Source organism: Onychomys torridus, chromosome 1 (assembly GCF_903995425.1).
Source record: "Onychomys torridus chromosome 1, mOncTor1.1, whole genome shotgun sequence".
NCBI lineage: Eukaryota > Metazoa > Chordata > Mammalia > Rodentia > Cricetidae > Onychomys > Onychomys torridus.
The window spans coordinates 7,175,825-7,247,913 of NC_050443.1; the positions used below are offsets into that span (position 1 = coordinate 7,175,825).

The 72,089-nt window shown below is 41.6% G+C and overlaps 4 protein-coding genes across 6 annotated transcripts in view; 2 read left to right on the forward strand and 2 right to left on the reverse strand.

The window, feature by feature from the left end:
* The window catches only part of Zscan18 (zinc finger and SCAN domain containing 18), a 10,687-nt gene extending 8,308 nt beyond the window's left edge, over window positions 1-2,379 (reverse strand). Inside the window, exon 1 of the mRNA XM_036189743.1 lies at window positions 2,218-2,379. The gene's annotated coding sequence lies outside the window, so the exon portion shown is untranslated. The remainder of the gene's footprint in view (window positions 1-2,217) is intronic.
* A 6,788-nt stretch (window positions 2,380-9,167) lies between these two features.
* Window positions 9,168-26,754, forward strand: LOC118569994 (ras-related protein Rab-18-like). Its single transcript, XM_036168334.1, has 3 exons — window positions 9,168-9,199; window positions 12,364-12,808; window positions 26,069-26,754. The coding sequence occupies exons 1-3, from the start codon at window positions 9,168-9,170 to the stop codon at window positions 26,702-26,704; spliced, it is 1,113 nt and encodes a 370-aa protein (XP_036024227.1). The 3' UTR covers window positions 26,705-26,754.
* An 11,277-nt stretch (window positions 26,755-38,031) lies between these two features.
* Znf329 (zinc finger protein 329) lies at window positions 38,032-49,056 on the reverse strand. 2 transcript variants are annotated; one of them, XM_036166903.1, is made up of 3 exons: window positions 48,930-49,056; window positions 48,572-48,775; window positions 38,032-41,594 (listed from the first exon to the last, which is right to left on the reverse strand). In XM_036166903.1, exon 3 carries the CDS (start codon window positions 41,584-41,586, stop codon window positions 39,970-39,972), a length of 1,617 nt encoding a protein of 538 aa, XP_036022796.1. In that variant the 5' UTR covers window positions 41,587-41,594; window positions 48,572-48,775; window positions 48,930-49,056; the 3' UTR covers window positions 38,032-39,969. The 2 variants fall into 2 exon arrangements, with proteins under 2 accessions (XP_036022796.1, XP_036022862.1); XM_036166969.1 differs by lacking the exon at window positions 48,572-48,775 and having other exon boundaries at window positions 48,930-48,954.
* A 14,064-nt stretch (window positions 49,057-63,120) lies between these two features.
* The window catches only part of Znf274 (zinc finger protein 274), a 16,078-nt gene continuing 7,109 nt past the window's right edge, over window positions 63,121-72,089 (forward strand). The window contains exons 1-4 of one of the 2 annotated variants that reach the window (XM_036208159.1): window positions 63,121-63,632; window positions 63,787-63,866; window positions 64,588-64,714; window positions 65,574-65,669. In XM_036208159.1, the coding sequence (XP_036064052.1) occupies window positions 63,834-63,866; window positions 64,588-64,714; window positions 65,574-65,669 (256 nt within the window). In that variant the 5' untranslated portion in view covers window positions 63,121-63,632; window positions 63,787-63,833. The remainder of the gene's footprint in view (window positions 63,633-63,786; window positions 63,867-64,587; window positions 64,715-65,573; window positions 65,670-72,089) is intronic. The other variant, XM_036208062.1, reaches the window with a different exon arrangement.

Here is a 72,089-nt window from a genome sequence, read left to right on the forward strand (position 1 = left end):
CATGTGCCACATACATGAAGGCAAAACACTGCCACACATAAAATAAACTTAAAAAAAAAAAAAAAAAAAAAACCAAACCCAGTACTAGCAATGTCCTTAGCAAAACCACACAAAGAAAGCATTTTTTCTTTTACAAACAATGTTGAGGGATTCAAAATAAAATCTGTCCATGATCATAGCTAACACCATCAACAACATGACCCCTATCTCCCTACCTAATCCAGCTTACACTACAAGCACCATTCTCACTTCTTACAGGGCTGGATTCTGAAGTGGATCCTCAAAGTCCATATGCCCTGCATGTCCTCTCACACACACTTGATCACACTACTTCATACTACTTAATATCTGCATACTGTCTGTCTCCCACACGGAATCTGAGCTAGGAGAGCAGGCTTATTAATAGACTGGCCACTATGGGCCCAGCAGTTTTGCCTTGTGTATTTGTTCACTATGCCTTTTACAAAATGCATTTCCTTGTTGAAGGGCATGTTATATATGCCTAATGGCCAATAAGATTCTCATACCCATCTACCTGGGGTCAAGTTTAGGACCTATTTGAAGGATAAATGGAGAAAAAGAACACCCCAGCTACAGCGACCACCTCGACCCTACCACCTACAATGGGGCAGCACCCATTCCTTTATCTACACTGAGGATCCTAAGACCACAACACCTACCCAATACAGCTTGGCGTTTTCTTATGACTTCTTTATCTCTGAGAGTGGGTAAACTGCCTGCTTTCCTTACAGGTGTCAGGTAAGAGCTCTGTCTGGCTCCATCTTGTCATCATCCGTCCCTATCTGCATTTTCTTATCACTTCATCCGGCCATTTTTTTTTTTTTAAACCTGTGTTTCAACCACTTAATATTCTAATGAGTCTTCTTGTCAAGTTCAACTACTTTAAAAATAAATTTCTGGTTTCCAAAACCTGCTAAACTTTGGGTTTCCTCCCTACCTCAAATTTAAAAACATTCTCTCAGCCGGGTGGTGATGGCACACGCCTTTAATCCCAGCACTCGGGAGGCAGAGGCAGGCGGATCTCTGTGAGTTCAAGGCCAGCCTGGTCAACACAGGGAGTTCCAGGACAGCCAACCAGGATGGTTACAAAGAGAAACCCTGTCTCAAAAAAAAATAGCAAGAGGCAAGGAAAGGGACAAAACACTAACAAGTAGACTCTGGACACAGGGTAGGAAGGACTTCTATGACCTTAGAATTGGTCTATGTAAAAGCCAACCCTCAGCACCCCTTCCTGCCCCTTCATAGGTAACACTCGGAAAACTAATCTTTTCTATTCACCCTCAAACCCTCTAGGTCAGGACAGCACCTAAGAAACACTCCTCTGTCGTAAATTTAGCTCCTGGGCAGAGGTCCAGAAGTTTCCTCTGCCCCCTTAACAGAGAGGGTCCCTGCACTCTAAAGCCTCTAGTTACCCCTTAGTCTAGTGGATTCTCACCCAGAACCGCCCCCTCAACTTTCCCGTACTCCTTCCGCCCGATGTACCTACAGATACCTTCAATCCTGCCTCTCCAACATACTCATCTTTCCTCTTTCCCCTCTGTAGACTTCCCATCCCTGCCAGAACCTGCACGTAGTGGCCTCCACCCACACTCTCCTCTCTTCCTCTGCTGCAGTCTCCCACCTTGAAGGGTCCCGTGGACTCTACCCTAATCTACATCTAAGCAGCTGTGGCACTGCGCCCTCTGTCCACCGCACATGTAAAAACCAAGGCCCCTAACCCTAGCCCAGCCCACGTATCCCCCAACACAACACGAGCCAACTGCATTTCCGAGCCACAATCCCACACGTGGCACTCCCACGCACACATTAGGGCCACACCCCCGATTCTGCCACACTCGAGGCCCGCCCCACACCCTGCACCTCGCGTCACTACGTTCGCCTACAGCGTTCCAGAGCCACACCCCCAACCCAAAAGCCTTAAAGCTTACTTCACCTTTCCACACGTGGGAACCATCAGCCCTACCCTCTCCGTCCCAAATTCAAGCACCACTGCCCGAGGCCACATCCCCAGGCAAGTGCCTTGGTGCTTCAATGCCCTGAAGGGCACAGCACCCGGGGCCACACTCTCAAGGTGGTACCCAAGGTCTCTGCTCCTGGCCCAGCCCACACAAGGCAGGACCATCCCTCCGTCGGACCCTCTACACAGGCCGAACGCCTACCGCCCCACGTGGAAGAGCGCCGGGCAGCCTGACCCACCTGCTGCGCAGCGAGGCCCCGAGGGCTCCCGCAGTCTCGAACACGGAGAGGTGATGGCGGCCCACCGCAGTACGCACGCGCGGCCCGCAGCGCCGGAAACCGCGACCCCAGCACACCGCGGGGCGGTTCGCCAGACCTGGGCGGGGCGAAGCTGCTCTGACCGCGTCGCCAGTCTATCAGAGGGAAGGCTGGCTCCGCTTCGCCCCCATGTGCGCCTGCGTCACTTCCGATGCCATGACAACGGAGTAAACAAACGGAAACCTGAAGAAGAAAAAAAAAGTCTAGGACCACCAGAACCTGAGAGGCGGAGACTAAGACCGGAAAATATCAGCTTATACAAAAACACGCAGGCATCTTGAAACCCAAAGACAGTGGAGACGGAGTCTAGAAATCCGGAGGTGAGACACAGAGAAACTGAGATGAGGAGACCTACAGACACAAAAATGGGGACCCAGCACAAATTGGGGTCCTGAGCAGTCAAGAGACAAGTACGCACACTCTGTATGGGCAAACAGTTAAATACCCACTGTAGGAGAAACACTCTGAGGCAGGGATTCAGGGATGGAGCAAAGGCACTGAGATCAGAGACACTGGCTAGGTGAAAACAGTTCAAGTTCCAGAGAGCAAACTGATTTCAAACACCTTGCCAAATCCTTGCTATCGCTACACTGAGCAACAAAAGAAGTTGGGGCTAGACTCCCGCAGAGATGGGAAGGAAGCTGCTTTCCCCAGCAGAGCTTCTGAATGTCATTTTGGTTGTCTGGAATGGTTTTTGAAATGTGTAGCCAAACAACTTAGCACTGAATAGATGTCATTTCTTTTTCCATTCTGAGAATTTTGTTATATCACAATCAGAATGGTTCATTCCTCCATTTTAACAATCACACCCTCCACCATCCATGATCCCTGATGTGCGATTCCTCAGTGCAGATTTGTCCCTACAGATTTCATATAAATGTAAACCTATCGTGCATGGCCTTTTGACATACTCTTTCGCTGTACATAATTCCTTTGAGCTCCATTAATATGTGTAAATAGTTTGTTCCTCGTTGTTTAGAATTCAATAATATACAAGTTTAAACATTCACCAGTTGGGCTTTAGGCTTGCCTCCAACCTTTTGATAATTTTAAAAATGCTATGAAAATTCATGTTCAGGTTTTTGTGTGAACATTACTCACTTTTGAAAGTAGATGCCCATGATGCAGTTGCTCTGTCATAAAGTAAGCATATGCTTAATGTTTTTGTTTTGTTTTGTTTTCAGAGCTGAGGACCAAACCCAGGGCCTTGCATTTGCTAGGCAAGCGCTCTACCACTGAGCTAAATCCCCAACCCGATCAATGTTAAAAACTAAACAAGCCAATGAGAAACTGCCATACCCTCTTCTAGAGCTGTGCCATTTTACACCCCACCACCAGCGTATGTATGAACCCATTTTTCCGCAGTCTGGCCACTGTTGGTTGTCAGTCTTTTAGCTGTTCTGAGTATGACAATAGTGTGGTTTAGTTTCTTTCCATTTCCCTAATGGCCAATATGGTTGAGCATATTTTCAAGGTTATTTGCCATCCACATATCCTCTTAAGTATCTGTTCATGTGTCTCACCAATTTTCTAGTTTTTAAATGAATGTTGAGTTTCAAGAGATCTTTATATATGTTTACCTATAAACTGTCTTATAGGAGTTTGCAAACCCTTTCTCCCAGTATATTACTTTTTATGTCCTTACCACGCCCTTACCAAAGGACTTTAAATTAGATATGTAATTCGTGGATATATCCTTTTATGGACCATGTTCTCAGTGTCAAGTTTAACAACTTTATGCTGAGTCCTAAGCCTTGAATGTTTGCTCCTATATTTTTCCTGAATGTTTTATAGTGTTACCTGTTATATTTAAGTCATCATCAATTTTGAGTTATTTTTGTACATTGTGAAATTTATATTGAAGTTCATCCCCACCCCTCAACCATGGATGTTGGGATCTTTTCTTCTGACTATTCACCTTCCCAACCATCTCTCCAAAGCTAACTAGGTATCCATATTCCCATCCAGTTCTGACACTACTCAGAATTAATGCAATTGAACAAACTAAGGACTTGGTTCCACCTTAAACACCAACACTCACACTTTGCCAGGCTATGTCCCCATCCCTCAGTTTGCTAGAATAGTTCACAGAACACAGAAACACACTTTGCCTCTGATAACTGGTTAACTGTGAAGGATAAAAAGTCAGGCACAGCCCAGTGAAATCAATATGGTGGGCAAGGTATGAATGGGAGAAAGAAAGATGGCAGACCACCCCACCAGCACATACACACTTGCCAAACCAACAGGGGGTTTGTTTGTTCATTTCTGTTTTTAAGCTGAAAGGACTTCAAGTTTTCATCTGTTAATACTCCGATAGCCAGGTCCTTTATTGGTGAAATCTAGGGACTCTATCCTGAGTCTTCTGTCAACATAAAGTGTGGTTGAAAGGGATTCCTGATGAACAAATACCCTCTTACCAAGAAACTCCAAGATGTAGCTCTGTGCCAGCAACCAGGGGCAAAAATCAAATGCATTTTATATGACAGATGGAAACTGCTCTAGCACCGTTTGTTGAAAAGTTTAGCCTGTCTCCACTGAACAGCTTTTTGCATCTTAAAAAAAAAAATCTGTTTGAAGTTCCTTTGTGGGTCCTGCCTCAGTTCTGTTCCAGTGCCACACTTTTCTGATCATTATAGCTACAGAATAAGAACACTAGGGGACATTCATCCTCTTGTTTTTCATTTTTCAAAATAGTCTTAGTGAAGCCTTATGCTTTGCCATAAAAACTGTAGAGTAAGTTTATCTAAGTTCACCAAAACAAACAAACAAAACAATCCACCTTGATGGGCCAGACATTGTAACACATGCCTGTTAGCCCAGGAAGTGGACTGGTATGGCATTTGAGTTAACAGCCAGCCTGGGTTACAAAGTTAGACTGTTTCTAACACTAACCAGCCAAACAAACAAACAAAACAACCTTGCTAAAAATTTCAGGAGAATTTCACTTTTCTTTCTCCCTAGTTACAGTTACTTGGAGTTTCTAGTGTAATGTTCAGTAATGGCGATAACAGGAGACAGAAATGAATCTTCACCATCTATTATGCTCAGTTATTTGCATATGCCCTTTCTAAGTAAAGAATTACCCCTTACTCATAACATCATGGAGAACTTTTGTTAAGTGCTTTCTGCATTGCGTGTAACAATAAAGTCTGTGGGTGGGATAGATTATGATAGCTTTCAAATCCGGAGCCAGTCTTGTACTGTGAGGATGAACTCCTCTGTTAGTCTGCATTGTTCTCATCTACTGCAAGCTTAAAAAAAAAAGAAAAGAAAAGATGTATTTATTACATACATATACAGTGTTCTGCCTGCATGTGTCCCTGTAGGGCAGAAGAGGGCACCAGATGTCATTACAGATGGTTGTGAGCCACCATGTGGTTGCTGGGAATTGAACTCAGGACCTCTGGAAGAGCAGCTGCTGCTCTTAACCTCTGAACCATCTCTCCAGCCCCTACCACAAGCTTTTATTTAGTTTTGAGAATGTTGCAAGTATCTATTCCTGCCTTCATTCTGTTCCATTATGCATATGCTTTGCCACATAAGTTTTAGAAACAGTTTGTGGAAGTTCACAAATAAAAACAGCTTGATGGCCAGGCGGTGCTGGTACACGCCTTTGATCCCAGCACTCAGGAGGCAGAGCCAGGCAGATCTCTGTGAGTTCGAGACCAGCCTGGTCTACAAAGCGAGATCCTGGAAAGGCGCAAAGCTACACAGAGAAACCCTGACTCAACCCACCCACCCCCCAAAAAAAAACCAGCTTGATGTGTATATAATCATAAGGCATATTAATTTGAAGTTTTCTTGTAATCTCTTTGGTATTAGTGCCCAGGTAGTAGAGACTTCATAGTGAATTAGGAGGGGTCTGCTCTATGGATAGGGTTAGTACCTTTATAAAATTTCAGGAGCTTGCTGGCTTCTTCCACAGTGTGGACACAGCAAGAAGGCACTGTTTTTAAGGAACAGGCTGTCATGGTATTATGGCTGAACCTACTGATGCCTTCATCTTGGAATTCCCAGCCTCGAGAATTGTAATTTCTATTGTTTACAAATTACCCAGATTATAGCCATTTTGTTAAAGCAGCCTGAACAGACTGCAAACTATGCCTTATCCTCAATGTCTAGTGATCTGTAGTGATACCTCTTTTCATTCCTGATCTTGGTAACTTGTATTGTGGTCCAACTAACTATAAGTTTGTCGATGTTATTATACTTCAGTTACCTACTAACAACAATTAAGAACATACTATTACAAAGTAGAGTGCAAAACTTATCTTATTTGAAAATCAGTGCAAACCTCTTAGACCTTACATGTATGTATGCATTTGTAAAGAGGTAATGATAGCAGCAATTATATAATATTTATATTAGCATAATATATGTATTGTATATATAAATATATATCAGGGCCAAGCACTGCTATATGGATATTCCATAATATAACATTTAATTTTCACAGCCCCCTTATGAAGTGTATGACTGTAAAGAAGAAATCATAGGTCCTTAGGAAGTGATTATCAGTTTTGTCTTAGCAAGGGCATCAGAATGACGGAATACAATTTTCTCCATAGACTTTTGTACAGTTAAAAAACAAATCCTATGTGATGTATTATGGCAAGTCTTTGTAAATACTATGAAATTACTTTATTGTAACTATAGTATATCTAACAGTGAAACAGTTCAATGGAGACAGAGTCTAGGAAAAAAACTATTCATCAAAATATAGTTTAGAATAAATACAGAATTACAGTTCAGGAGAAAAGAATAATTGTTCAACAAACCTCCTTGGGAAAAGTATGCAAGGAAAAAGAGAAAAAAAATAGATTCCAGTGTCTCAAAACTTATGTTAAAATTAACTCCAGAAAGGCCTGAGATTTGAATGTACAAAATGAAACTCAGAGAAAACAGTGAAATTTTAAATCTTGGTATGGGCAAGTTAGTTTTCATTTGAGAGATACCATAATCCAAACACTGGCAAATGCCATTTTTAAGGGATGCTCTTAAAAACACATACCTAAGAATAGACTAAGCTGAGTTCACTAAGAATCGGGTCTAGGGCTCTCACTTTGTGTCCAGTGAACAAAGACAAGTCAGAGAAACAAAGAGAGGTTCAAGGTTCCAGCTCCAAACTTAGTGAACATATGGATCTTCATTTCTGTGTTGGGAGAACCTGTCAAAAGTACTGTAACTGTCATCCCTGATAAGATGGTGGCTGTGGTCTTGTGCAGACACAAATAAAAAATAATATTCAAGAATCTGGAGGTGCTGGAGAGATGGCTCAGAGGTTAAGAGCACTGGCTGCTCTTCCAGAGGACCTGAGTTCAATTCCTGGCAACCACATAGTGGCTGACAACCATCTACAGTGGGATCTGATGCCATCTTCTTGTATAAAGGTGTACATGCAGATAGAGCACTCAGATACATAAAATAAACAATAATATCCAAAAAAGTAAAATCACAACAAAAAATTAATAAATGGAAACATTAGAAGAAAACTTTCGCTTTTGCTGGACTGCTGGGCATGTGTATCCTAACTACTTGTGAAATAGAGGCAGGAAGGAGAATCCCAAGGTTGAGTCCAGTCTGGCAACACCACAAGGCTTTATCTTGAAATAAAAATCCATTTGAACTTTAAAAACTAATTTCCTTAGCACTGATAAGATAAATATAAACTGAAACAAAAATACATTTTTCATGCAAAAGAATAAAATACCATAACCAAAACTGTTAACAAAACATCTACAGGCCTGTGACTGGCACTTGCTGTGTGACCTTAATTCACAAAAAAACTCTTACAAATCAACCAAGAGGAAAAAAACAAACAAACTCCTAGTAACTCAAGATAGAATGGACTACAGTTAAAAATTTTAGGTGATATTTAGAAAAGGCAATGCAATGGCTTACAATTCTGTGAAAAGAAGTTCAACTTCTTCAACAATAGACCAAACAGAAGAAACACCACATTCCACGTCAGACTGAGAAACTTTTCTTTTATGGTTTTGTTTGTTTGGGTGGTGTATGTGTGTGTGTGTGTGTGTGTGTGTGTGTGTGTGTGTGTGTGTGTGTGTTCCCTGGCTATCCTGGAACTCACTCTGTAGCCCAGGCTGGCCTCGAACTCAGAGATCCACCTGCCTCTGCCCCCCAAAGGCTGGGATTAAAGGCATGTGCCACCACCGCCCACCCCTTAGATTGAGAACAGTATTCAACATGGACAAAAGTGGGGGACAATAATCACTACTTGGGATACATACTTATTCAACCTATTTAATAATTTGGCAAAATAGCTTCAGTGCACAGATTCACCTTTTTATGTGTTTATGCATGCACATTTACAGTTGCTCACTGGTTGTTTAGTGCCAATGGCCTGAGACCAGTGCTGGTTTGAAGAGTTTGTTTCCCAGATCCCTGGAAAAAGGTAGCATAGCAACAAAGTTTATTCCAGACACATTAGCTCAAGTACTTCCATGGCAAGGCTGGCACAGGGCCACAGAAGCCCCAAAGAAACCCACATGGAAAGCAAGCTAACAAGCTGTACTGGATGCAGGAGGTACAGAAGGTTCCAGAAGGTTCCAGTACCACCATGACTGTGGTTTTCCGAGGCCCACAGGTCCTCTCAGTCTGCCAACTCTGGCTCAGCCAAGCTGCCACCCTAAAGGGAAAGCGGGCACCAGTCTCTTGGATGACTTGGACCTGACTCACTGTGTCTATTTTCAGCAGTTTTGCTCCAGTGGCATTCCATGGGGGGGGGGGGGGGGGGATTGTTCTGCAATGTGATACTGGGCGGGCCAGGTTAGAAAAAGAAAAGTATTCCCTATGTTTTTTTTCCCTTAAATGTTTCCCAAAGCAACAAGCTTTGGCATCACCTTGTGAAGATGGCTGCCTGTTCCAGAAACACACTTTTAAGGTGAGTAACAGAGAGCATTTCTCAAGCGTTGAGCCACCATGCAGCTCTCTGATCAGCCAAGTTCACCCTTTCTGCTCTGGACCTGTTTCTGATACAAGTTTTCCCACTGTCCCTGACTTGCTCTCTGGTACAGCCCTCTCTGCTGCACCGCAGCACTGACACACTCTGTCTGACACCCTCTGTCCTGGTAAGCGTCATCTCTGGGTCTCTCCCAGCCTGTTTCCAATACGAAACTTCAGCATGCTCCCTCGCTCACCCTTTTCACTAAGAAGCTAGTTTTTGGATTTCAATTTCAAGATGTGGAGAAGTTAGATGTGCTGCTCACCTCTAATCCTCATCTTGGCCATCCTCTCTCCATAGATTCCCTCTGACTCAGAAATTTCACTCACACAAATTAATACAAGTGTATTCATTATTATAATTTGGAATATAAAATGTTGACAAAGGCTTATGTGATGAAGGTTTTGTCCCCAGATAGTGGTGCTTTGAGAGGAGGCTGGACATCACCAATGGGTCAATCCCTGGGTTATTAGGAGGTAGACTCTAGTAGGAAGAAGTGAGTCACTGGGGGGTATCTTTATGTACCAACTGCAACTGGGTCCTACAGCTTCCTCTGCTACAAGTTCCCAAGCTGTGATACTCCACTTCACCTTAGGCCCTAGGGAATGGAGCCAGGTGATCTTGGACTGTAACCTGTAAAACTGTGAGCCTTTCCTGATTTAAGATGATTCCCTTGTGTACTTTGTAGCAGCAACAGAAAGCTGTAACCTCCAAATACATACTCAGGTACACCTGCATGGGTATAAAATATCACAAGGATGTTCCACTGCAGCATTTACAGGACCAAATATATCAACTATGTAATAACATCCTATTTTCCTACTCAAGGACCCACATAACAGAATTACTATGAGAACAAAAATGATTTAGACACAAATGGCAGAGAGCCCATCGGGGCACAATACAAAAATTTATAACCTAGGACTCCAATACTAGAACTCCTCTCCAATAAACGGCTCTGGGAAGACAACAAAGAATCAAAACTTGCCTTTCTCACTTTGTCTTAATAAATCTAAGTTGGCTCTTCTCACTCCTTGTCCAGGTGTCCTTATTTTACTCGGACATGAGACAACTGTCTCGCAAGCTACTGGCTCAAAGTGGCTTTGATGACTGCTGGATCACCCATCACCCTGGATCCCCTTCTTAAACTCACCAAGAGCTGAGAAAGATTCTGTCCCTCCCCAAGGACTCATGTTATTTAGAGGTCTCACCAGGGACATGACCAGAGGAATACAGAACAGAGATAGTTGACTCCAGAGGAAGCAGATACTCATACAGGGTGAATAGAGGCTTTCCCTTGTAGAACAGAAAATGCACAAAAGGTGCTCAGAATCTGACTTCATGAGCTCACCCTATTATCTGTACCATCGTGAAGTGATTTAAAACAGCTCTGCCTTTGAGATTATCACTCAGAGGATCTCAAATGCCTCAGTTATTAAGTACCACCTCCAACATTCCCATTGACCTCCATTATCCTTGAAACTGACAAAACATGTTACTTCTCACTGGCCCACTTCCAAAGAGTTATTTCAAAGGCATTGTCATGTGAGTTCAGAGCACTTGTTTCACTTGGGGACCTGATACTGAATCAAACAGGTTCCGGGACCCACAAATACAGGCTCACAGGCTTCACCAAAGGCCTTAAACTTCTGCTGCGTCAATACTTACCTCAAGAAAGAATAAGTGTTGACATCCTCTACCTGGGGATTTTGACTGTGGCTGAATTATCCAGGTTCTAGCTGACTTATTTATATGATTATCATCTCCTGGATCCTTCTCATGGTAGATTTTTTTTAAATATATTTATTTATCGCATATATAGTATGCTTGTACACCAGAAGAGGGCACCAGATCTCATTACAGATGGTTGTGAGCCATCATGTGGTTGCTGGGAATTGAACTCAGGACCTCTGGAAGAGCAGCCAGTGCTCTTAACCCCTGAACTATCTCTCCAGCCCCCTCATGGTAGATTTCTATCTTATTTCATAATCTATAGAACATGGGATAGCAAGTTCCTAGTTAACTCTTCTTACATTACAGCAACAGGTATAAGACTAACGAGGAAAAGGCCTCTCACTCCGTATCTCAAATTGTCCCTCGGTTGAGTTGGCTCCTCCCTTCCCTGCTGGTGACTTGTTATTCTATCAATCCACTTTGCCCATTTGCATTATCAAACTAACAACTCGCTTCCTCTCTTCTAGATTTGGGCAAATTAGACATGATGGCTTTACAAATGAAAATAGCTCCCAATTTCTACCATGGGTGTCTCCATCCACCTTCCCAGCCACTAACCTTTTCTGTTGTGTCCAGGCAATAGAAAGCAGATTGACTGTTTCTATCAGGGACCCCTCTCTGGAAGAAGGAATTAAAACAGGAGTAGACTCCCCTCAGGAATTAAGGGTCTTTGAGATATCCTGGGAGAGTGGGGAGGGTAACTATGACATGGACTAGAGGTCCTTGTTGGCTAAGTTAATAATTAAGAGCCTGGGGGCTGGAGAGATGGCTCAGAGGTTAAGAGCACTGGCTACTCTTCCAGAGGTCCTGAGTTCAATTCTCAGCAACCACATGGTGGCTCACAACCATCTGTAATGAGATCTGGTGCCCTCTTCTGGCCTGCAGTCATGCTGTATAAATAAATACATAAATAAATCTTTAAAAAATAATAATAATTAAGAGCCTGCACAGACCCAGGTTTTGACTGCTGTAGGTACCATACATACCATGATGGATAAGAACTGGACATCGTGCTCCTTCCCTACACCAACCTGCACTACCATCCTGAAGGATATACACCCAGTAGTCAACCATGATCTCACTTCAGTAACCAGAGTTTAGATACTATGCCTGCTTGGTTTGTTCATCTACAAACATCCCAGTTATCATCACCCACCTGCTAGAGAAGCAAGTGGGGTTTCTAATACTTTTCACCTCCAATCTTCCAACTCTGCCCAACCTAGGGGGCCTCCAAGCTGTGAGCATCAGCTTTCCCCCAGTCCGATTATGTACACCAGAATGTGGGAAGCAAAGCTGTCTATGAACTACCAGAAATAGGTCTCAGAGTCAACAGAAGCATGGAAGGGCTGTTTGCTTGCCTTCTCTTTCAGTCAGAGAAGAGTAAGTGGCATCATCATCATCCTTAATAAAAGCTATCAACATCGGTTAACGGTTGTTTGGTCTCGAGGATGTCTAGACTCGGTTAGCAGAGCCACAAGGTTCGCGCCAAGGCCAAGACCCCCTCCTCCCTGGCCGGCCTGCAGTTCCCTGCGGGGAGCCCCAGCTCCTCCGCAAGGGCAACTCGGAGGGAGCGGGTGGGCACTGGAGTACCTGACAGCCGAGATCCTGGAGCTGGCTGAAAATGCGGCCCACGACAAGAAGGCGAGCATCATCCTGCGCCACCTGCAGCGGGCCATCCGCAAGGAGGAGCTCAATAAGTTGCTGGACCATCCGGCAGGACGGCGTCCTGCCCAACATCCAGGCGGTGCTGCTGCCCAAGAAGACGGAGAGCCACCACAAGGCCAAGGGAAAATAAGTCATTTCAAACAAAACTTAGTAAGGGTTCTTTTCACAGCCACCCGCACTGTCTTGAAAGAACTGAACATTTTGAGTGTGTAACTTTATATGTGATTTCCTCTAGCCAATTGTCTTAAAGTTGACCACTAGATTTTTTTAAGCCTTACTGTGGGAGGATTCGTTTTCGCGCTCTTGTTCGCCACCGAATAGAATCCGTTAACAGTTAAGCCACAGCTTTCCACACCAGAATCAGTGCTTTGGGTAAACAGGGTTAGAAGAAACTGCGGTGATGAGTGGAAGAATCAATGTCAATTTGAATGCCTTTTTGTTGTTTAATATTCCTCCTACACTTCATAATCCCTTCACATAAGTTTGAAAAATTTTAAATGCACTAGTTGTTGCTTTAAAAAAAAAAAACTACCAACATCAATACTAAAAGCATCACCATTAATAACAGTAGGTGTGACAATAAGCTCAGGAATTGCAACATAAGGCATGTGAGAACAACAGATCCGGGCTGAACACCATGGTCCAGAAACAACACATGCCTCACCATAGCTCTGTAAGGCAGGACTTACGTATACTTTGTGAGGAACTGAAGCCCAGAGGCTAATCCACTTCAGTTCACAACCACATGAGCAGTCCCATGAACAAAATCAAATTTAACTGAAGACAAGAATGTGCTTTCACTCATCTTGCCAAGACATACATAGACACAGTCCAGTGTTTCCACACAATTTTAACTTTCTCTTACCTGAGATTGCAGTTCTTGCCTAGGCCCTCTAAAAGGGGGATTTCCCATTTAAATGAGCACCTATTTACCAGACACGTTTTAATACATAGAAAGTTCTAAATGCCCACATGGGTTTAAGTGTGTGTGTACAATACTAATCACAAAATGTACTTCAGTAGAAGCCCCATAAGGACGCAGATGTTCTTTCTAAGCAGTTTGTTAAGCCCGGTGTGGTGATGTGCAATCCCAACACTCACAAGCTGAGACAGGAGGATCAGGAATTCAAGGCCTGTCTTCAAAAGGAAAAAAAAAATAATTAGCTGTTAAGAACCTATGCACTCCTCTGTGCGGCTTCCTTCTAATAAATGAACATTTTCATTTTTCCAATAAACTCTTAAGAATTACACCTGATATGCCAATCATACGAAGATAACTAATATCCAAGTGGGGTGGTTTCACCAAACAGTGGCACACAGACTTACCACCTTTGGTTTCAATAGCTCTGCCAGTGTTGTTACCGTTTCAGCAACAGCCCTCTTGAAGGTTCTCAAACCGAGGAATCTTACTAGTCATTCAATTCCTCCTTCTGATGCTACCATTTCATTAGGTGACTGGTGGTAAGATGTATGCTGTACATGCTACTGAAAGAACAGACTTAAGATTTAAACCATGACGCTACTGGAAGGTAAAAATATGAAAGGACACACTGAAGAGTAAGTGAAATGCAGTTCAGTCCTCAGAGGGCTAACTTCCAGATACCAAAGCCCCATAATTTACAATGGCATTATGCTCCCGTAGACCTAATGTTCTAGTTGAAAGTATAAATAATAAATACATTTAAGGTAGGTCTGGTGGTTCATTCTTCAAATCCCAGCACTGGAGACCCAATGAGACAAGATGACTGCTATGAATTTGAGACCAGAAGGGCTACATAATGAATTTCAGGTCAGTTAAGGCAACAGACTTGGTTTCAAAAATCCAAATAAAGCCTAGCGAGATGGCTCAGCCTAGGTAATGGAACCTGCTGCCAAGACAGACAACCAGAGTCTGGTCTCCAAAACCCACATGGTAGAAGGTAAGAACCAGTTCTCACAAGTTGTCATCTGACATCCAGATGGGCACAACAGCTTCTTCACAAACAAATAAATGTAATGAAATAAATGAGAGGTAAATAAATAAAGTAATACACATAAGGGGTTGAGGATGTAGAGTAGGAGAAAGCATGTGCCTAGCATGTGTGAATCCCATAAACACCTCCAAAAACAATGCATTTAAAACCATTACAGCCAGGTGGTGGTGGCGCACGCCTTTAATCCCACTCAGGAGGCAGAGGCAGGAGGATCTCTGTGAGTTCGAGGCCAGCCTGGGCTACCAAGTGAGTTCCAGGAAAGGCGCAAAGCTACACAGGGAAACCCTGTCTCGAAAAAAAAAATTATAAAGCCTGAAAAAACCATTATAGCTTAGCTCAGCCTATCTGAAACATGCCCAGAACATTTATGTTAGCCTCCAGTTGGGCAAAGGCATCCAACGCAAAGCTGGCTAATAATAAGTGTTCAATCGCTTACTATGTGTTAATACTGTACTGAAAACATATAGACCATCTGAAGTGCTTTCACACCATGGCACAAGCAAAGCATTGTCGTGTTAAAGGACTGTAAATCAGGGGAAGTCTACTTACTTTTTAAAAATAGAAATCTACGAAAAAGCTGTGGCTTTGTATGGGGACAGATGTCCTACAAGAGAGTCTGCAGAACTCATTCCCTAATGCACCGGAGTAGTATGTAATGCAGTAGCCACTTGGGTGTAATAACACGAAATCTGAAATACAGCAAGTGCCATAGTATAAATACTACTGCTTGAGGAGCACAGAGGCAAAAATGCCACTGATGATGTCACACATTTCCTTTTGTTTTGTTTGTTCGTTTGTTTGTTTGATTTTTGAGACAGGGTTTCTCTGTGTAACCGCCCTGGTTGTCCTGGAACTCACTCTGTAGACCAGGCTGGCCTCAAACTCACAGAGATCCACCTGCCTCTACCTCCCAAGTGCTGGGATTAAAGGTGTGAGCCACCATGCCTGGCTATCACACATTTCTTATTTAGTGCATGTATGTATACTGGCACCATGGTGCACATGTGGATGCCAGAAACAACTTGTCAGACTTGATCTTCTCTTTGCACCATATGAGTCCCAGGAACCAAACTGAAGTCATCAGGCCCGGGGGCAGGCACCTTACCCGCTGAGCCACATTGTCACCCTCCATTTCTTTCTTTTCTTTTCTTTCTCCTCTTTTCTTCCTTCCTTTCTTTTAATGTAAATATTAGAAAACTGGAGGTTGCATATGTGATTTGTACTTTACTTTCATCAAATAAATCAACTATGGAAGAACAGCTCTCTGGAAGCTTTCCCCACAGCATAGGGTGTCTTCTCTTTCTACCGTAAGGGTTTTTGATATTCATTTTTACTTTATTCACATGCATGAGTGAGTGTGTGTATGTGTGAGTGTGTGTGTGTGCGCGTGCGCGCACTTTCTACACATACCAGAAGACCGAGTTGGATCCCCTGGAGCTGGAATCAAATGTGGTTGTGAGCTGCCAAATGTGAATGCTGGGAACGTCCTTAACCAATGAGTCATCACTCCAGCCCCACTGAGTTTTCTTTTCTTTTTTTTTTTAATCTTTTTTATTAAAGATTTATTTATTTATTATGTATACAGAAGAGGGCGCCATATCTCACTACAGGTGGTTGTGAGCCGCCATGTGGTTGCTGGGAATTGAACTCAGGACCTCTGAAAGAGCAGTCAGTGCTCTTAACCTCTGAGCCATCTCTCCAGCCCCTCCCCCTTTTTAAGATTTATTTATTTATTATACATACAATGTTCTGCCTACATGTATGCCTGCAGGCCAGAAGAGGGCACCATATCTCATTACAGATGGTTGTGAGCCCCCATGTGGTTGCTGGGAATTGAACTCAGGTCCTCTGGAAGAGCAGCAAACATTCTTAACCAATGAGTCATCACTCCAGCCCCACTGAGTTTTCTTAAAACACAAAGAAATGTATCATCTTAAGATGTTTCTCCACATTATCCCTCTGTGGATTAATTCCAAATGCATCCTTTCAACAGAAGTATTCCAGCAGATTTTACTGACCCTTGAACTGATTTTGTTCACTGAGTCTACTGACAGGAAGAAAGAGCCAGCCTTTTAAATGAAACACTTCGCTGATCATTCCACTGCTATGTTTTTATTCAATGGTGCTGAGGATTGAATTCAGGGCTTCACAAATGCTAGGAAAGCCCTCCCTGCCACTTAACTACAACCGCACCCCTAAAAAGCCTATTAATAAACATTTACGTATCAGAAAATGTAGGGAGAAATAAAGTCTTTCTCTTCTCTCAATTCTGTCACCAGAATTCAAATTTTCCCTGGACATAGATATAGCAAAGATTCATCTCTGAAGGTTTTAATTTGTTACGTTTCTAAGGTTCCTTTCCAGTATATCAGACAGTGGCAGAATAATCCTAATTTGTTCGAGATACAATGTTTCATGGACTCTGCTCCACAGACTACAGGGTGAGTTGCTATATTTTCAAACAACTATTCCTGAGTATAAATTCTAACAGTAACTAAAGAGAATGTGACAGTCACAGAGTCCCCACAGAAATTACTTCAATGTGACATCGCTGTGTCTAACCTGAGAGGATGGTGCACTGGAAAATTGTCCCCTGTTGGACAACCTAGCAAGAGACCTCTTGAGTGTGTAACTCCTGCTACTTGGTCAGGGAGGGGCTGTTCCTGAAGGCTTTGCCATAGTGATTAAATCCACGAGGCTTCTCAGCAGTAGCAGTATGAATCCTCTGCTGCTTGGAGGAGGCACTCTGTATATGTAGGGTTTCTCTCTGTTAAGGATTTTGGATGCTTTTTTTTTTAAAGGTAATCACTGCTGTTGAAGGATTTCCAACTCCATACACTTCATAGTCTTCTCTGGTGTGAATTCCGTGTTTAATAAGGTATGAACCACTAATGAAGGCCTTTCTACACTCAATGCACACATACAGCTTTTGTCCTGTGCAAATTCTCAGATAGACAATAAGGCAGGGACTCCAAAGGAATATTTTTCATGTGTATTGCATTTGAATAGCTGTTTTCCAGTATGATTTCTATGGTGAAAGATAAGAATGGAGACTGAAGGACTTCCCAAACTGAACACATTCATAGGAAGTCTTTCCCATGTGGGTCCTTTCATGCTTCATGAAAGCAGAGATAGCATTGAAGGCATCCCCAAATTTAGTGTAATTTGAAGCTTTCCAAGTTACGTGGCTCCTCTCCTACATGTATTCTTTGATGCACAATCAGGTTGTAATTCTTGAAGGATTCCCCAGTAATAGGTCTCTTTCAACTGAGAATCCTCTGGTGCACCTTTCTCACTGAAGGAGGGAGCACATTCACTGCAAGCATTCATTTCCAACATCATTTCTGTTTTCCAGGGTATGTTCTTTAATCAAAAACTACCTCACATCCATTTCTGCATAGTTGCCTTTCTGTGACAACTGCATCTTGTAGACAGAGGTACACAGAATGATTGAAGGAGGTACCAATTTGTTTCTGTCCAGCTTTCTATCATTAGAGGCTTCTGCCAGTGACTGTCTACCTGAAACATTTAAGGCTTGCTGATGGCACTCTTTTCTTATTGGAACTCTTCAACATGAACTGAGGACTGAGCAGACTTATGCTATCCCCAGAGCTTTAAAAGCTACAGCTTTGCACCTGACCTCAGAGTCTTCGTTGAAGAATGACATCCTACTCAAATGTCATTCTGGGTGTAGATGGTCTATTTCTACCTGCTCCTCATATCCTCAGATTTCTCTTACTGAAGATAAAAAGGAATCAATCCTGATGAACCTTCCCATTTTGCAAAATTAAGTAGTTATTGAAAAATCATCCTGAGTTAATGCTTCCATTCAACTTTTGTTTCCCAAACTGGGAGTAAAGGGGAAAATATTTGAAACCTTACAGATGAGGGAAAAAAGAAAAAAGCTAGAGTTAAAAACGGTGCCATGTAAAAACTTAAGCCCGGCAAGTATCTACTAACCTGACTCTCTGCCCATCCTGTACACAATTCCCTTATAGGCTCACACCTAAGAGAAATGTATACCCAAATTCACAGTGATGCTACTTCCTGATGTACATATCCAGATGTTCACCAACTGGATAAGAGATGAATAAATTATAGTTGATTTACATATATTGGTGAAATTATTAAGGCCACTCCACATAGTTAAAAGGGAGGTTTATTTTGTTGGGTAACTTACAAATGAAGGGATAGGTAGGTTGTAGGGTCTGGCAAAGGTATGGCGCAGTCCGGCGGTGTTCTCTGGAGAACTCTGCTTGGTCTACCTCCAGTGTCCATGGTCCAGGCACCAAGAGCTCCCTCGCATCTAGATCCTGGGTCTTCAGCGTCCTCTCTCAGCCCCGCCTTTTGGCGTGACCGTTACTGAAGCCTCAACAGGGGTTGGAACTTCCAGGCCAAGGCTGGAATGGCTACCCACTACATACATACATCAACAAAAATAAGTAACTGGTTGGGTGTGATGACATATACCTCGAATCTGCAGCCCTGGGAAGGTTGAAGCAAGAGGATCAGGAGTTCAAGGCCAGCCTGGCCTACACAACAAGACCCTGTATTTTAAAAAGTTAAAATAAATAACTACAGGTATATGAAACAATTATTAGCAAACCCCTCAAGCACAATTTGTGAAAGAGGAAGACCCAAAATACACAGTATGTTTACTTTGTAAAAATCCTGAAACATGTTCTTGCCTATATTTTCATCATGTATATTACATAGGGAATGTTTAGGGGAAATACACACACACACACACACACACACACACACACACACAAATATACACATACACACACACAAATACACACACACACACACACACACACACACACACACACACACATATACACACACAGAGACAGAGAGAAACCAGCAAAATAAGCAATTATCTAGGCATTCATAGGTTTATTTTTTCAGATATTGACCTGCAGGACAGGAAGACGGGAAAGAGGAAAGACAGAGCCATTTGTAGGGAGTAAAATTAGCTTTAGGTATTTTTAATCTTAACAAATAATAAATGATATTGACCAAAGAAGCCTGGCCTAGAAGTGGAACAAATAAACTTTTAATGAGCCTCTTGCCCACAAGCACCAAGTTAACAGAATCCCTGGTCTCCCGCTGCACATGTGGAACATAGAGGCCGTTATTCTAGTCCTACCTGTAGCCCCATGAGCACCTCCCATACATCCTGCCACTGGCAAACAATAGCTACCTACCTCTCGCATTTTTTTCTGAGAAAGCTTTATCAGGTGAGAAAGGAGTTCCGCAATGGCACCACAATCATAACCGGACCTTGGCTCCAACACCTTGTAAAGTGTTCCAAAGGGAACCCTGCAGTGCACTAAAGACCTCCAATGACCACAGCTGTTACACTACTCTCATGCGGATTTGAGGACTCGTGGTTCCTGGGGAACATCTGTGGTCTGTTTCCATTCTCACAGTTCCACACATGCAACATAACAGTATCCTTGGCCCCAGACTCTTCATGGCTACCTCCTCAGGGAGCATATCCCTCCATACCTGCCCACAAGCCCATGATATCTTTCCCATCACACCAATGTCTCCTGGCTTGAATTCAAGCTCATTTTGACTTTGCACTTGTTGCTTAAGCATCTATCTTCCCCTTAGACCAAGGATGCCCAATGTATGTTCAGACTATGCAGCTGTTAAGGTTTAAAAATGAAATGTCCCCAGTTGGTCCTTGTGTTGAAGGTTTGCTCCCCAGCTGGTAGGGCTATTTTGGGAGTTGGTGGAAACTTTGGGAGCTAGGGTTGGAGGCTGGTTGAGAATGGAACACTGAGGATGTGCTTTTGAAGGATATCTTGTCTCTAGCCCCTTTACTTCTCCTCCACCCTCCTTTTCCTCTCATCCATGTCTTTTCCTTCCCTCTCTTCACTTCCCTCTTCCCCCTCTCTCTTCTTGGGTGACAAAAGATGAACACTTATACTATGATGTTCTGCCCCAATCAAGACTCAGAAACAATGGCACCAGCCAATCAGCAACTGTAACTTCTGCAACTGTGAGCCAACTAAATCTTTCCTCCCTTACAGTTATTTTCTCAGGTATTTCTCAAGTGACAGAAAATCTAACACAACAGACAGTACATCAGCCAGGACACTGGGTTTGTTTCCACATGTAACATTTATTAAGATATTATAGATTAGCCAGGCAGTGGTGCTGCACACCTTTAATCCCAGCACTGGGAGGCAGAGGCAGGCAGATCTCTATGAGTTTGAGGCCAGGCTGGTCTACAGAACAAGTTCAAGGACAGCCAAGGCTATACAAAAAAACCCTGTCTGGAAAAACCAAAAAAGAAAAGATATTATAGATTCTCACACATTTGTAACAAAAAATAAACACTGATGCAATGTACAGTATTGTACAACTCACGTGGCAATCTTTGCAAAATGTAGAACAGTTAACATCAAAAGGAATATTTCCAACACAAAAGCATCTATCCTGCATGTATCCCTTTTATAAGTACCTCCTGCCCTCCAACATGCACCTCCTCAGTCTCCGATTACTTCAAAGTGAAAATGACTTTTGATGAGAGTCACACATGTGGAAATTGTGCGATCTGGGCTCTCGTGTCTGGATTCCACCCCTGGCTCCTCTGAGGGCTTTCAGCTCTTAGTCACTGCTATGGGTTTATTTTTAGCCTGTCTATGTCAATCAGTTCAGAGGTTCAAAAGAAGTTCTATTCCTCGGCAAATGTCTCTCTTTGCCTTATGCTGACTTCAGTATTCTTAGTGTTGAAGAGCAAGTCTGCTCTTCGGAGAAAACCAGGGTTCGCAGAGCTGTTATCATGCTGTGTATGGTAGGTGGGCTCAGAAGCAGCACCTCAACACTAACTGTTCCCGCACTGCCATGCTCCTTTCATCACGTGAACAGCTGCCTCTCCTAACACCTTTATTTTACTTTTCCACAATTAGGCATTATTCAAGAAAACAAAAATCTTGAAATGTCTTTTTACCTTTAACCTATCCAATTCAACAATGATGAGATGTCAATAATATAAAACACACTAGAGTGACTATCTACCTCTCAAATTATTTTCCTAAGGCCTCCATCTCTCCAGGGGAAAGTAGTCCCCAGCATCCCAAAGCAATGCTGCAGCACACCCCTACAGTATTCTCTCTTTGGTGCTAATACTGCTGGATCCTAGAATAAAGTAAATGCAGCCATATTTTCTCATCATCACTGGTGGTCTCTGATTTCCTCCTAGAAGCTCTGTTACATCCCATACAACAGAAACTGTCTTCTAGAAAGGACAGTCCCAGAAGCTCCTTGGAACAAGTGAGAGAAGTATGTCTACTCACACATACTTCACCAATATAGGATTTCATGCATATAGTATCTAGACAACCATTAAACTGAACTAAGGATGGAGTCAGGTCTCCAGGATTACTTTTAGTCTTAACACAGACAATGATCCCATGCAAGTGAACATCTGCACAGTAACCAGTCAAACTAATTAGGCTGAACACACCAATGGAGATTATTTCTTTGAAATGTGTGGTATTCTTTATCCTAGTCTCTGTTCTACAGTTGTGTGAGTTATATACTACCCTTAACAGCAAAGCATCTTTTACTTGGTTCCTTGCTCTCCTTGACTCCTCAAAATCCAGCATTAAACATTTCCTTAGGCATGTTTACCTATAACACAAATATGATAATTTGCAGAGGTTCTAAACAAATTAGTCTTAATTTTATCAAGATGTAGCTCATAAAATTGATCATGCAATCAGGTCGCTAAGGCAGTATTGCATTTAACAAGTCCTCCCAAGCCTAAGGCTGGACTCCATCTGTGACATCAACATCCTCAAAGCCCTAAAGGGACAGCCTAAAACCTATTCTGTACTTTACAGATTGGTGGGAAAGAGGGGCTCTCTAGCAAGTGGGAAACTTGGCAGATTCAAGGAGTGTGAGAAGAAGGGAATTTGTCCAAAGGTCTACTGTAGATAGAGTCCTTGTGGATTTTCCACACTTGATGAAGAGAAGCAAATAAGAGCAACAGTGAATTCAACTTCTCAGAGGGACCAAGGAAATTGAGGAACTACCAAGTCAGGAGGGAATCCAAAGCACTGGAACTATGGTGGGGTTTACTTTAGGCAGACTCTCTGAAGGCAGCCAGAGTCAAATTTCTAATAACGCAAAACAGCAACTGTGCAAATAGGAACCAAAGCTGGTGGTTTCTACATATATCATATGCTACTTTGTTTTAAGAGAAGAGATCCAGTCTTGTTTCAAAGTCCCCCAATAAAGGAGAAGTTTATGTCCCATTGTCTCTAAGATGCTACTTTGATGACTCCTGAGGTCTCACTATCAGTCCAAGCACATCCTCACCTCTCCCTTCACACCTCATTCTCCCAAACCCTAGTGTACCAGCTCACATGACATGATGTAAAGCATGCCTACCTCCCACCAGCTAACCCACTATTCTGATCGCTATTATCAATGATTACTTTTCTAGGCTCTAAACTCCATATGAGCGAGACCATACACACTCCTGTGCTACGCTTATGTCAATCAGCAGCAGCTCTTCAGAGTCATGTGTACGGCTGGAATTAATAGCAGCCTTTCCTAAGCTATTTATAGTTCTACAAAACAAGTATTGGCTTGAAATCAATGTCAAAAAGTGAATGTGCTTCAAGGGGGAAAAAAAAGCACAAACTAATATCTCCAATGAATATTGATGCAAAAATACTGAAAAACATACTAGTAAACTGAATTCAATAGTACACTGAAAGGATTCTACACCACAGCCAAATAAGACTCATTCTTGCAATTCAAAGACTCATACATAAATAAGTCATCAGTGTAACAAACCACATTAACAGAACAAAAGAAGAAAAAGATAAAGCCATTCTGATGATATAGAAAAACTACTAGACTAAATCAATGATATAAACAAAGAAAAATTTTAATTTAGTAAATAAAACACCAATCATAAGTGAGGAAGAGAAAAAATTAGTTCAACATAAAGGCCATAAAAAAATAACCATACTCAATGGTAGAGGACAGAAAGCTTCTCCTCTAAGACCAGAAACAAGATAAGGATTTCTGCTTTTACCACTTCTTTAAGTTCTAGCCAGAACAACCATGCAAAGATGCAATAAAAGACATTCATATTGAAAAGGAAGAGATTGGGGCTAGAGAGATGGCTCAGAGGATAAAAGCATTGACTGCTCTTCCAGAGGTCCTGAATTCAGTTTCCAGCAACCACATGGTGGCTCACAACTGTCTACAATGACATCTGGTACCCTCTTCTAGTATGCAGGCATACATGCAGGCAGAACACTATATACATAATAAATAAATAAAATCTTAAAAAAGAAAGAAAGGAAGGAAGGAAGGAAGGAAGGAAGGAGGGAGGGAGGGAGGGAGGGAGGGAAGGAAGGAAGGAAGGAAGGAAGGAAGGAAGAAAGAAAGAAAGAAAGAAAGAAAGAAAGAAAGAAAGAAAGAAAGAAAAAGGGAAAAAAGTATAGACAGCCCTAGATTTTCAATGGGCCAATATACAAGTCTTCAACTTTTACAATGCTGCAAAAGCAGTAACACATTCAATAGAAGTCATTGTTAATTTTTCCCCAGGCAAGAGATAATATGGTATAACACCCTTCTGTGATGCTCAAGTATAACTATGTACCAAGGCCCCCAGTCAGCCACAAGATGAGTATAAAATACTGATTCTAGTGAATGGGGTGTACGTGTGTGTGTGTGTGTGTGTGTGTGTGTGTGTGTGTGTGTGAACTTATATTCAACTTATGATAGGTTTATCAGGATATTACCCAATCATAAATCAAGGAGTACCTATATCACTATTCATGAGTGACATGATTATACATTCCTGAAACAGTAAAGAATGCCCACAGAAAATCTGTTAGAACTGATGAATTCAGATGTTACAGAATACAAAATAAACAAAATCAGTCCCATTTTTACACACTAGCAATGAACAACCCAAACACAAATGAAGGACAAAACTGCATTTACAGTAGCACTCTCACCAAGGAGGGAAGACATATACATAAAAGTAAAAAATGTTACTGAAGGAAATCAAAAGAAGATAAAAATAAATGGAAAATGACCACATACTCGCGAACTAGAAGACTTATACCACCTTAATACCATTAAGATGTCAGTAATACCCAAAGCATTCTACATGTTCAATGTAATCCCTATCAACATCCCAAAAATATGATCTGAAGAAATAGAAACATCCATTTTAAAATTCATATGGAATCTCAAGAAATTCTGACTCACCAAAATAATCATAAAGAAGTAAATTGGAGGCTTTACATTTGTTGATTACAAAATTTGAAGAGAGATAGACATATGGACCAATAGTACAGAATATAGAGCATGGGTATAAACATCGCACATACGTTAAATGACTTTCAATAAGACCAGTCATTGGGAAAAAGCAGTCCTTTCAGACAACAGTGAGAAGAAGCTGGATATCCAAATACAAGGGAATGAAGTTGAACCCTTACCTTCTAAAGATCCACTCAAAATGGGTTATGGTCTTAAATGTAAAACACAGCACTATAAAAATTCTAGGAGAAGCTGGGCATGATACACTCTTAAGCATATATCCTTAGAAAATGAAGATTTAAGAGACAAAAACCCTATACAAAATGTTAGACTCTTTATCTGTACTAGTTAAAAATACAAAACTTGCCGGGCAGTGGTGGCGCATGCCTTTAATCCCAGCACTTGGGAGGCAAAGGCAGGCGGATCTCTGTGAATTCGAAGCCAGCCTGGGCTACCAAGTGAGTTCCAGGAAAGGTGCAAAGCTACACAGAGAAACCCTGTCTCAAAAAACAAAAAACAAAAACAAAAAAACTTCTCTACTGACTTTCAATAGATGAACTATTTTAAAATCCTAGCAATTGGAAAATGTAGGACAGCTTAGGCTACATAGGACCTGTCACACACACAAAAAAAATTAAATTAAATAAAACACATTTTTATAAATCTATAATTATATAATTATGTCAAAACTGTTAAAACAAATAATGCTTAAAAGCCTCCTGGCTACAGAAACATAGATGTCCTAGGGGAAACTGCAAACACCTGAACATAGATGGGTATCAAATGATAACAAGAAATTACTGCTCATTTGCTTAAGTGTGGTAATGATGTTAAGAGTTATGCTGAAGGCCCAGCGGTGGTGGCGCCCGCCTTTAATCTCAGCACTCAGGAGGCAGAGGCAGGTGGATCTCTGTGAGTTTGAGGCTAACCTGGGCTATAGAGTGAGTTCCAGGAAAGGTGCAAAGCTACACAGAGAAACCCTGTCTCGAAAAACCAAAAAAAAAAAAAAAAAGAGTTCTGCTGAACAATGTTATTTTTCTTCAAATGCAAGTGAAGAAATATTTAGGAGTAAAGTGTCCTACTTAAAAACTTATTTCCAGAGACGGGCCTGGGGGCTGGGTGCGAGTAGAGCGGGCGCAGGACGGACAAGGACGTGCTGACCACTCTGAAGATCCTCATCATCGGCGGCGAGAGTGGAGTGGGCAAGTCCAGCCTGCTCCGGAGGTTCACAGATGACACCTTTGATCCAGAACTTGCAGCAACAATAGGTGTTGACTTTAAGGTGAAAACGATTTCAGTGGATGGAAATAAGGCTAAACTTGCAATATGGGATACGGCTGGGCAAGAGAGGTTCAGAACATTAACTCCCAGCTATTACAGAGGTGCACAGGGAGTTATATTAGTTTATGACGTCACAAGAAGAGACACCTTTGTTAAACTGGATAATTGGTTAAATGAATTGGAAACATACTGTACAAGAAATGACATAGTAAACATGCTCGTTGGAAATAAAATTGACAAGGAAAATCGTGAAGTTGATAGAAATGAAGGCCTGAAATTTGCACGCAAGCATTCCATGTTGTTCATCGAGGCAAGTGCAAAAACCCGTGATGGTGTTCAGTGTGCCTTTGAGGAGCTTGCTGAAAAGATCATTCAGACACCTGGACTATGGGGAAGTGAGAACCAGAACAAAGGAGTCAAGCCGTCACACAGGGAAGAGAGCCATGGAGGAGGAGCCTGTGGTGGTTACTGTTCTGTGCTATAAACTCTGGGGAGTCCATCTCTTGCATAGTTGATGAGATGGTGACATCTTTCTGTATATAAACTGTTAACTGCTATTAGGGACCTTGCAGTTTGCACATAATGGTTTTTATCATGGCAGTGAGTATTTGCAAGAAACCCCCTCATTGGCTTTCCCAGGTGAAATGTTACAGTCTGCATGCACAGTTTGCAGTCTATAGTTTTTATGTAACATAAAATAGGTGTACCTTCATAAGTACATTTGATTTTATGATTTACATTTATCATGTCATTTTTTAAAAAATGTTGCTGCAAGTCTGCTTTTGTTCTCCTTTTTGCTTAACTACTCTGATGAATTACTGAATTACTTGGTATGTAGAACTAGAACCATGAGAAGGTATGCAGGTATCATCAAGCCAGTTTCCCTTGAGGAATAACAAAGCATGATTCTCAGCTTTTCTAGGATGTTTGAGAGTCTTAGTACTAAGTAAAATTCTCAGTTCAGAATGTAGTAGCCCAGGCCAATTCATAATTAAATCTCTATTTGTTCTGATGATGCTTCCAAAATAGTATTGATAAGTTAAAGCAGTTTGGTATTTTAATTTACTCCAGTGATTAGCCCAGTTACCTGAGCTTTAATCCATTGCACACATTGGGATCCTGATCCTTGGTGCAATGTTTTAGTTACATGGCTTCTGGCAGGATGGCAGTGAGGCGGCTTTCCCTCATCTGGGATTCAGAAGGACATGAACAGCATAGCTCCTTCAAGTACTTCCACTTTTAAAACCCAACATCTTCTTTCACACGTGTTGGTAGTGTTTGTCCAGATGCCTCACTGTAGCTTGTGTAATGACTGTCTGTGTCTTATGGCTTCCATGAATGGCTAGTTGCCATTCAAAAACCTCTTTCTGTGTTTTGAAGGTGGGGGAGAAAACACTAAATGATAATTTGAGAAAGGCATATTGCTTCCAGATTCTGAATGGTGGGGAAATGCTATTACAATGAGATTGTTGATAATTTACTGTAACAAGTAGCAAATAGTTCATTAAAATCCAACCTGTACAGAATTAAAAAAAAACTTATTTCCAAATGGTATATGCAAATAAATTAGTGACATATATAAACATAATTTAAATTCAGTCATATTCATATATACATATATAAACATACATATAGTCTTATGTTTATAATATACATATACAAAAATACATATAAACCTACACATAAATATACAGGTCAGGGTTGGGGATTTAGCTCAGTGGTGGAGCACTTACCTAGCAAGCACAAGGCCCTGGGTTCGATCCTCAGCTCAAAATATATATATATAAATATATACAGGTCATACTCACAAACAAGGATATATGAGCATGCACACAACATAACACATATTGTCAGCACATAATAAATGATTATACTTACATTATAATTAATATACATTATATATTACATGTATTGACTGCTAAATTTACACAGTGGGCAAATGGGTGTTCACTGTTCTTTAAGTTTGTACTGTTGTGCAATTCTGAACTGTTGTAATAGTTCAGAAACTTGTCAACATACAAGGACGGGAGTGTAAAAGCTTCTGGGAGAAGTACTCTACAGTCAGCATTCCCTAAGTAACGTATTTCTCACCAGATGTTCAATAGGTGCTTACAAATGAACTAATGGGCGAAATATGACACCAGCCGGAACCGCAAGAAATCCATCAAGTTACCACCTGGGGAAATTCTTAACTTAGAAAATCTTGCAGACAGGTTTTGAAGCAGCAGAGAACAGGAATGTTCAGAATCTCAGCCTCTAAGAAGTGAGATTAGGGTAAAGCAGAGTGTTCAAACCACAGGCCACTCTGGCCAAATATGAAATATGTTGGGATCCAGCTGCTGCCAACAGCTGACAAGTGATTCATGGTCAAGGCTATTTGATCTCTTTACTACATAAGAGAGTTAAGCTTCTAAAACCCAGAAAAAAAAAAGCATTTACTCAAAATTCTCTCTCTCTGTCTCTCTCTGTCTCTCTCTGTCTCTCTCTCCTCTCTCTCTCTCTCTTTTTTAGCTGAGGATTGAACCCAGGTTGGTAGCAAGCACTCTACCACTGAGCTAAATCCCCAACCCTCAATATTTTAACTATTAAATATTTAAATGTTTCACTAGTAAAACTTATTACAGGATCCAAGGGGTAATATTAAACCTGCTTTCATGAGAAAAAAAGACCAAGTCCACAACTTCTAATTAAAGTAATCTGTATTTTGGGGTGTACCCCAGACTTGAAACTGGCCAGCTGCCTACCTCACCCTAATTTGGATTTGAGAGAGCAGCCCCTGCTGACCTCTGAAGTTTCTTTTATAAGAGAGATAGGGTATACACGGGGGCTAAAGGGTTGGCAGTTATAAATAGGAGAATATAATAAAAATGGGGGAACAAGCAGTTTATATCCGACCTAAGAAACAGAAACTTAATTATAAATAGAAACCTTTAGCAAAGACTTAACATAGAACAAACAGGAACTTCTTCTTAACTACAATTAGAAACCTTATTTTGCAAGGACTTAACACAGGACCAACAAGAACTTATTCTTTAACTAGGATTTAACACAGGACAAACAGGAACCTCTCAATTACAATTAGAAACCTTAACTTATGAGGACTTAACAGAGGAAAATCAGGAACTTCTTTCCAACTGTCTCAACTGCAGAGCTCTTTTTTTTTTTTTTTGAGCTGAGGATCGAACCCAGGGCCTTGCGCTTGCTAGGCAAGCGCTCTACCACTGAGCTAAATCCCCAACCCAGCTGCAGAGCTCTTAACCCTCTGTTTTGTTTTGTTTTGTTCTCCCATTAACTTGTGAGGTGTATTGTTCCTGTTTCAGTGTCACAGTATATCAATAGTAAAGGCACTTGCTTAACAAATGTGAGTCCCAGGGTCCAATCTCCAGTATTACAAAAACTAAAACCAAAATAACCCCTCACTGAAAAATAATATAGTACATACTCATTACAGAAAACCTGGAAAATATACAGAATGTTAAAAAGCACAAATCATCCATAATCTCACTATCAAGTCTTAAGTACATTTTTTCTGACCCTCTAGCTAGAGGGTCATCTAGCAGTTTGGAGTCAAACTGCTTATTTACGTTGGATATGTACCACACTTAACATTATATTACGGGTAGTTCCCACATCATTAACATCTTTTGCTTAGCATAAAAATTGGTAAATTTTCTTTAGAAACTGATTCAGATAATTCCTAAGTACTGCTGAAATAAGAAAAATAAATACAAGGTAATGAATGTGATGGGTTAACAGCTTTTATTTTACAATGACACAAAATGAGATTCAAAGGTAACATCAAAGGAGCTCATCCTTAGTAAATACTATCTCATCACACATGAACCATACTTACACATGTATAAAACACATATGTAATTGTCCTTGTCTCATACATAACAATATATAAATACACACGATATGCAAATGCAAAAGCATTCAAACTCAACATGTACACATATGAACACACATATAAATGTTGCTGTGGATAGCACTCTGTATAAATAAAATGCTGTTTGGCCAGTGGCCAGGCAAGAAGTATAGGAGGGACAAGAGAGAAGAGAATTCTGGGAGGTGGAAGGCTGGGGCAGAGAGACCCTGCCAGCCACCACCAGGACCAGGAAGATGTAAGGTACAGGTAAGCCACAAACCAAGTGGCAAAGTATAGACTAATAGAAATGGATTAATTTAAGATAGAAGAAGTAGATAACAAGAAGCCTGCCATGGCCATACAGTTTGTAAGCAATATAATTTCTGTGTGTTTACTTGGTTGGGTCTGAGTGTCTATGGGCCTGGCGGGTGAGAGAGATTTGTCCTGACTCTGGGTCAGGCAGGAAAACTCTAACTACAAAATGTAATACACATATGTACACACAAAATTCCATATAATTCCACAGATAAATATACATGTCATACACACATCAACATAATACATAACATATTATATGGACTAAATTTAGATGTTGGGCAAGGGGATCAAACAAGTTTGAAAATTGTCAGGCAGTGAAAATTCTGTTTCACAAGGACTATGTTCACATATCTCCTAATGTACTGCTAGAACTGCAAAAAAGAAAAGGGGGAGGGGAGGGGTGAGGAGGGGTGGGGAGGGGCGAAAAGGAAAAGGAAGGGAAGGGGAGGGAAGGGGAAAGAAGAAAACGTGTCTGTCATGATGGTGTAAATTATAATCCTGGTACTTGGAAGGCTGAGGCAAGGCCAGCCTGAGCTACACAGCAAGCCCATGTCAAAACAAAACAAAATCTGAAAACTTGCATGTTCACAAGGAAAAGGAGACAAAAAAACATGTCAACTCAACATCTTCATAAGTATTGCTCCAAGTACCACACAATTTGGTGAAAAAAGCAAGTGGCCAAGTTCAAACTACATCAAGCATATCAACTCCACACATCCACACCCCATACTCCATACTGCTTGAGGCAACATGTATTCTAAATGGGAAAGCTCTACAATGGTCAAAGGATGAAGAAAGAGAGAAGAGAGGGAGAGGGAGAGGGAGAGAGAAAGAGAAGAAAGACAGTAAGTAAGTGCTGGGTGCATTGCACATCCATTCTGTGATCTTGAAGTTACAGAGACAGCCTGTTTTTCATTCACTGAGAAAAACTTTACTGGACACTTACTGTGTGCCATACACTCCCAGACAACAATGTTTAAGCAGTGGATCTGACTGACGCACTGTAATGAAAAAACACAAAGAACAAAACACACCATGGTTACCATCCAACACTTACTCTACAAACTTATGGTATATACAGACCTGTATTTGTTTTCTGTATAAGGAGTTACTATTCCAGTTTCTCACTGTCGCTCACAAGGCCAAGCAAACTGAGAACGCATTTGCTGCCCAGGATAGCAGGCTTGAGCTCTGACTTCCAATTTGATGTTGTCAACCTAGCAACAAATACTTCCTGGGCTAGCAGCCCCATGCCTAGGCTTGTGAGGACAAGCTCCTGAGCTGAAGGAGTCAGGGTTTAAAGTGGTGAAAGGTCATGATTCTCACAAGTTCCTGGTGTCTGGTAAATAGACCTAAGGAAGAGTCAGAGGCAGGGGAGAAGGTAGTGAGAACGTAAGTGAGGACGTGATTGGATTCTGGGAATTTCTTGAAGGTAGACGCATTGGATTTTGAAGACACAACGGGGGAGGGGCGTGGATAATAGAAAAAAGAAACATCAAAGTAAAAGCTGAAGGATGGAGAGGAAGCGGTCATTTACAGAGTGACTACACTAGGTGCTGAGTTGAGAACCCATCCAAGTCTGGGATGTCTGACCCCAAAAAGGAGTGGACATAAGGGGCCTGTGGGTAAAGGCAACCCAGTTCACCTGTTGTGGTGAATGAGGGGTATGTAGCAGCCAGAGAAGGAAGACCAGCTGGGAGACTTCACAACCTCTAGGAAAGAGAAAACAAAATGCACAGGTGCAGGGAGGGGACGCCATCTCTATGACAAAAAGGATGAAGAGGAGACAGGGAAAGGATTGATGGGCAGAAAGGTACAGAAAGCATGGGAGTGGACACAGGAAACAGGTATCCCTGTCCCTAACTCTGAGAAGGGAAGGGAGCGAGGAGGGAGGCGAGGAGGAGCTGCGTCTGCACGAGGACTTGGAGGGAAGCAGCGAGTCGGACTCAAAAGAAGAAAGAACTGTTATCTGTGTCCTGCGGGGTGAGAAGACACGTGGGATCACCAAGGGCAAAAGGGTACAACTAAGCTAGGACCGCCCCGCCTCTGCTTCAGACCCCAGGGCGTCCAGGCACCACGGTCTAGGGCTCTGCTCCGCCTCTGCGGAAGTCGGGGGGCGGGGAAACCCCACCCAGAGAATCGGGAGACGCCCACTCACCTCCGAGGGCGCAACCCGCACGTTCCCGCGCGTGTGCCCGCCAGGTTCCCGAGTGAGGTTCTGCCCGAGGTCAGTAAAGGCGGGGTGCGAAAACCCGCTTCCTTTTGCCTTCTGACGTCGAGCTCTGAAGCTTTTAGTCTATGCCAACTGCGGAGGCTTAATGAACCCGAAAACTCCAGCCACCTGTCCCCGACTGCGCAACCTCCCACGGGAGGTCGTCCTCCTGCGATGGCTGCTTTCCTGTTGTCTGCCCACCCACCTCTCTGCCGGATATGGCCCAAGGAGCCCAGCCAGGGGTCCTGATGGAGTTCTTTTTCTCTCCAGTTAAAGAATTAAAAGGCAGGGGGTAGTGGGGGAAACCTCTAGAGTAACAGCAGCGGACAAACTCTGAAACGCAGACAGAAATCAGCCCGTCAAGAATGGCTTTTATTACGGGGTGAGGAAGAACACAGAAAGACTCTCTGCGAAGCAGAAAGTCAAAGCCCAGCTTCTCTTCTTCCCCTAATTTAGGATTGGCCAGTTTGAAGATAGACAGGACAGCTTACTGACCCACATCTGTTGTTTAAACATGTCCTGGCCCGGCCATGAACTTGTGAGCCAGTCCATCAGCAGGGGCCCTCCTGGCAGGAGGAGACGACCATAAGGCTTTGTTTTAAGCGGCCAGGCTTTTGTCTCAGGTCAGGAAGGTGAGGAAGCAGCCAGACACGTTGTAAATTCATCATCCCAATTCCCTAGCCATAGGCCTTCTCCCCAGCTGCCTATCAGGAAGCGACTAACTTCTAGTCCCTCCCACTCAGCTACATCCGCAGCACTTAGAATTTCGAAACAATGTCTCCTCGTTCCACCCCTCAAATGCTGAGTACAGCAGGGTTTTGTGGCTCTTTCCTCCTCTGAGGGTCGCCAGCTTCATTTTTATGTGGTGGTCTAATTTCCCATGGCGCATAGGTGGACATTAGTACTGTTTCCAGAATTGTTCAAAGGAAATGGCTGTGTGCCAGCCTTAATGGCTCACATTTGCTACATCAGCACTCTCGAACCCAGGACTTTGGAGACCCAGGAAGCTGGCTTATATAGGGAGTTCCACCCCAAATTGGACTATATAGTAAGACCCCACGCCTCCTTCTTTTTAAGCGGAAACTGTTGTGAACATCTTGGCCAGGGTCTAGGACTGCAGCTCTTTCTGGAAATACATAGACTTCCTCCTGAGTAATAAGCAAAATGCATGTTGCCGTCAACATAGCTTTGTCAGTATTTGTTTGCATATTACCTACCCAGATAAAGCATCTTGGGATATCATGCAATGAAACTGGGCACTGCCATGAATTTATTGGCCACTTGGATTTCCTCATTCACGATGGCACAGATCCAAAGGATTTGCCACTTTAAAAAAAAAAAAAAAAAAAAAAAGATTTATCTATTTATCATGTATACAGAAGGGGGCGCCAGATCTCATTACAGGTAGTTGTGAGCCACCATGTGGTTGCTGGAATTGAACTCAGGACCTCTGGAAGAGCAGTTGGCGTTCTTAACCTCTGAGCCACCTCTCCAGCCCTTGCCCACATTTTCAATGGGTTCTCTCTGACACGCCGGATCCCTTACATATCCGAATACCACTCCTATGCTGGCCCAGCGACAGTCTTTTCTCTACTGCTTGTCCATTCACCTACATAATGGAGACTTTCTGATGCGCAGGAATTCTTAAACTTATTCTGTGCGTTTCTCTGATATTCATTTCATTTAAAAACGTTTGCCTACGCCAAGATGACAAAAAATGCTTGATAGTCTCAAGTAGAAGCTTCATCAATTTGCCTTTCCATTTAAATAGTTTGTGTAGAACAGGTATCAAACTGTAGCCCCTGGGTAAAAGCTAGTCCAAATCTTTTTTTTATAGTTCTGTTTTGTATTTTGGAGACTGACTTACTGCATAGTCCTTTCTAGCCTGGAACTTGTGGCAATCTTCCTGTCACTACCTCTAAGTGCTGAGATTTACATGTTGAGCACCACCAGGCCTGGCTTACTTTACAAAATGATTTTTTTTTATTGCATTTCACAGTTAAAATTACAGGAAATTCAAGTTTCAGAGTCCATAAATAAAATTTTATTGGATACATTCACACTCATTTGCTTACAACTCAACATATAGCTAGTTCCACATTACAGTCACTTGTGGCTGAGTAGTTGCAGGAGAAATATGGTACACAGTTTAAAATACTATCTTTTCCCTGCAGGAAAAAAAAAAAAAAAAAAAAAAAAAAAAAAGCTAACCTGTTGGATAAGGCATATATTTTAACTATATAAAAACATTTTCCCCAAACCACAAGGTAACACTGCACGCCACTAGGACAAAAAATAATGCTGGTAAGGACATGAAGTCAAAACAGTCATACATCACCGGCAGAAACATAAAATGGTTCAAGTGATATGGACATTAGTTCCTCAAAAAGCAAGCAAAGACCCAGCAATTCCACTCCTAAGAGTACTGAAACTATATTGGCATATGACTTTGTAAATGTGTTCAGAACAACATTATTCTTAATAGTCAAAGAGTAGAAGCTGAAATGTCTATCAACCAATATGCAAAAAATAGAGTTTTAATCACACGGTGACATATTTCTCAGCCACAAAAAGGAATCCTAGTACAACGTGAACCTCGAAAATATATGCTAAATGAAATGAAAAAGTGACAAAAGCCATGTTTTATTTTTTTAATGGATGTGTAAGTATAGAATTGCAAACACACACTGAGAATAGATTAGTGGTTGCCAGGGTCTTGGGGAGTAGAATGATAACAGGTATATTTAGCTTTCCTGTGGATAATGAAAACTGTCCCAAAATTACAGAATGGAGGTGATTGAAGAACCTAATGAGAGAATACTAAGAGCCACTGAATAAGACACTTAATTTTTAAAACTTGAATATTAGTTTTTCAGAAATGACCATTAATGCTGAGTGCCTGTGGTTTTCAAGCCTAGATAAAGTATATACTTCTATATTAGTTATTTTCTTCTGCTCAGACTTGGTTGTTCATATTCTGAAACCATTTATCTTTTTCAGAGTCATAGATGTTTTCCTGCAAATGGACTTTTTTTTCCGAAAAGTTCTGTTCTCCTCACCTGCCTCTGCAATAAAGCCACTTATTTAACTACTGCTCATGAAGAAGTTCCATCTATGGCTTAATTGCTCCCCCTGTAACTGACATGATGGAAGGTTTCTCCTCCCTAAACCCAATGTCTTGTTGCATGACATCACACCCCTCACATGTCACACTTGCAATTGCCCTTCACTGTGAAAGAAAGTGAATGACCAAGCCTAAATTCACAGGGTTGGAGATGTGCAATACATCCGTGGGGAAGTATCTTCACCAGTTATACAGGTCACCATAGCTGTCTTAGCATTTTGAGGGGCAGGTGTGTGTGTGGCAGCAGTATTTTAATTAATTGCTCTCCGTTACCTCCCTGGCCCCATCTCACATCATCTCATTCTCGTCACAGTGGTCTTTTGGCTGTTCCTCAAATACAGTATGTTCCTCCCTCTATAGGAATATTCTCCCCTAAGTAACTATTGGCTCATTCCCTCATGTTTCATAGGTCAGTATGAATCATCTCAGTGAGGACTTCCCTGACCTGTTTCTAAAACTGTAATCACTTCTGTGCAACACATACACCCCATACCTTCTCAGCTTTATTTTTCTTCCAGGTATCAAACCCATCTGATATATAATGTGTACCCGTTTTTCTCCCCTACTGAACTGTAAACCCCGTTCTGCATTCTACAATAGTACCAACTCTTAGGAGTACTGCAGGTATTTACACAGTTGCTGAACTAAGAGAGACAAGAAGTTGGCCCAGTCTAATGAACAATCTGCAGCCATACTTGAGCACTGATAACTTTAGCATCAAAAGGATGTCAATTAATGGAAATTATTAAGACAGTGGCCATAAATGTTCCCACAGTTTCCATGTTGGATGGAAAACCTGCTCTAGCCATCACATTCCTGGGCTCTACACACACTTTATGATGCTGAAATGTGCCTTCTTGGCCAGACAAGTGGAAGGGGATGGGAGTAAATTTAAGAGAAAAACAATCAATCTTTGCTGAGATTTCTTTTCACTCATTCATAGGATTTTATTATTAATTTTTGTTGTTAAGTCAGGGTCTCACTAATAGCCTTGGCTGTCCTGGAAATCATTTGGTAGACCAGGCTGACCTCTAATTCACAAGAGATCTGCCTGCCTCTGCTTCCCAAGTGCTAGGATTGAAGGTGTGTGCCATCACACCCAAATACATTCATAGGATTTAATAATCTAAACCAGCACTAAAATTCAGGGCTGTTAAAATGGTAAAAGGACAGAAGCCAGAGCCTACAGAATTCTTTTTTCCTTCTGACATTGTTTATGGATATGGAGTGGAAGGGTTGGTTTATAACTTGCTGAGTGAGAGGACACACACGAAATACTTCAGTTGGGAGTCTAAAAGAAATAGTGATACCACAAATTATCACAGAAAACTGTGGCTTAAAACCACACATCAGTTCTCTCCACTTTAAGACTGGAATCAATTCACTTACACTGGACTGATAAGAACAGGAGTAGTTCTTTCTGGGGAGACACTGCAGAGAACCCATTTTCTTGCCTCTGGCCTTCAGAAGCCATTCACATTGTGGACAGTTCAGCCTTAAAGCCAGGAACAAGTAAATTAAATGCTCAACAAAGACAAGAAAAGTAAACTCAATGTTCATTCTTTGAGATACTCTACCTTCACTTTCTGCGTCTGATTCCAGCCAAAGTTCTCTGCCTCCTCAGGCCATGTGAGTGAATGGGACTCATCTTGACAGTCAGGACAGCCTCCTCTGTCCTACTCCCCAGTCGTGCAGCCCGACACCGACCATTGCCCAGGCTGTACTAGGAGTCCTCTGGAATTCTCCCAATTCAAATCTCACCTTCACCTCTTTAGAAAGAAGTAGCCACCTTCTATAGAGCAGTTTTTTCATTACAACAATTGTTCTTGATCATTTTAAAAAACTAATTTTAGAAAAGAGCAAGGGGAAACAATTCACACATCACACAAACCCCATGTGGACTCACTCCTATTTCATAGCTGACCCCTCTTCCTTGGGGGGTCTGGTGCTGACTTCCTGTTCCAGAATCTAGAATATAGAATCAAGAAGCAGGGACACTGCGGTACATTCATGTTTTACTTAAGAATAACAGACACGAAGTGTCCAGCCCTTGAATGATGTGGACAGTCCATAGGGATTTTCATATTTCTTACTGATACACATAATACTATACAGCAGCAGCAATTCTCAACCTGTGTCATGACCCCATTAAGGGTTAAATGATCCTTTCACAGGAGTTACCTAAGACCATTGGAAAACACAGATATTTACATTACCATTCAAAACAGTAGCAAAATTACAGTTATTAAGTAGCAACGAAAACAATTTTATGGTTGGAGTCACCACACCATGAGGAACTAATTAGAGAGTCACAGCATTAGGAAGGTTGAGAAGCACTGCTACAGACTGTTACAAATGATTGTGTATATCATTGGAGCGTGAGACTAATCTTTTTAATGATGAGACTGAAAAGTACAGAAAAGAAATATATACCTCAATCTCCACACTCTTAATATTCTGAGATGAATTAATACACAGCTATCTTTGTAGGAATCACACAACATCTCTGGCCTCTATCTACTAGGCACCAATAGCTTTTCCACCATGTGGGTGCAAGGAACTGAACCTAGGTCCTCTGCAGGAGTAACAGGTGCTCTTAACTGCTGTCTCTCCATCCCCATCATATGATAGCTCCTCCTGTCAAAGAAGGGCATCTGTATAGAAGACTGAGTGAGATGTTTGACTTCCTTATCAATCTACTCAATAGCCTTAATTACCTCAAAATAGACTTAAGATTCCCCCTCCAATCGCTTCTCGGCCTTTTGGCTAAGATCAAGTGAAGATTCCCCCTCCATAGGAACCAGAAGACAGAAAACAGGATCAAGTCAAAATTACCAGGAGAGCTACTCACAGGCCTTTGAAGCTCTCAACCAAACTGTCTAGCTTTCATCCAGCCAGCACTGCACTGAGAAATGAGATGCTAGAATTATCCAGATTTTTCTGTAACTTTCTCTTCCCTGTCCTCAAACTGATAAGCCTCTCCCTCCACAATGCCGTAATCTTTATAATCCAAGTTCCAAAAGAAATGATTCTAGGCTCAGAGAATGATTCTAGGCTCAGGATGCTCTGATTCCAGAGAAGCTATAACACCTGTAGACTCTTACAGCTTCCTGTAACCATAATCTAGCCTTTGTAGGATGTCTAACAATATCTTTGGCCTCTATCAACTGGCAAAGATCCAAGAAAACACCAAATTCACTTCCTTTTAGCTTCATTTCTATATACATTATCAAATTATTACATAAAAATGTATAAAAAGGAAAAATTACACAATTGTAGTCTCCTAAGAAAGCCATTAAATTTTTCCCATCATACACTGCTAACCTATAGCCAAATATGAACACACTTAACACAATTGTAATAATAATAGATCTATTTTATGCCTTCTTTTGCAATGATTTAAGTATTTTTAGTATGGCAACAAAACCTTTGGATTTTGCTTCAAAGGACTTGAACTCTAAACAAATTAATGTCCTAAATAATCAACAATGATGAAGGCAAGTGATAACTGAAATACAACAATTCAACTTTTTTTGTTCAACAACTAAAGCAGTGGATCCTATTTCTTAGAAGCAGCCCTTTCCAACATGAAGAGTACTTTAGTATTAAGAGGGACAAATTCATTTCAATCACAGGCAACTCTTACATCCAGTTTCCCCTCATTAAATGAGTCCTCAGTGTTCTGGCAGCACCATAAAACAGAAGTACATTCAAACAGCAAACTCAACTAAACCCTGTGGTCGTTGTGGGGCATTGTGTGACTATGCCTGCCTTTGCTGATACAGGAAAGACAGTAAAACCTCCTGACAAAAGCTTCTCTTCCTAATTAAACTTACAAGCTTAGAGTCTAATCATCATTTGCTTATACACAATAAGGTGATACTCTCTTTTAAAGATACCGCCTACTGATTTTCTACAGAATGCATTCATAAGTTCTTTCCAATTTAAGTATCCTGATGTAAAGTAAGATGGGTATTTCTAGGGAAATATCTTGCTCACTTCTGGGTACTTTATTTCAGTGTATGCACTACATGTTTGGTATAGGCTGAATCATCCCTGAAGCCTTTTCTACAGTGATTACCATTCAATCCTCTCTTCAAGAGTTCCCTAATAACAGAATTAATGGGATAATAGAATATTTCATATTCAAATTCTTTTCTGTTAACAAGGGAAGTAATATATGAAGATACATCTCCTTTGTTCACTCAAGAATATGGCCCACATTCATTATGCTTCCACAGGCTGCTCTTTAAGGTGTTTTCTCTGATGTCGGGCAAGACACCAGCTCCTTCTAAATATTTTCCCACATTGAGGACACTGGCTGGGACCCTCCCTGTTATGAAGTCGCTGGTGTACTACCAGGTGAGTATTCTGCCTGAAGGACTTTCCACACTTCAGACACTGGTATGGAGTCTCTTTAGTGTGAATCCTCTGGTGTTTGGTCAGACAGGAACTATCCCTAAAAGCTTTACCACACTGATTACACTCATAAGGCCTTTCACCAGTATGAATCCTCTGATGCCGGATAAGTCCAGGGATGTTCCTGAAGAGTTTCCGACACTGGTTACAACAATAGGGCTTCTCGCCAGTGTGAATCCTCTGATGCCTGATGAGGTATGCACTCTCGATGAAAGTTTTCCCACACTCTTTACACTCATAGGGCTTCTCCCCAGAATGGATTTTCTGATGCACGACGAGGTGAGAGTTGCGATTGAAGGATTTCCCACACTCGGCACATTCAAAAGGCTTCTCTCCGGTGTGCGTCCTCTCATGCTGGGTGAGGTAGGAGCCATCTCGGAAAGCCTTTCCACATCTGCTGCACTCATACGGCTTCTCCCCGGTGTGGATTCTCAGATGCACGGTGAGATGGGAGATGTCAGTGAAGGGCTTCCCACACTCATTGCATCTGTATGGTTTTTCTCCAGTGTGAGTTCTTTGATGCAAGATCAGGGATGAGTTTCGGTTGAAAGTTTTTCCACATTCTAGACAGGCATAAGGCTTCTCACCTGTGTGAATCCTCTGGTGCTGTGTCAGAGCTGATCCATCACTGAAAGCTTTCCCACATTTACTGCATTTATAGGGTTTCTCTCCTGTATGAATCCTTCTATGTACAATCAAGTTGTAGTTCTTGGAGAATGATTTTCCACAGTCACTACAGGTATAAGGTTTCTCACCAGTGTGAGTTCGGTGGTGTAAAACAAGGGAAGAGTTCCGTTTGAAGCATTTGCCACATTCAGTACACTTATAGGGCTTCTCAATGGAGTGACTTCTTTTTTCATTAAGAGATGCGCTCATGGCCAAAATGTCCCCGAAGTCCTTACCTTTGTAAAATTTCTTGCTTCTTTTCCTAATTTTTTTATCACAAAGGGGAGTAGTAAAGTGGTTTAGAGACTTAATACTTTCTGCGTATTTATATGGTTTGTCTCTCATTTGGCTTCTTATAGGCTGAGTGACTTCCATGGAAGAGTGGATGGCTTTTTCACAAGCATCACTATCACCAGTTCCCCTCGGGGGACAACTCGGGGGACAACTATGTAAAGTCTGTTCACAATCAAAAGGTTTAATATCTGAGTTATGAACATGAAAGCCATTTGTTGCTAGAAGGGCTGGGGTTGTACTCAAATGCTCGCCCAAACCAAGATGGTCACAATTTGCTTCCTGAGCCCCTGGTTTCTCATCAGTTAAAGGAGATTGCCTTACATTTCTTTCCTGGTTCTCAGAGTCCCAACTGTCACCTAAAATGGGGAGGCAGGATCCCTCTCTTTTAAATCCTTCCATTTCTACCTCAAAGGAAACTTCTTCTTCTTCTTCAGAAACATTCTGAGTTATTGTTTTCAGTCTCATGCTCCATACTGAAAAGAAAGAAAAACACAAATTAAGTAAACACAGATATATCTGGGGGAAAATGAAAAATGATAATGGGCTAAGTGAGTATATTTTACTTGTTTTCTTTTCTAAATTCCTATCTTTATAATAGGGAGTTCAAATGAGTGCAAGGGCAGAAGCCAAGAGCAGGTTCAAAAGAAGTGACATTACATTGTAACTCTTAGAGAACAAGTCAAAGGAATACTGTGTAAAGATAAATAAAACAAAAATAATTAACCCAGTACTTGAGAGATGGGAAGCCAGACATCTCTGCTCATTCTCAAATACCATCTTGGCCACTGCCCTCTTGTACCCCATCACCACTGCCCCTCATCAGAAGTCAACACATATATGAATAAAAAGGAAATGAGGGTTGGAGATTTAGCTCAGTGGTAGAGTGCTTGCCTAGCAAGCGTAAGGCCCTGGGTTCGATCCTAGCTTTAAAAAAAAAAAGGAAATGAAAACCAGGCTGGAGAGATGGTTCAGAGGTTAAGAGCACTGGCTGCTCTTCCAGAGGTCCTGAGTTCAATTCCCAGCAACCACATGGTGGCTCACAACCATCTAGAATGAGATCTGGTGCCCTCTTCTGGCCTGTAGTCATACATACTGGCAGGATACTGTATGTATAAATAAATAAATCTTTAAAAAAAGAAAGAAAAAGAAAACCTAGAACTGTAAACCAGTGCTGTAAATGCAGTACTTGAGAGTTAAAGCCAAGAGGATCACCCCAAGAATGAGACTAGTCTACTCTATAGAGCAAGGCCCAGATCAGGCAGGGTTACACAGTAAAGCCCTATCTATAATTAAATTAAATAAATGAATAAATAGAAGTATGATAACATAAAGCTCAGATTTGCACACAACATGTTCATTAAAAGCTGCAAATTACTCAATCAGCATGGCTGGATAGTGTGGTATCCAGTATTAAAGCATAAAACTGTTTTATTTTTCCTTCCAACATGGAAATCTAATCATGGTTATCTCAGAAAATAAGAACAAGTTAATACCTATACATACCTATGAAATAATCTTTTTTATATAATTTTTGTTTTACTTTATGTGTATAGGTGTCTTCTGTGCAAGTTTATATGTGTACCACATACATGTCTAATGCCTGCAGAAGCCAGAAGAAGGTACAAGATCCCTTGGAACTGGAGTTTCAGATGGTTGTGAGCCGTAAGGACTGGGAATTAAACCCAGGTCCTCTGGAAGAACAGCTAATGCTCTTAACCACTCAGCCATCTCTCCAGCACCCTATGAAATGATCTTAAAAGAAAAGAAGGGCTGGGTGGTAGTGGCCCATGCCTTTAATCCCAGCACTGGGAGGCAGAGGCAGGCGGATCTCTGTGAGTTTGAGGCCAGCCTGGTCTACTGAGTGAGTTCCAGGACAGCTAGACCTGCTTCAGAGAAACCCCGTCTCAAAACTTCCCCACACCCACCAAAGGAAAAGAAAAAAGAAAAAAGAAAAGAAAGGAAGGAAGGAAAAAGACCAATAATGGTGAAGATGAAACAATGTGTTGGTCATGATTACTGAATAGCAAAGTAGAAGACCAAGAATGATGAAAAGCTTCTTTCAAATTACTGAAGGAAAAAACTACAAGGTTCATCAAGATTCAGGAGTGAGAGTAAAATAAAAACAAATTCAGAAAAGCAAAGACAATTCTTCAAAAGAAGAGGGACTGAAGAAAGGAGGGAACAGAAAAAAAAGTAAAGATAAATGGATAAATCCAATCCAATGCTGAAAAGAAAAAGAAAAAAAAACAGTGTTGGCCAGATAAGGAGCACAGTGAAATACAACAGGAGTAATATGCAACAAAACACAGACAAGGCATCCTTAAATGGAAGAAGAAATCAACATATCCAAACACCATAAAAGGCTCTTTTCTTTTCAGAACTGGAAATTCAAAACAAAAACAAAAACAACCGCTGGACAAAGACAAGCAGCAAAGATGTCCAGCAGCCAGCCTTATGAAACAGCAGGGTGAAAGCATGTTTCTAAGCACATTCGCAACATTCGCTGAACATGACAATAAACCAGGCCACACAGCAGCCTGAAAGACCAGTCTACTGGATACAATGCAGTCAAGCTAACCACCAATCGACAGAAGAAGACCAAATACAAGAAAACAAGAAATAAAACAAACCATGTGTCTTTGGAAGAGGGTTAACATGTCTTTGGAAAAATGCTAACATGATAACCTATTTTTCAGTGATGGATAGAACTAAAACCATGATAAAAAAATAAGAATATAACTATAAGTAAACAAGAATAAAAATGCTATTATCACAAAACATGACAATGGGGCTGCAGTGAAGTTAGTTCTTAAACAGAAAGTATTCTTTTTTTTTAAAGATTTATTTTATTTATATATAGACAATGTTCTGCCTGCATGTGTGCCTTCATGCCAGAAGAGGGCACCAGAAGGCATTACAGATGGTTGTGAGCCACCACACGGTTGCTGGGAATTGAACTCAGGACCTCTGGAAGAACAGCCAGAGTGCTTAATCTCTGAGCCACCTCTCCAGCCCCAAAAGTGTTATTCTTTAATGCTTATAGTAAAAAAAGAGGACCACAGAGCTAGGAGTGTATCTTGGAAGAGTGCTGACCTAGGCTGTCTAATACCCTGTGATCCAGGCCCAGCATCACCAACAGTAACAATGATCCTACAGTATACACTGTAGCAAGTGAATAGACAAGGGGACCTATGGATTTTCTCCAAGCTATTATGACTGATGGATTGTATATACTACTAGTATGAATAGCAAAACCACATCTGCAGCTGTGGGTAAATCATGGTGTTCCTAGAATGGCTGTTAACTAAAACACAATTATCCACTGCTCCTAAATTCATTTGGACGAACCATAAATTCCCACTGAGTAGTGCTCCAGAACAACATAGTATGCACCTTTCTCTTCCACTAAAAAGAAAATTCAAGCTTGGCCACCATTTTTGCCACCTTACAAGAAAAAAAGGTGGGGGTTGGGGATTTAGCTCAGTGGTAGAGTGCTCGCCTAGCAAGCACAAGGCCCTGGGTTCGATCCCCAGCTTAAAAAAAAAAAAAAAAAAGAAAAAGAAATACTAGAGGACTTAAAAGTAAAACGAGGAGTAAGGGGAACACTTCTCCCCTGCTGGTAGGAGTGCAAACCTGTACAGCCACTCTGGGCAATCAGTATAGCAGTTTCTCAGAATAATGCAAATCAATCTACCTTAAGACCCAGAGATACCACTCTTGGGCATGTACCCAAAGAATGCTCAATCATACCACAAGGACACATGCTCAACTAAGTTCATATCAGCATTATTCATAATAGCCGGAACCTGAATACAACCTAGATGCCCATCAACCAAAGAATGGATAAAGAAAATGTAGTATAATGGAGTATTACTCAGTGGTTTAAAAAAAAAAAAAAAAAAAACAATGACATCATGAGGTTTGCAGGCAAATGGATGGAACTAGAAATAAGTCATCCTGAGTGAGGTAACCCAGATCCAAAAAGACAAACATGGTACGAACTCACTCATAAGTGGATATCAGATGTAAAGCAAAGGATAACTGGGCTACAATCCACAGCCCCAGATAAGCTAGGTAACAAGGAGGACCCTAAGAAGGATACATGGATCGCCCTGGGAAGGAGAAATAGATGGATCTCCTGGGTAAACTGGGGGTGGGGTGGGGGATTAATGGGAGGCAATGAAGGATGGGAACATGAGGGATCAGGATGGTCTAATTGGGGGAGGGATGGAATGGGAGAGCAATGACAGCAGTATCTTGATAAAGGAGGCCATTATGAGGTTAGGGGAAACCCTGGTGCCAGGGAAACTCCTAGGAATCTACAAAGATGACCCCAGCTAAGACTCCTAGCAATAGTGGAGAGGATACCGGAACTGGGTTTCTCCTGTAATCAGATTGGTGACTACCCTAAATGTCATCATAGACCCTTCATCCAGTAACTGATGGAAGCAGATGCAGTGATCCACAGCTAAGCACAGGGCTGAGCTCCAGGAGTCCATCGGAAAAGAAGGATTATACAAGCAAGGCAGGGTCAAGATCATGATGGGGAAACCCACAGAGAGAGATGACCCAACCTCATGGGAGCTCACAGACTCTAGACCAACAGCTAGGAAGCCTGCATGGAACCGACCTATACCCTCTGCAAGTAGGTGACAATTGTGTAGCTTGGTTTGTTTGTGGGGCTCCTAGGGCATGAACTGGCTTTTTGGAACCTATTCCCTAAAGTGTGATGCCTCACTCAAGCTTGATGCAGGGGAGAGGAGCTTGGTCCCGCCTCAACTTGATATGCCATGTTTTGCTGACTGCCATGGGAGGCCTTACCCCTTCTGAAAGGAGGAGTGCATGGGGGGAGGGGGGTTTAAGGGAAGTGGAGGGAGGGAACAGGAGAAGAGGAGGGAGGGGAAGCTGTGGTTGGTATGTAAAATAAATTTTTAAAAAATTTTTAATTTAAAAAAAAAAAGTAAAATGAGAGGGCTAAAGAGATGGTTCAACAGTGAAGAGCACTTGCTGTTTTTGCAAAGGACCCATGAACGATTCTGAGCATCCACATGAAGGCTCAGAACTATCTCTAACTCCAGTCCCAGAGAATCAAATACCTTCTTTTTGTCTCTGTGAGCACTGCATGCATATGGTGCACATGAATACACACAGACAAAACACCCATACACATAAAATTAAAATAAAAAGTAAAAAAATCTGCCGGGCAGTGGTGGCGCACGCCTTTAATCCCAGCACTTGGGAGGCAGAGCCAGGCGGATCTCTGTGAGTTCGAGGCCAGCCTGGTCTACAGAGTAAGTTCCAGGACAGGCTCCAAAGCTACACAGAGAAACCCTGTCTCAAAAAAAAAAAAAAAAAAAAAAAAAAAAAAAGTAAAAATTTAAGGTCTCACAAGTTCTACCTAAGTTCAGATCGTGATTGTCTTCTGAATAATGTGGGTAACTACCTTGAGATTTTTTTTTAAATAAATAAAAAGATAAATAAATTTAATTTCACCTAGAACTAATACTTATTTTATCAAAGCCTAAGACTTAACACAACCAATAAAGTCAAAAGAAACACGCCAGATAGGAGACAATGTATCTAGAATACATAAAATTCAAAGTCAATAATAAAATGAGGCATGGTGAGGCACACCTATAATCCCAGCACTTGAAAGGAGACCCTGCCCCTCAATAAATACATAAATATGACAACCCACATTTTTTAAATAAACAAAACAAACATCTTGTCTTGCTTTAGATTGCTTTCTGAATTCAAATATACAACAGCCTAATGGCGTAAGTGACAGAAAGTTATATCTCACAGTCCTAGAGTCTGGGAAATCCCACCATGGTCAGGTTTAGGGAAGGGGTCACTTCCCAGCTTGCAAATGAACAATAAGCAAAAGAAAAGATGCTCAATATCATCAGCCACGAGAAAAATCAAATCAAAACAACAATGAGACATCACTTTGTACTCACTAAAATGCTGTAATCAGGCCCACGTCTATGTAGCTATTCCACAAGACAGAAAGACATACATCTATTTTAAAAAGGTTCACAGCATTATTTGTGACATCCAAAACAAAATACACTGAAGAAATAAAAATCCATAGAGTATTACAAAACTACAAAACTGAGCAAAGTACACATACATTCTATAACATGAATAAATTTTGAAGACGTTTTCTAAGTCAAAGAAACCAGACACAAAGGACCAGAGTCTACAACTAGTTATATGAATCTCCAGAACAGACAAAAAAGGCTACAGCGAGGAGAGATGGAGGAGATAAAAGGGATAGTTAATGAGGAGTCTGGGTTTTCTCTGGGTTGGTAACTGATGAAAAGCTTCTAAAATTGCCAGGCATGGTGACGCCGGCCTTGCATCCCCAGAACCCAGGAAACAGAGGTGGGTGGGTCTCTATGTCCAAGGCCAGCCTGATCTACATAGCAAATTCCAGGCCAGCCAAGACTACATAGAGAGACCCTGTCTTAAGCAAAAAGAGCAAGAAAATGAACTGTACACATTAAGAGGTATAACAGCAGTGTTGTTATTGTTGTTTTTTAAGTGTGTTGAGCCCACCAGGATCAGATCTATTGGACCTACTCCCCAGCAGGCACCTTGATGGTACATTAGAAATTCAGGAGAGAAATTCAGTTATGAGACTGTGCTAGCTTGTGTCATCTCTCAAGTGCTGGGACTGCAGGCATGCATCACCAAGCCTGACAAAAGTGCTTATTTCTTTTACTGCTTTTTCAGATGGGAAAATATTCTAAGTCCTAATTCATACAAATTCTCACACACATTTATAAAATGATGGCGAAAGACTTAAGGAAGAGGGATCTCCATAAACCTTAAAATAAACATGAAAGATGGAGTTCAATGATAGTGACTGCCTAACACACACAAGGTGCTTGGCTGGAAACCAAACACACACACACACACACTTGATTCAAAACCAAACACACACACACACACGGTTCAAAACCAAACACACACACACACACACACACGGTTCAAAACCAAACACACACACACACACACACGGTTCAAAACCAAACACACACACACACACGGTTCAAAACCAAACACACACACACACACACACACACACACACACACACATGGCTTTGTCACTATCTACTAAACTATGCCTGCAACTTAGCTGTGGGTATGAAATCTTTCAAATTACAGAAGCTGGGAGGAGAAGGCAGAGGAAGAACGGAGGAGGGAAGTTATTGGAGGAGATGGACAAAAGCGTGCTTTTACAGGGAAATAAAACCACTGAAAACCAAGGACGAGATAGTGACACGGCCAGAAAGCAGAGGGAGGGAGGAATCCTACCTGGGTACAAACATATTATAAACACACACATATATTATTTTGCAAGCATCGGTAGAGGGAAGGACAAACTGCCTAGAAGATTCCACGGAAGACAGCCCCGCCCATTGGAGCCAGGCAGCCCACTCACCACGAGAACAGCAGATTCGGAAGGCCCGGGAGCCCAAGGGATCTCGGCAAAAGCTGCGGGGAGGACCGTGCTCGAGACAAGGCCGCCGGGTCCACACGGAGGTGTCCTACGCGTCGGAAAGGGCCGGGACCTCACCCGACAGCAGCGCGGAGGGGCGTTCACACCGGCCAGAAAGGGACCTCCCCGACCCGGGGGCGTGCACACCTGCGAAGACAGCAGCGTCCCCGGCCACACCCACGGCCCCCGTGAAACCCGACGCAGACGCACTGCACGCCGGCCCACCAATTCCCTTCGACTCCCACCCGCACAACCGGGAAGCAGAAGCAGAGAACGGCACCGAGGCGCGGAAAGGACTCACCGGTGACGGTCCGCGGCAGCCATGTTCGCGGTGACTGCGCATGCGCAGACTCCAATCGTGCTGCGCGCGCACCCCAGAGGTTCGGCAGTGAGCGCTTTGCATGGTTCACTGGTCCCTGCTGCTAGCCAGAAACAGCTGCCCTGTGCCTGTCACCCAAGGCATTGCGATAAGGAAGAAACGTTTCTTTACCTTTATTTATGTAGTTATATCTAAGGCATTGAGGACTCACGGATATTCATTTTCTTCCATGCTTCTGTCTTTTGAGAGGACTGGCTCTGGATACAAGACAGTTTCCCCTGAGTTCTTCCGATGTTTGTGATTTCGTTATAGAACTTTTTTTTTTTTTTTTTAATTAACCTGAGACACGATTTCCCTTTGTAGCCCTGGCTGTCCTGGAACTCGCTCTGTAGCCCAGGCTGGCCTTGAACTCACAGAGATGCACCTGGCTCTGCCTCCTGAGTGCCGGGATTAAAGGCGTGTGCAACAACAACCCATGCCCAGCATTACAAACTGTATTGAAAGGAAATAAATGTTCTCGATTTTGTTTATATACGGAATTCTGATTTTTAGGAAAATTCAAGGTGGGCATGGTGGAGCATGCCTGTGATCCCAGCACTTGTCAGAACAGAGAGAATCAGTAGGCCTTTAAAAAGCCAAAGCCATACTTCTATAAAATACAGATCAATAATTTAGTGATAGTTATTTTAGAGTGGTGAGCTTTTGTTTGTAACTGGGCCTCATGTACTAAGTCTGACCTCAAACTTTAAGTGATTTTTTTTCTCTACATCTTCCTCCTTAGCGCTGGAATTGCAGACATGCACTACTGTGGTCTTCTGAATAAAATAGCCCCCATAGGCACTTATATTTGAACGTCTGCTTCAGCAGGATTAGAAAGTGTGGCCTTCAAGGAGGTGTCACGAGGGGTGGGCTTAGAGGTTTAAAAAACCTTGTCATTACTAGTTAGCTCTCTGCTTCCAGTGGATCAGATGTAAGCTCGCAGCTACTTCTCCAGTCCCATGCCTGCCTGCCTTCTGCCATGATGGTCATGAACTTTACCTCTCAAATTGTAGTGAGCCCCCAGTTAAGTGCTTTATTTTATAAGTTGTCTTGGTCATGGTGTCTCTTTACAGCAGTAGAAAAGTAAGGCAACCACCATGTCAAGTATGATCCTTTTTAATATAGATTATCTGCTTTTGCTTGTTTTTATGGTTTTTATATTTGTCCAGATCTATGTGGCCAGTGAGAAAATGTATCACATTTCCATTTACCTGACAAAAACCTAAGAGGGCAAAGGTTTGTTTGGGTTCCTTATTTCAGAAGGTGTGTGCAGTTCAGTGTGGCAGGGAGAATATGGTGTAAAGAAACAGTTCACGGAATCTCAAGCTGGAGAAGAGAAAATGAAATGCTGGCACTCTTGGCTGGCTCTTCCCTTTCTCCCCTTTGATTTTTATCTGGCCTCCCAGCCCAAGGGATTGTGTTGCTCATATTCAGGATGGCTCACACCCACTTTGTTAGTAGTAATCCCCCTTGAAAACACCCAAAGGTATATATCACCAACATCCTAGGTGTTTCTAAATCCTAACAATTGATAATGAAGATTAACAAACAAAAAGGTTATAATTGGCTTTCTCCATTTTGAACACCAAAAAGAAATGAGTTTTGGATTTTTTAGCCCAAGACAAGTTTTCTGTGTTTAGCCCTGGCTGTCCTGGAACTTGATTTGTTGACCAGGCTGGCTTCATCATAGATCTGCATACCTCTGTCTTCCTGAGTGCTGGGATTAAAGGTGTGTGCCAACACTGCTTGGCTAGAGTTTGGGATTTTTTTTTAATTAAGAAAATTTTTTCATTCATTTTACACACCAATCAAAGGTCCCCCTCTTCCCTCCCTCCCCCCAGCACCTGGGAGGTAGAGACAGGAGAATCAGGAGCTCAGGGGACACCACAGCCTGCACTATTTAAGACCCTGACATAATAAATCAAAATCATTTAATTATGAGGCACTAGAAATTTGTAAAGAAAACAAAAAGCTGAGCATTTGGGGGCATGTCTGCAATCTCCACACTCAGGATGTGGAGGCAGAACAATCAGGAGTTTAAAGCTAGCCTGGACTACAGGAGATCTGTACAAACAAAAAGAAATAGAAAAAAAAAAAAAAAACAGAAAACAAAATAGCTAACATAATATAGTGTTGGGGGCAGGGAGGCCATTCTACTCAAGGAGAAGCACTAAGAGAACCAGGCATGTTAATCACACAGGTATGTCTCCTCAATGGAGGAGATAAAAACCAAATACCAGGGTTGGGAATTTAGCTCAGTGGTAAAGCGCTTGCCTAGAAAGCGCAAGGCCCTGGGTTCGATCCTCAGCTCCAAAAAAAAAATAAAATAAAATAAATAAAAAATAAAAGAAAAAGAAAAAAACCAAATACCTTTATTTCATCCTGAAAGCTGAGAGTGGAAGTTGTTAATGACCTGGTGACTGTTTTGCTATCTGACGGAACAGACCTCACCCTAACTCCCGAGAATGATTATCTCAGACTCTTCTCTCCCTAGACCATTACTCGTCCTTAAGGGAGATGTTATTATGCTATTGGTCAGAGACCACATTAGAGTCTAGGCCTTTCAGCTATAGAACCCATCATCATGGTCACATGTACTTTGTAAAAGAGTCTCTCTGCAGTCACACCTTAAGCTCTATTGTGCCCCTAAAATTGGAATGTTTGGACTGGTGGTTGCCTGGAAACCTTTTCCCAAATTGTACTGTTTTAAATATGAAGGCAATCAACTGTCTGGCACTAGACTCCCCAAAGTCTGATCCAGGCTGACAAAGTCAATCTGAATTGGATTTTCATTCTCATCTCGTCTCGGGTTCAATTCCCTGCCTGGATAACTGTAGAGACCCCCTCAATATAGATTTTATTAGAAATTGAAGTAATAAATAGGAATGAATGTGGTAGAAACAAAAAAATAAAATCCAAACACGGCTATCTTTGACTACCAACCAAACACAAAATGTACAAATCAATGATGTAGAAAAAGTTTTTTAAGTGCTTCCAATGCATGTTAGAGTTGTTTTATTAACATGCTAGGGATTGAATCTAGGGCCCTGAACATGCTCAGCAATCATTCTACCACTGAAATATACCCAAATCCTGAGCTTTGTGTTTTAATATATTAACCTTATAGAATGTTTCTATCAATTTAATGTATTTTCATCATTTTGCATATTGCAAAGTATAAATTGAACCATTTTACCATATTGAAAAAAATAGCTCAGGGTTTCTCTGTAGCTTTGGAGCCTGTCCTGGAACTCACTCTGTAGACCAGGCTGGTCTTGAACTCACAGAGATCTGCCAGTCTCTGCCTCCTGAGTGCTGGGATCAAAGGCGTGCACCACCACCATCCAGCGCCTCTTGCTTCTTATTCTACCACTGTTTCCATGCCCAATCCTCTCCATAAAAGTATACTGACTTCCACATACATGCATACCAATAATAAATAAAAATCTAATTAAAAAATAAAATAACAAAAGAAAATACTTTCTGAGTCATCAGACTGGCAAAATTAAAAGGAGAGCTAACATAATCTTCCTCCGATACTCATGGAAAACTGAACGGGAATGGTCATCTCAGAAAGTAACCTGTCAATATCTTTAAAAGTTAGGGGCCACAAGATAGATCAACAGGTAAGAGCACTTCCTGCTCTACTGGGAGACCCAATTTATGTTCCCAGCATCCACATCTTATAGTTCACAACTACTATAATTCCAGAGGATTTGATATTATTATATTCTGGTCTCTTTTGGCACCTGGACTCACATGCATGTACCCATACAAAGATACATACACATAATTAAAAATACATATTTCACACACACACAAAAAAAAATCATCACACACATCTTGTTCCAAGGCTCTCCAGTTGTAAAAGTTAATTCACTGGAAGTACAAACATTGAAGATTCTATTAGAACACTATTTTGGTGGCCAGGTGGTGGTGGCGCACCCCTTTATCCCAGCACTCAAGAGGCAGAGGCAGGTGGATCTTTGTGAGTTCAAGGTCAGCCTGGTCTACAGAGTGAGTTCCAGGAAAGGGACAAAGCTACACAGAGAAACCCTGTCTTGAAAAAAAAAAGAAAAAAAGAAAAGAATCACTGACTTTATGGGGCCAGAGAGATGACTCAGAGGTAAAGAGCATTGACTGCCCTTCCAGAGGTCCTGAGTTCAATTCCCAGCACCCACATGGTGGCTCACAACCATCTGTAATGAGATCTGGCACCCTCTTCTGTATACATAATAAATAAATAAATCTTTTTTAAAATGTTAAAAAAAAAAAAAAAGATTCTGAAAAAAAAAAGATTCTGAAAGTTGGATAGTGTATCTATATCTCCTAGGTTGTCATCCCCACCCCAAAATAGTGGGGTTTCTTTGTTGTTGTTGTTTTTTAACTCACAGAAATCTTCCTGGTTCTGCCTCCCAAGTGCTGGGATTAAAGATGTGAGCCACCACCGCCCGGCCAGAATCTTACAATAGGAAAAAGAATGTGACATACTGAATTTTATTTTATGCAGAATAATTATTTACTGCAGATACTACAAGAGAATAGGGAGTAGTAGAATACTACTAACACATTGAATTGTTAAAAATGAGTTATAGAGGACGATCTTGAATTTCTGATCTTCCTGCCTCTCCTTCCTGGGTGCTGGAATTACAGGTATGCTCCACCACAACTTTTTCCTTTTTTTTTTTCTTTTGGTGTTTTTTATTTGTGTGTGGGTTTTTTCTTTTTTTTTTTTTAGAAATCATGTAAATTAAATATATGCACACAAAAAAATTTCATTTCATGTAACACAACCCTCAGTACATGCTGGATAGTTCCTGGAGGAGGAGCTTATTTAAATACAAGGAATATGGAATGGCTATATAGAGCTCCTACCATCTTTGACTCAACAGAATGAACCAGTGACAGACACTATAAAGAGCACAAGAGCAAAAACAAACAAACAAAAAAAAAATCTCTTCATGAAGCATACTTTGACATTAGAGAAGTCATACTGGATAGCATTCACATAAATGTAAAAACATCTTTCCATAAGGCACAGCCTTTTAGACCTGTGAAGGAACTCTCAGAAGACGACTTTTTCTAAGTGTGTTAAGCGTGGAAGAGTCTTTCCTAGGAAAGATTCTCTCAGTACATTTCAAAAGTCATATAGAGGAAAAATGCCATAAATGGATATGTTGTTCTCTAGCATCATGAAATATACACTGGGGAGGGCACTGAGGGAGACAGTCATTAGTCATTGTGGAAAAAGGCTTTAGACAACATTCAGCCTTTAGGAGGCAACATCAGAGAACTCATACTGAGAGAACCATGTTGTGTAATCAGTGTAAAAAAGCCTCTAGGTATTCTTGCTTCTTGCTCTAGGTATTCAATGTAGGAGGATTCATACTGGGAAATTTCTATAGGTAAAGTTGATTCTGTAGTCTTTCAACTGCAGCTTTATTTTTCTTTTGAGATAAGGTTTCACGTATCCCAAGCTGACTTCAAACTCACTATATAGCAGGGAATGATCTCGAACTGCTCCCTTGTGCCTCACCCTCATGCCTCTGCCTCCTGAGTACTGGAATTAAAGATACACCTTTAAAGACACAGCTTTTATTTTAAACCAGGAAATTTGTTAAAGAAACTCATCAAACACAATCAACATAGAAGTAGAGTCAAAATTCCATTTTATTTGCCTTTAGAGAGAAATCATAAAATTGGTTTGAAAAAGGTGAAGTGATTTGGGGGCCATAATAAACGCACTACCTAAATGCATGAAGACTGTCCACATGGCTTCATTCAGTCACAGACAAGCAGCTCTTTATTACATGTCCCTTTGTTTTACCTCAAAAACATACCTAATGGGGCTCAGGGTCTGGTCTGATGAGCAATGTCTGATGAAAATGATTGCAATGGATAATCAATTACATGCAAATGTTCTAAATAACAAAATATCTTCCTTCATCATAGACCAGAAAACCGCCAACCTTGAAGATCCATACAGAGATCATACACCTCTTAAGCATATTCTTCAGGATAAATATATAAATGTGATTTTAAAATATTCGAAGAGGGCTAAGGTTATACCATCAATTATTCCTGCATATTCTATATGTTCTCACTACAAACAAATCAGACAGATTATAATAACTTATCAATTAATAATAAGCTCAACCAAAAGCCCTTATAGAAAAATAGAGAGCAGATACAGCATTGGTTTCTGTTCAGAAATCCTAAGTATTAGAAGACAAGAAAGGATTCCAGTAACAACAGGACATTAGTTTTTTTGTTTTGTTTTGTTGTTCTTATCAGTGGACATTAGTTTTAGAATATTGTGCTCAAGAAAGATAGCATTCACACCCAAGAGTAAACATTTTCAAGCTGGCAAAGATTCAAAAACTATCTTCTTTCCAGGAGAAATTCCCCAGGAGGACATAACAGTAATAACTCATAATGATATGTGAGCCATGTCTCAAAAGACACATAAATGGGGTGCTGTCCATAGACATTTTAATCCTAAGGGAAAAAACTATAAGCACTCCAAAAGTCCTTAAATAATAAAATGCAAGAACAAAATGTGGTACATCTACACAGCAGTTAAAGAGTGAACTACTGATACAGTAACTAGCATAAACTTAAAAAACAGTGTTGAGTGAATAAGCCAGATTCAAGAAAAGGAAAAATTAATGGGGGATAATCAAGACAGTGGTTACCGCTGGGCGGTGCTGCCGCACGCCTTTAATCCCAACACTTGGGAGGCAGAGCCAGGAGGATCTCTGTGAGTTCGAGGCCAGCATGGTCTACAGAGCTAGTTCCAGGAAAGGCACAAAGCTACACATAGAAACCCTGTCTCGAAAAACAAAAAAAAAAACAAAAAAAAACAAACAAAAAAAAAAGATAGTGGTTAACTTTATACTGTTCAGGGTTTTGAAAGTTGTACAGTTGCAACCTATGTAATGGACACATATGTGTTTCTATATTTTAAACCCATTGAGGAGGGCTTGAAAAATAATTCAGAAAATAACAGCACTTGCTGCTCTTGCAAATGGACCTGAGTTCATTTCCAACACCCATGCTTGGTAGAATTACAACTTCCTGTAACTCTAGTTTCAGGGGACCTGACAACTTCTTCTGGCTTCCATGGGCCTCCAAGTACACATGGTACACACACACATACACATAAGTAAAAACAGATTTTCAGAAAAATCCACTGAAGTTGGATGTTATGGCACAGGCTTCAAATGTCAGCACAAGGGAGATCAGGAGAATCAGGAGTTCATGGTCATCTGAGCTACACAGTAATTTGAAGTCAACCTAGGCTACATGAAACACTGTCTCAAAAACTTAATTTCACTGAGCTGTAAATATGAAGACTTTATATCTGTCACTATATTGTATCATGTATCATGCTGTCATATATATGTATGTATGTATCATATACCAAAAAAAACATGTTTTTCTTATTTTATGTGTATGGGTGTTTTGCTTACATGTATGTCTGTGTACCAGAAGAGAGTGTCACATGACCTGAGTCTAGACTTACAGATAATTGTGAATCACTACATGGGTGCTGGGAATGGAACCCAGGTCCTCTAGAAAAGCAGCCATCACTCTTAACCACTGAGCCCTCTTTCAAGCCCTATATATCAATTTAAAAACTGGTACTTTTTATGGTTTTTGGTTGGTTTGTTTTTAGTTGTTTTTTGTTTTTTTTTTGGGGGGGGGGGGTTTGTTTGTTTGTTTGTTTGTTTTGAAACAGGGTTTCTCTGTATAGCCTTCACTGTCCTTGGCTATCTAGCCTGACCTCAAACTCACACAGATCTACCTGCCTCTGCCTCCCAAATGTTGAGATGCACCACTACCACCTGGCTTTAAAACTGTTTATTATTTTGAGGTGAGAGCTTACTATGTATCACAGGCTAGCCTAAAACTCCATATGAAGCTCAATTTGATTTTGAATTTACCACCCTTCTACCTCAGGATCCCAGTGCTAGTATTACAAGAGTACACTGCCATGCCAAGTCATTTTAAAACCAGATACCAGGGCTGAAGAGATGGCTGTAACACGAACCTTAAAAATACAATATATCACCACAGATGGCCGAACAATTAAAAGCATTTACTGTTCAATCAGATAGCTGAAGTGCAGATCCCACCATACACATGGGGCTGTTCACAAATTCCTGCTCCATGGAACCTAACACCTGCTTCTGGCCTCCAAGGGCACCTGCACACACATTTCCACATACACACATAAAATAAATCTTTAGGGGCTGTAGAGACTGCTCAGTGTTTACCAGTGCATACTATTCTTGCAAAGGACCCAAGTTCACTTCCCAGCACCCAAGGAAGCTTTACATGTACCTCCAGTTCTAGGGAATATGTCATCTCTGGCCTCTGCAGGCACCTGTACTCCTGTGCACATTCACATTCACATTCACATTCACACACACACACACACACACACACACACACACACACAATTTTTAAATTAACAAAATATTTTAAACTAAATGCCAATTAATGAAACACAGAGATTTGTGCTTCAATTTGAAACAACCCCAAACCAAAATCAAACACAAAAATGCACCTGCCACTATTGTTATATGAGTAAGATTCTATAACTATTAATAGCTAGTCCACCTCTGACTAACACCATTAGGGAGTTTTCCATTTATATGCTTGGAGAGTTAGATCACCAATAAAGCTATAACTTCAGTATGATCTAGCAGTTCAGCAATCGCTCCAAACACTCAGTTTCCATCTTTCCCTTAGGCTGTCTTCATATTGGTTATTCTTTTTTTTGTTTAAGGGTATTTTACCCACTTGCATGCCTGGCTCCCCACAAAGGCCAAAAGACACTGCCTGACCCCCTGGAACTGGAGTTACAAACAAGTGTGAGCCACAGTGTGGGGGCTGGGAACTGAACCTGCTTCCACCAAAGAGCAGCAAGCATATATTGATTGTTCTTAATTAGCTCCTAATTATATTATAGCTGTCAGGAAAGACAGAATGTATTTCTTTTGCATTCCTACGGCCACTTTAATTCCACTACTACAAACCTGGTATCTTAAAACAAGAGATGACTCTTAATAAAAATTTATTCTTGTATTTTGGAAGCCATAAGTATAAAATCAGTATTACTGACTGCAATCAAGGAGTTGGCAGGGCTATGTACCACACTGACGCTTCAGGAGAGAACAAATTCTATGCCTCTACTAGCTTCTGATGGTTGCTCTAATTTCTTGGTTTATGGGTACATAACTCCAACCTTTACCTCTGTGGTAACAATACCTTCTTTGTGTATGTGTGTGTGTGTGTGTGTGTGTGTGTGTGTGTGTGTGTGTGTATGTGTGTGTGTGTGTATTCAAATCTCTCTGCTTGCCTCTTAAAAAGGCACATGGCAGGGTTAGGGATTTAGCTCAGTGGTAGAGCGCTTGGCAAGCACAAGGCCCTGGGTTCGGTCCTCAGCCCTGGGGGGAAAAAAGGCACATGGCTGCATGGGAAACCCAGGATAATCTTCCCATCACAATACATTTAATACATATGCAAAGTCTCTGGTCCTTCTTGAGGATAACAGTCACAGGTTACAGGGATCAGAGCCTGACATCTTTAGAGGCCATTTTCCAACCTAAAATATTTTCCAAATCTTTAATCAAAACTATGGGCTTCCCAGTTGGTGCTCACTCATTTAACCCAATTGCCATGAAGATACCTTTCAGTGAATGGCTCAGATCAGAGTAACTAATAGATCTGTAGGTTAATCACAGTGACAATGGAAACATAATGAACTCATATGGCCTACATTGAGGACTCACCCCTGCCACTGGACTGCCGGGCATCCTCATTCATAGATTCCTGGAGAAGGGATGAGTCAAGTGGTCTTATATATGAACCCTAAAGATACTCCTCTGCTGCAAGCCACAGGAAAACGTAATGGAATTCAGCTATCACAAAAGCTACTACTTGGGAAGGTCAAGTACTTCTCCAAAGATCAAACCATAGCTTAAGAGGTCTTGGTGATGGCGGCAGCAGTAGTAGTGGTAGTGGTGGTGGTGGTGGTGGTGGTGGTGGTGGCAGCGGGCAGCGGCACACGCCTTTAATCACAGCACTAGGGAGGCAGAAGCAGGCAGAACTCTGTGAGTTCAAGGCCAGCCTGGGCTACAGAATGAGTTCCAGGAAAGGCGCAAAACTTCACAGAGAAACCCTGTCTCAAAAAACAAAAAAACAAAAAAAAAGTCTTGAAAAAAGTCTTGGTGATATTTTAGCTTTTGTATATATATTCCTGCATGCTATGTATGCTCCCAAGAACTCATAACAGTGTATTTTATCTGAAATACCTATCAAGCATCCAAGACCAAACGACCTCCTGATAAGCTCAGACCCTCCTTTCCTATACAACTTTAGTGAGATTTATACTAACATTATAGACTCCTAACATTTACCTAACCACCTCTAGGAATGTAGTTTGAGCACATCAATTTTTCTGATATATTAACCAATTCCAGCTCTTAGTTGACCTCCTCCTTTACCACTCTGGTCAGGAAAGCCTGACAGTCACTGCCTGAGGAAAACTCTTGTCTGCCTTTGTAACCCTCTAAGAATTCAAGCCTGGTGACCTTAGCTAGAGCACTGCTAGTGCACGGGTGTATAGCTGTAAACTTCAGAAACCTGGAAGATTTTGACTGGAGAGCTAGAAGAATGAGACAGAAGATGAGAAGAGCCAGATGGGGAAGAATGGGATGAAAAAGTTCAAGATGGGCAGAACCAGGGTGAGAGAATTAAGATAGAACTTAGAGGGACAGCAGATAGATGTAGAGAGGAATCAGACAAGAAAGGAGGTAGGCATGAGAGCAGAACTGAGGCTGTGTAGACAGGATTTTATTCCAGAGGAATAAAGTAGACAGACTTAGAGCTCGGTATACTTATTATTTCCTGAAAATACTTCGCACCGTTCGTACCTTCTCTTCTGGGCTCTGGGAAGAAGATTATCAAGTCCCTCTCATTCACTAAGAATGCTTTGAAATGCTGGCTTCCTTCCTAATTGAAAGAAATACTCAGCCTTTCTTTCTCCCTGCCTACCATGGAAATGCATCTTTCCTTTCAAGCACTCCCAGTAAGCTTTCTGCCAAGGTTCTCATTGCCTGACTGCTCCCTAGACATTGGGATTTCACTCAATTACAGATCTTTGCTATCAGAAAGTCCAGAAACTTACACACTGTAAAGCACCCTCAGATCAGGCCTCTAATTTGAAAACTCAACTTGAGTGGATGCCCCTGGAAAAGACGAGTTTCACTCAAGCTGACCTGTATTGACCGTAGCTGTCACCCTTGTTTGGTGCAGCAGAACCTGGTAACCCCCCCCCCCCCTTAGATGTCAAAATGCTGGCTATTCTCTTTTCCAACTTCTCACAGCTAAGAAGTAGATGTGTCATCTGTGGCCAGTGCGATCTAAACGTGTATACAGGGCATCTTTCCTATGATAGGCATAACGATGCCCCTTTTTTCTTCTGAAGACTATCTTAACCCACAGATAAGCATGTATGAACATTACCTCACATGGCAAACAGAAATTTACAGATGGAACTATGTTAAGTATCTTGAGACAGAGAGAATATCCTGATTTATTTGTGGGAGTCTAATGTCATTAAAATGACTACTCTTGATTGTCAACTTGATTATATCTGGAATTAACTAAAACCCAAGTGGCTGGATGCACCTGTGAGGGATTATTTTTTCTTAATTAAATCATTTGAAGTGAAAAGACCTACTTTTAATTGGGAACTTTTAAGATCAGACGATCTATCTTTAATCTGGGTCAAACCTTCTGCTAGCAGCCTATATAAAGAACATGGAAGAAGGAAGCTCTCACTTTTTGCCTGTTCTTTCTTTCTCTCTCTCTCTCTCTCTCTCTCTCTCTCTCTCTCATCCATTGCTTCACTGACATTAGAGCATACTTCGTTAGAATTCTGATGTATACTGAAGACCAGCTGAGACATCCAGCCTTGTGGACTGAACCTTCCATTGGTAGACAGATTCTTGGCCTTCCATTGGTAGACAGCCATTGTTGGACTAGCTGGTCCACAGCCTGTAAGTCATTCTAATAAATCCTCTTTAGATGGATGGATAGCTGATAGATAGATAGATAGATAGATTGATTGATTGATTAATGGTAGATAAATGATAGACACGTTTGTTCATTCATTCATTCATTCAATCAGTTCTGTTCCTCTAGAGAACTCTGACTAATTCAGTCATCAAAAGTCCTTGTTGGGGCTGCCAAGACGGCTCAACCCACACACACAAACATTTTCTGATCAAGTAATTTCTGTGGACTTTTCTCCTTGAGTTTGAATCCAATCCAAACCATTCCTGTGTAGGGGAGAAGATTCCTTCCCTCCTCCCCTCAAATTTTTAGGGGAAAGGACAAAACAAAGCCCAAGATGCTAAGCCTCTCCAAAGCCCCATTGTATTACTATTTGAACTATTACTGAATCTAGTGATGAAGGGAAGAAGTAATACTTACACACTGGCTTCTAATTCTAGAACACAAGCATTTTCACCTATTTAAGTTTACTCAGGCATCTCAAAAGTTATCCTCAAAGAGGTCCTCTGAATGTCCCAACAAATTAACCTCACATTTAATTTTTACAGTTCTACTGTTAAAGAATCTTTTACTCCAATATTGTTTAAGTTATTGCAGTTTTGTGCATATATATATATGTGAATGTTAATTTATGAATCTTTGGTTCTTCCTATGCCTAGTTTATTATCACTGATTTTGAAAATTTTTCCACTGGGCATGGTGGGGCACAACTTTAACTCCAGCAGAGGAATTAAATTAGAGCTACAAAGTTCAAGGAGAGTCTGGGATACATGAGACCCAGAATGAAAGGGAGGGAGGGAGGGAGGGGGGGAAAGGGAGGGAGGGAAGAAAATCCAAGGAAATACCATCAGAATAAAAGTAGCATGATCTCTGAGACAATACTAATAAATAAAATTAATCGCAGTAAAAATTAAGAACAATGTGTAGTCTACTTTGGCCATAAGAATAAGCAACATGGGCGGTGGTGGTGCACACCTTTAATCCCAGCGCTCGGGAGGCAGAGGCAGCGGATCTCTGTGAGTTCGAGGCCAGCCTGGTCTACAGAGTTCCAGGAAAGGCGCAAAGCTACACGGAGAAACCCTGTCTCAAAAAAAAAAAAAAAAAAAAAAAAAAAAAGAATAAGCAACATAACCACAGATACACTCAGTGTTGTTGAGACCCTATTTAGAAACCTCAAAGTACACAAATCCTGGGTGGAAAAGGATAGGTCGGCAGGCTCTAGGCATGAAGAGAACATCACAATGTCTGGACCCCAACCAAGTAAGACAAGACTACATCGGTCAGAACAGAGTACAAAGAGACCCTAGGAACAGAATACTAGCTAGTATATGGGATACGATAGAGTTCTTTGTCGTTCTGGACTGTCAAGGAAGCTAAAAACATACCAGATTACGGTCAGGACGGACTTCAGGTTCTCCTCTCCTGGATATGATCCAGTCTGCCACAGGAGCAAACCTAATCACAGGTTACTGACATTACCAAGACCCACATCCTCCCTATGTGTAGGGTACAATTAACAGTGCATCTCTTCAGACCCTGTGTGGACATTTACATTTAGTCTCCCTGGGATTGGGGGAAATTTTTGTTCTCCTCCTCAAACTCCTATGATCCTTCATGTCCCGCCCTCTGTGGGGAAAATTGGAGTGGACATTTAGTGTAGCCTACCATCTATTTCAAGTCCATCAAGCCTCCACACATCCCGGGAACCTTCAAGTTGCGAAACCATACAGCCCTGCCCAGTCTACAAATCTGGGCGCAAATGCTTGTCTTCTTATAGAAATTTCGGTAGATTTTTAATTCCAGAGCCTGCTGGCTTTCTGTTTCGATAGTTTAGTCCCTTCTTCCTCTCTGTTTAAGGGAACCACACACACAGTGTATGATCGGTCTGTCCACTACTTCCGGCGCTTCCTACTCTGCTACCCGTCCAGCGTCCCTCAGCCGCCCTGGCACCGGCACTTCCTGCCCACCCCTTGCCCGTCCTTGCCAGTGCCCACCTTCCCGTTAGTCCACGCGCGTTCCCTCCCGTGAGTTAGTTCGACTCTCTCCTAGGCTCGGGCTCGGCCCATAGAGGAACTGGGGCTCAGCGGCTTTGTTCCCTCCTTCAAAGGCTTCCTCCGGGTTCTCCGGCCGCCAACCACACACGTCTACGGACTTCAGCTTCGCGGCCAACGGGACGGACGCCGCCCGCTGCGGCGGCTCGACGCCCGCGGGGGCGTCTGGGAGTTGTAGTCCGGACCTGTGAGCTGACGCAGTTCGGGGCCGACCGACGGCCTAGCTAGCGCCATTGTGTCTTCCCAGGCATGCGTAGTGCTGCGTGAAATCCCGTCGGGGACAGCGCCCATCTTCTGTTTTATCCCATTACACCCTCTGGAGCCCAGAGCTGGCTTTGCTTGCGGTTCCACTTCCATGGACCCGGAAGGAGCTGTGTAGTCGTGGGTCCGGATCCTGAGAGAGACTTGGCGCTCTGGATGTAGGACGCGGTTAAGAACACCAAACGCGTTCTGGATTGGAGGACATCAGAAGATCTGTCCCCTCGCGGTTAGAGGGGAGCCTGCCTTTGTAGGCGCGTGGGAGTCGGGGAGAGGACTCACTGGGCACTTTCAAGTGTGGGGGTGGACTGGTCATGTCCCGCTGAGAGACCGGTTAAGGGCAGAGGTGGAAAGAGCTTCCAGGCACATTCCTTAGCCTCCCCCAACTCTCCTTCCACCTTTAGTTTCCTCAGCACGCTGCCTACTCCGGGGAGAGAACTTTGAGGACAGTATGGCCTCCACGCTCCCCACAGGGTGGCCTCATGTGAGTAGAGGTTTCTTTCAGCTTCTGAGTCTGCCCCTGAGGGAGGCACCTGGTGGTCAGACATCTGTTCCCTAATAGCCTAGAGCTCCGGGAGGAGGGTGATTAGAATAAAAAAAAGGAACAAAACAAAGCAAAACAAAAACAGTTTCTGAACTGGGGTTCTACAGGCCAGATTGAGGCTTTTCAATTAAAAATGGTTTTTTTCTTACATCTGTTTTGTGTGTGGATGTGCACGTGTGTTCCACTGTCTGCGTGTAGAGGGCAGAGGACAACTTCCCAAATCGCTTCTCTCCTTCAAATATGTGGGACCTGAAGCTCAAACTCAGGCTTGGTAGGAAGCACCTTTATCCACTGAACCATCTCACCAGTACTTTTCAACTTTTTCTTTTTTTTTTTAAGCTGGGGATGCGGGGGAGAAACTGACAAGTGTAAGAATTTTATAGGAGGCTCGTGGTTAGCTTTCTGCAACCACAAGAAAAGCAGTGTGGATGGGAACTAACAGTCCTATGCCCTGGTTAATGAGAAATGAACAGGTCTTCATAGACCAGAGGTCTCATAAGTCCTCCCGAGTAGTGTCAGAGCAGTTTGCTCAAGGATTCAAACAAAGGAACTTGAGATGAGACAAGTAGAATGTTGCTGGGTCCTCTTGGTCAGCCTTCCCATTTTTCTGTCACTGTGGAAGAGGAAGACCCCTGGCTGAACAACATCCTGTGGGTTTTAGGAACCTGTGAAGTTTGAAGATGTATCACTGATATTTACCAAAGAAGAGTGGGCACAGCTGGAATTCCATCAGAAGTGCCTATACAAGGAAATCATGCTGGAGAACTACAATAACATGGTTTCCGTGGGTAAGGCAACCTCCACTTTTATAAGGATGTGTTTGGGCCTTGGGAGGGTGGTACACACATGTAATTCCATCACTCCAGAGGTGGAAGAGGAAGAAGATTGGGAGTTGAGGGTTATTTATTCTTGACTCTCCCTCCTTCCTCCTCCTCCCCCAATTTTTTTTTTTTTTTTAACTTCCAAAGTGTGGTAGCTCTGAACTGTTTGCTCTTTGGCTCAGGTGGACAGACCAGAGTGGAAGTGTTATGGCAGTGGAGAGCTTGGTAGTGAAAAGAAAAGGCAGCTTTTCAGTATAACTTCAGAAGTTTCATCCAGTCAGTACATCAGAGCCCCTGAATACTGGGCGGAGCCGATAAAGGATATTTGTAGCTGCAGTGACAGGTACCTATAATTTTTATGGCACTTCCAGCATATGAGATGTCAGTGTCCAGCAGCTCAGAGATATATATCATCAAAGATTGTGATTTCTTTGTGGTTCTTAGGAAGTTTTCTGTCCTCTCTAGTTATTGTATAGCTGTGGCTCCAAGCTTCATCATGTCTATGTTTAGGCAGAAGCAAGAAATGTAGATAGTCCTGATCAGTTCTTTCTCTGCTGTCACATTTAGCCAAGAAGCAAAAGCTTCTGCAGAATGTCCCCCAATTGAACAATCTCCCTTTTTTTACTTTATGATTCCTCTACTGTCGAGGAAACCCAAGAAATCCAAAAAAAAAAAAAAAAAAAGGGAATGGATGGATAGTTATCACTGCCCAAGGCCTACAGTCATCATGTGACAGCATGGGGAAAGGAAGGGATATAGAGTGGTACAACAGGACAGCATTTTCCCTAAGCAGACTCCCAAGCCCTGTCTCTTTTCCCTTGAACAGAACGGCACTTTTCCAAGCCAAATGTGATATCTCAGTTAGAAGAAGTAGAAGACTTCTGGCCAGTGGAGAGAGAAATTCCTCAAGAGATCTTTCCAGGTGAGAGCCAGGCATGAGGGAGTTCCCAAAAGGGATGGGCCTACTGATTATTCTGAGACTAATGTCTTCTAAGCTATGGAGAACTCAAGTAGCATGCTGTAATTAGTATTATTTTCCAATCTACAGTCATTTCTTCATGGTGCTGGTGATTAAGCCCAGGGCCTTTCACGTGATAAGCAGAACAGACATGCTATCACTGAACTACCATCCTCAACCTCAGTCTTTATTTGGGGCAATGGTTATGGTATTTGGGGTTTGTGTGCAGTGGTAGTGATGTTTGTGGGGGTTCTGTTGTTGTTTTAGTTTTCTGTTTTGTTTTGAGATAAGGTCTTATGTAGCCCAGGCTGGCCTCCAACCTACTGCGTAACTGAATTCTTGATCATCCTTCTACCTTAGAAGTTCTGGGGTCACAAATATGTGCTACTATGCTGGCTCCTATTTTTGTTTCTCTTCTAAGTTTTCTTGTTGGTGTTGTTAACCACATAGGCATATTATCTGAATACTTTTGTGAATTCGAGCATTTTTAACTTTGCTTTTTGTTGTTATTCTATTTATCCAGTTATATTTTGTATATGGTGGACATACGTTCTTTCAGCCCCATATTCTGATTCATTCTTCTACTTGATGGAAACACCACCTCTCCATAGACTAAATTACTATTATCATAGTACAGAAGCCTCTTCTGTGCTCTTATGTTTTGATCTTTTGTGCTTTTCCTCTCTGGGTGCATACCATAATGTTATATACATTTTATTGTATATTAGTGAACTTCAATAAGTTTTCATTCCCCTTGTAATTTAAAAAATAAATAAATAAAGCTTTGGATGTCTTTGGACATCTATTCCTCTAAATAAACACCAGCTTGCCTGGGTTAATTGAGAATATCCTGTGAGAATGTACATTAAATTTGATTAGACATATTGTTACTGTTCCCTATTCTGTTTAATCCTTTCTTGCACAGCTGTTCAGATGAATCTGTCATCTTGCTAAATTCTCTTAACATTAGTGTTTTAATTACTTTTCTGTTTCTGTGAAGATATAAGTGGCCATGACCAAGACCACTTATAAGAGAAAAAATTTAATTGGGAGCTTGCTTACAGTTTCAGAAGGTGAGTCCCTGACCATCATGGTGGGGAACATGGAATCAGGTAGGCAGGCATGGTGCTGGAGCAGTAGCTGAGAGCATACATCCTAATCCACAGGCAGGAAGCAAGATAGAGCTCATGATATCTGGAAATGACATGGGCTTTTGAAACCTCAAAACCCACCCCTAGTGGCACACCTCCACTATCAAGACCACAACCAATCCTTTCCAAACAGTTTCACCAACTGGGAACCAAACATTCAGATATATTAGCCTGTAGAAGCTATTCTCATTCAAATCACCCCAATCTGCTTTCTGACCCCCATAAGTCCATAGCAGTATTATGACACAAAATGCATTCAGTCCAACTCCAAAACTCCCCATAGTCTTTCACAGTCTCAACACTTTGAAAGGTCAGAGTCTTGGGAGCTAGAGAGATTGCTCAGTGGTTAGAACGCTGGCAGTTCTTGCAGAGAACCAAGTTCAGTCCCCAGCACCCACATGGTTGGTGGCTCACAACCATGTGTAACTCCAGTCCCAGGGGATTTGATACCCTCTTCTGTCCTCTGAGGCCACTGTATTTTCACACATACATACACTTACAGAAGTACTTAATAATGAACAAAACTTGAAATAAAAACAAAAAAGTTCAAAGTCTCTTCTGAAGCTCAAAGCAGTCCCTTAACTGTAACCCCCTTTAAATGCAAAAGGCTACTTACATACTTCCATCAAACAAATGTCACAGGATATATTTTACCATTCCAAAGTGGGGAAAGTGAGGAAATATTGGACCAAAGCAAGATCAAAACCAAACAAGACAACTCCAAAACCCTGTAACTCTATGTCATTTAGGACCTGCTAACAGTTTCAGAGGGTTAGCACACGACTATCACGGGGGAACATGGCAACAGGCAGGCAGGTATGATGAATGAGCAGTAGCTGAGAGCTCACATCTGATCCACAAGCAGGAGACAGAGAGTTAGCTAACTGGGACTGGCATGAGCTTTTGAGACACTGCCAATGACGCACCTCCTCTGACAAGGCCACGCCTCCTAACCCTTCCCAAACAGTTCCACCAACTGGGGACCAAGTGTTCAAACATATGAGCCCAAGGGTATCAATCTCCTTCAAATCACCATAACCACTGAGCCATCTCTGCAGTCCTATGTTAAATTTTTTTCTTTGCTTTGGACAATTATATAGTTGCATCGTCACATATAAAACATCATGTTTCTGAAAGTAAAGAGTGGGTATCTGCCTAACTTAATAGGAAAATTTCTGGGTTTTGATGTGCATAGTGTTAGATGCCTATCCACTACATTAGATTTTGCTTTATTTCACATCAACATTCATTTGAATGAATAAATATTCATCTAGTGCTAGAAACAAATGAAAATCAGTAATACTTCCTATTTCCATTACAGATTCTTCCAAGGTGGTCAGAGTGGTAACATAGTAGATTTAAGAAATGCCTTGCTGTAAGGTTATATTTTTGTGATGATCTTCATAAATGACTTGGTGGTATTCACTGTTTTTGCTGTCTTCAACTTTTCTGTATATGTGTTGGGTATAATGCACACTGTGTGCTACTAGGTGCTTCTCATTGTTTGTATATGCTCTGCTAGAAGTAGCATCAGAGCCACTGCTTCTGGCACTATTCACCTATCAGATCTCCAACTGGTGCCGTCTTTGGTGATAACTATTAGCCACAACACAAAGGGACTGCAATTACTGACTTAGCACACCCCCTTCTCTGGACCCAAATTTGGAGCTAGGAGTAGAAAACCAAAATACAAAAACATACAGATGAAGTTGGCAGGAGACACCTGGCCACATTAGCTGTTGAGAGGAGTGACTTTTATTGTTGAGGAATGAATACATGGTGTGACATGGCTTTTCACAGCTCACTCTAGTTGGTTTCTGACAAAAGAGCTGTGGTGAAAGGAGGCTTTCGAAGCATCTAAGGGTGAGACAGTAATGGCCGCCTCGGGAGAGTAGTAGCAGGATGAGGGAGAAATAAGGAGTGTGTTTGACTCAAAGGTAGAATCGGTGGATGTAGATATCTAATTAGCTAAACTAGACCAAAAAGAGCTGCTGAGAATTCTTATGGGTGAAGGAAGCCCTGAAGGGATTTCCTGTGGTTGTTTGTTCATAGTCTTTATCTTTACTGCTAATATTATTTTTGTGGTCCTGGAGACTGATGCCAAGGGCCTTGTATATGCTAAACAAGTACTTTGCCACTGGGCTACAAGGAAAACTTCGCCTGAATTTTTTTAATTCACTTATTTTAAAGATGTAAACTATTTTCTTATTCGTTTTCCATACCAACCACAGTTTCCCCTCCTTCCTCTCCTTCTATTCCCTCCCCCTACTTCCCTCCTAGTCACCCCCATCCACTCCTTCTCCATTCAGAAAGAGTAAGGCCTCCCATGGGAGTCAACAAAGCCTGGCACATCAAGTTGAGGCGGGACCAAGCTCCTCCCACCTGGATCAAGGCTGAGCAAGGCATCCAGCATAGGGAATAGGTTCCAAAAAAGCCAGCTCATGCACCAGGGAAGGTCCTAGTCCCACTACTAGGGGCCCCACAAACAGACCATTTTAAAAATTAGAACCCATTTCTCTCCATGATGACATAATGTGGAGTAAAATTTAGACTAATCATGTAAAAAACTACCTAATGGCGTTCACCTTGAAAGTTCTTTTTTTAACTGTGCTGTGTCTATACTTGTTCTATCAATAACTTATAAATGAAAAGGAACCGGGGTTAGGGATTTAGCTCAGTGGTAGAGCGCTTGCCTAGCAAGCACAAGGCCCTGGGTTCGGTCCTCAGCTCCAAAAAGAAAAAGAAAGAAAGAAAAGAAAAGGAACCTTAGACACATCCAAGGAGTTTTGCTAATCTAATCAAATAAACTTGTTTGAACTTCAAGAGGTTCAGGTAGCACATAAAAAGATAAGAGATTTTAGAATATCATATATTGCTATTAAAGGAGATACTACATCTCCACTAGTCTACCAACAGTGGTATGCTATGCATCTTATTGATGCACAGAACTGAGAATAAATCAAAAGCTGGGATTCTTTTTCACAATTCAGCTTGCATGCCTCTCCATTTTTCCACCATAGCTAGAATGACATCATGGAATGTGGTTGTTGAAGTAATATGAGAAAATGGATAAATACTAAGACAAATGTCATTCATCCTCAAGAAAGCTTTGAATTGAATAACATCCTGTGTAGGCATGGGAAACTAAGTTAGGTTGTGCTTGCTGGGTGATGGTGGTGGTGCATACTCAGGGGGCAGAGGCAGGTGGATCTCTGTGAGTTCAAGACCAGCCAGGTCTACAGAATGAGTTCCAGGACTGCCAGGGGTACACATAGAGAAACCTTGTCTCGAAAAAGCAAAAAGGAAAAAAAAAATGAAGCAGGAAGTGAACCTGATAAATATATTGTTACAACACTTTCAAACAGTAAACAGGTTTATAGATTATATTTGAATTTACATTACAAAAAAAAGGTGTTTTCTTTGAGAAAGAGGCAGATACTGCTGGATTTAATTCTTTGTATAGTCTAAGAGAATGTCCACATGCTAGAACATGTGGAAAATGAAGAAAATAAATATATGAAATTTTAGAATAAATATATGAAAAATGATGGAATTTCACATATACAGAACTCTGAGGGCTCAGAAACTTATAGATTTGTTTGAGAGTCTAGAATCTAGAAATACCATACATTTTGACTAGAGCCTAGTAAAGTGGTGTGTTTGTATGGTTGGTTGATTTTTGTTCAAGAATATATTTTCTCTTATCTTCATGTATTTGTTCTCTGGGATATTTGTATTGTGTGTGTGTGTGTGTGTGTGTGTGTGTGTGTGTTAAAAAAACAGTGTGCTGTAAATGTATTTAGTGTGAGAAAGCCCAATTTCAGCTCATCTTGAACGTCCTTAACTATTAGAAACCTAAAACCAGATATCAGTTTGTAAAGACATGGATGACAGTCATTTTGTGAAATTTTCAATCTCTGAGAACTCACTCTAAGAGAAGAAATCTCAGAAATATGATTGGAGCAGGAATGGCTTCTGACCTAAGTTAGTCTTGCCTTGAGAAAACACACACTAGACGCCCCTCACCAGAAAAAAAAAAAAAAATAACAGTTTGTGTTTGGAAATTTTCTTCTACCAAATAACAGCATCTGAGAACTCTGAAATCATGAGAAGGAGCATGATGTAGACAGTTCCGTGTGTCATCTCTTATTTGTCATCACAGTTGTGCCAGGGTTAGTCTTAAGAACACAGTCACTATTAGGAAGCCACTGAGTGTTAAAGAATTCACTCATGGGGATTGCTGTAAGCATGATAATGTGGGAAACTTCAGTAGGAGTCCTCATTGTGGTCTGTATCAGAGGACTCATACGGGCAAAGGCCATTTGGATGTATTCTGTGGGGAAGTCATCAGCTTTAACCACTGCATTATCTGAGAGTAAAAAATACTCAATAGAAAGAATTACAATGAATAAGAAAAAAGAAATGTCAGAGGTCATAAAAAAGCAAACCCTGCATAAAATTTGAATAACATAAATGTATAGCTGTAGTAAAGCAATTTCTAACATCTCTAATTCTGTTATCTAACCTAAATATTAAATGATATGAATGAGAGCAATCACCATTACTATAATTCTATCCATTCCAATTTGTTAGTGATATGACTGAATTGCTTGGAGTGAATAGATATCTGAAGAAATCACAAGAAACACTGGTATATCTTCAAAGATAATTTCAGTTATGAGTACAAGCTTTGAGAGAGGAAAGGGAACTTTGAGGCTGCAGGTGTTACAAAGACCTCTGTGGGCTCAGAGTCATACTGATTTGTTCAAGAATCCAGAATCAGGTGTGGCCATGTATTTGGCTAGAGCCACACATACAAGTATGTTTGCATGGTTTGTTGATTTTTTTGTTCAAGAATACATTTTCTCTCATCTTTAATGTATTTGTTCTCTCTGTATACCACCCGTCTGTCTGTCTCAAATATGTATATCATGATTCTCTTAAGTTGATACCATTCTCTAACATCCACACTTAGAATCTAGGGTAACTGGAAAGTCTGGAATACATTTCTAAAACCAAAGAACAAAGCATTGGAGCAAACATTTTCTAGGGGTGATAAGGAGGTGACAACCCTCTGAAAAAATAAAAAAGAAAAAAAAATGATATTTTTAAAGCAAGAAACATAGCTAGGCCTAGTATTATAGGCCTATAATCCCAGCTCCTTGGGAAGCTGAGGCACAGGTTCAAGGCCAGTCTGGGCAATTTAGTGAGCACCTGTACTCAAATAAAAACC

Excerpts from the sequence above, each read along its gene's own strand:
- LOC118569994 (XM_036168334.1), top strand. The coding sequence starts at position 9,168 with ATGGCTGCCTGTTCCAGAAACACACTTTTAAG. Across the intron at positions 9,200-12,363 it reads TCCAGAAACACACTTTTAAG|TCAGAGAAGAGTAAGTGGCA; the intron begins GTGAGTAACAGA and ends CTTCTCTTTCAG. Across the intron at positions 12,809-26,068 it reads GTCATTTCAAACAAAACTTA|AGCGGGCGCAGGACGGACAA; the intron begins GTAAGGGTTCTT and ends GGGTGCGAGTAG.
- Znf329 (XM_036166903.1), bottom strand. The coding sequence starts at position 41,586 with ATGAGACTGAAAACAATAACTCAGAATGTTTCTGAAGAAGAAGAAGAA.